The following is a 72,089-nucleotide window of genomic DNA, read 5'->3' as shown; positions in this document are numbered from 1 at the left end:
TGCAGATGGAGTTTCCAGTGAGTTGCTGAATAGTGATCAAAAACAAAGACTCTCACTAACTTGTTCAAAGGCTCCTGAGGGCAATTCTATTATCTCCAGTGTGAACATGGTTGAGATCAGCAAATGCATTCGTGGTGGTAATAAACATTGTCCATTTGTTAATTCTATGGATCAAATTTAAATCTGATGATGTATTTTCCATCAGCACAGATCACTGGAGAGTGTTTTCTTTACAGTCTTATCTATTTATATTTACACCAATGACAATGAAGATACTGCGGCTCTAAAACCGTGTAGGCTGCAATTTTGAAAAAAATCCAGTTCTAACCACTTAATTCACATTTCAAATCAGGCAGTCACCTAAGTAAATTAAATAGCACAAGCCATTTTTCATTATCATCCCAGTCAATTAAAATGCCACTGCTGAAAGATAAGTTTAAAGGATATTTATACTTGCATTTTGTTAAGATGATACTACCCCATTATACCACAGACAAAAAACAGAGAATGCTGGAGAAACTTGGCAGGATCAGCAGAGAAAAAGCAGACTTAACTTTTCAGGTCCAATTACCCTTCTACAGAACTCCAGTTCTGAAGAACTGGGCTCAAAAGCTAACTCTGCCTTCTCTTCACAGATGCTGCCTGACCTGTCAGTTTCTTCAGCAATATCTTTGTTTCAGAATTCCAGCATCCACAGTTCAATTTTACCTACTATACCTCTTGGCTATGGAAGCATGCAAACAATTCAGCTGAACTGAAACTGGTCAGGCTGCTTGATGTGGTCAGTGTGGAAAAACAAGTGAAGAGGTCGTGTCTCTTTGTCATATTCTGTTGCTGTGTAAATTGAGTCAACAATAACTATTGCATATATTACACAAGAAAAGTATGAGTATTTGAGAATTAAAGGGCACTGAGTTTCCACCACAATTAGTGTTAGGTTTTTGAGCAGTAATCACAAATGTGAAGATTTAAATCATTAAATTGAAGGCTTAATCACCAGTTTAATGAAGTTAAATAATACATTAATACAAGTACAAATTCTGTGGCAGCCTTCTGATAAAGATGATGTGAGATGTGATGGTCAACTTTGTATTATTCATCACTTGGAATGGTTCAGAGCCCCACTCTGGCATTGCTTTCCGTATTTCATTTGCTCAGAGGATGACAGCAGGCTAAGAAGGTGCATAATTCACCAGCCTCAATTTTTGCTGATATATAAACCCTGACAATTGCAACACGGGCCAGTTTTTTTCCCAAAATACTTGAGCAATGAGGTGCCTTAATAATCTTTGCATCATGAATATCCTGAGGTACTGCCCATTCTTCTATCAGAGATAGAGGAATTCATGCAGATGGTGAAGTAGTGCCAGTTTCCATGCTTTCAGGTTTCAGTAATATAGCATCATCAACTTGATTTTTGTCCATGACAAGTGAATCCCTAACTTTGCTAAACTCCTTTACTGTATTCAATATCCAGCTCTGCAATCATTCACAGGCTTTCAACAGTTTAGATGTTTCACAATGACAGTGTTTTACCTAGAATATAGCTCATGATTGTGTTCCACTCATCTCTCCAGTCATTTATTGCAGCAGTGAAGTGTTCTGCTGCCTTTGTTTTCAATGTGGCTGATTACTTTCCTGATGGAACTATGTCTTTTTGATCCTTTTATATATATTCCTGATATTCTCTGGGTAGAAGGACCTGTGGATATTCTGGCAGAGTTGTAACCAGTAGCCATTGGCATACTACCCAGCAGTCTATTCAGGCCAGCATGGTGGCACTGTTGTTAGCACTGCTGCCTCACTGTGCCAGATTCCCGGGTTCAATTCCTGCCTCAGGCAACTGTCTGTGTGGAGTTTGCACATTCTCCCAGTGTCTATGTGGGTTCCTTCCGGGTTCTCTGGTTTCCTCCCACAGTCCAAAAATGTGCAGATTAGGTGAATTGGTCGTGCTAAATTGCTCGTAGTGTTAGGTGAAGGGGTAAATATAGGGGGGTGGGTTGTTCTTCGGAGGGTCAGTATGGACATGTTGGGCCAAAGGGCCAGTTTCCACACTGTAAGTAATCTAATCTATTGGAATTTTCTTCTAGCAACTGCCAGAAGTCTCTTTGCTTGGATCTTTCTTTGTAATTAATGAGCGCATACCACTTTCCTCGTGTGGCAAGTTCCATCACAGTGAGGTTTGTTTCAAACCAGTTAGCAGTTACTGCTTCCCATATGTTAAGTAGTGCAGTATTTTAGAATTACATTCACTTCTGCATTCAGTGTGAGAATGCCAGACAGTGTGTATTGAACTTAGTGACAGAACAATTGCTTATTACCTGGATATCCAGTGTGGCTGATGTTAATCAAAGGATAGCCTTTCTGCTTTGAATAAAAAGCTTCAAGAGTTGCATTGCCACCCCAGTTGACACCAGGGTGTGATCTTTATTGCAGTTGGCACTGTGGTAACTGTGTACATTGAGAATGCAGGTTAGCAAATCATATCGGTTGGTGATCAGTTTCACCTGGGGCCAGTGCTCTGATCTTGGTTATCTCCAGGGTTCTATGTAACATGTTTTGTTCTGAAAGAAATTGTGAATTACTCAAAGTTGTGGTAGTTGAAAGGTTCCCAGTAGTTTGTCTGTTTACATTTATTTTTCACAGACTGCTTCAGGGTCCACACCAAATCTTGCTTTAAAATATCCTTGTAAATAAAGAATTTCTGATTCAGGAATTTTCCTGATAGCAGAGTCCACCTCCTGAGCGAATTGGTATTTCACCTCTATAATAGAACATAGCATTGAAGCACATGTACGCAGGAGGTTCACAGGCACTGTTTGAGTTGAAAGGAAGTGGAAGAGAACACATTTTGAACTATTTGTGGTGGGTTTTATCACTGAGAGCAGTAAATTCCTTACAATGGAGGCAATGCCTTGATCATGTATTTGATTTAAACCCTGCGTCTGCGAGATAATCATGGAATGTTTTTCCATTAGTGACATACTCTCAGCAAGTCTAGTCTTTTGTAGCAATGCAATGTCAGTATTCAGCCATCACATTCCCTATTGATCATAGTTGCCTTTCATGTATTATCACCCAGCTGCAGGTTGTCTATCAGTCCATGCAAAAGCTCCTGACACTCAAACTTGTCAATCAAAGATCTTCTTTCTTTTGGTTTGTTTTATTTCTTTGCTTGGTGCAGTGGATTTTGTTCATTTGTTGTGTAGAGAATTGAAGCCTCAAGCAACCAATGAAGCAGATTGGTGGATGAGCACCTTACCGTTGGGTGCTTCCTGACTTGAGTGGCTGACCAGTAAGATGTGATCATCCCTTCAACTATTAGGGACACCCCAGAGCACCTGTTCTCTGTGCCAATTGACATGTGCTTATCATGTGCAACTGTTATCCTCGTATTGTGTTAACACTCTACAGTAAAACTGGAGTGTCCTCGCCAGGGCACAAACCTGGGCAAAATGTATGGAGACCTGTGATGTCCAAGATTCAGGGTCACCCTCTTAACCTCCCCGGCTGAGCCCAAAGATTGAAAAGCATAATGTTTGGCACCAGCTTGGTTGCAGGGGATGATGAAAAAGGTACATGTTCAGACAGTTTACTTGAGCACTTTGCTCCAAGTTTTATGTTGGGGCTTTACTCCCTTAGGTTTCAATGTTTCTGATGTATCTATAAAGCAGGATGAAGGAGTTGACTTACCTAGAACAGCTAAATATTTTAGGCCTTTATTCATGAGAGTTTAGAAGAATGAGGGGTGATATTATTGAAACATCGAAGATTCTGAACGGGCCAATCAGGATAGATGTTGATATTTACACTAGTGGGGGAATCACAAACCCAGGGGACATAGTCACAGAATAAGGGGACACTTCTTAAAATCTGAGATGCAAAGGTATTTATTTTCTCCCAGAAGGTAATGAATGTCTGGAATCTTGTACCTCCAAGAGTTGTGGAGGCTAGATCATTGAAAGTTCTAAAAGAGGAATCATAGAGTTTTTGAGGAAAGTACAGATGTAGATAGGTTTTTGAAATATGAAGGGGTTGATGGCTATGCTGAGCTGGCAAGGAAGGGAAGTTGAAGCCTTTGCAGATCAGTCATGATCTTGTAGAATGGTGGGACTGGCTTGATGGGCTGAATAGCCTATTCCTGTTCTTATTTCTTATATTCTCATATTCAGTGGAGCTATTCACCCATGGCTGACTAACACACAAAAACAGAAAGCATGCCAACTCTCATCACCCACCCACTGGCCACATCACATCGACATGTTGGACACACAAGATGAAGCTAAGAGTAATGGAGTAAATACGTGAAAGAAAAATCTGGTTATAAAAGGTCAGGGTGGTAAAAACAAGGACTGTAGATGCTGGAAACCCGAGTCTAGATTAGAGTGGTACTGGAAAAGCACAGCAGGTCAGGCAGCATCCAAACAGCAGGAAAATCGACGTTTCAGGCAAAAGCCCTTCATCAGGAATAGAGGCAGGGAGCCCGCAGGGTGGAGAGATAAATGAGAGGGGGTGGGGGTGAGGAGAAAGTAGCATAGAGTACAATAGGTGAATGGGGGTGGGGATGGAGGTGATAAGTCAGAGAGGAGGGTGAAGTGGATAGGTGGAAAGAAAGATAGGCAGGTAGGACAGGTCATGAGGGAAGTGCTGAGCTGGAAGGTTGGAACTGGGGTAAGGTGGGGGGGAGGGGAAATGAGGAAACTGGTGAAATCCACATTGATGCCCTGGGGTTGAAGTGTTCCGAGACGGAAGATGAGGGTGGTGAGGAAGCAGTGGTGGAGGAGGCCCAGGACCTGCATGTCCTTGGCAGAGTGAGCGGGGGAGTTGAAATGTTGGGCCACCGCCCAATTCTACCTCCTTCCCAAGATCCACAAGCCTGACCACCCAATCTAGACCCTTATAAAAGGTCAGGACATGGCTAACAAATCAATTAAAAAAATGTAAGATCTTAATGACATCCTTGACAAACTGAAATGAATTTTACCCACGTCTTTAAAAAGAAACGGAACTTATGATGTGAGGTTTTGTTATTTGAATCTCTGATTGGTGCTGCAGGCCAAAGCACCATTAAAGAGTGGAGCACATTGCGGAATGTAGTAAATAATAGGCAAAAGGTATTGGTCAATCAGATTCTGTTGTCTGATTGCATTTCCATGAAGTGCTTTGGCAATTTTTCCTATTAAAATATTTTAAAAATACAGCTGGTTATTATTGTTGCTGTGGATTTATCAGCGGACAGTGAGTGCTGTGCATTGGATTATGGTTGGTGGCTGCACATTTTAGAGTAATCCTGCTCTCAGTGTGCCAATTTTGCAGGTTGAGTTTTCTTCTCCTGTGCCCTGGAGCACAGCCATGATTTTAAATTAGTATATTGTCTCCCTTCCTTGTTTGACAGTGAAATTTAATCTTTTGAAGCTATAATATAGATGAGTGGGTACTGTGATCAGATAAACTAGATTTCTAGATTTAATCTGGATTTAATATTAGTGAGACCACAGCCAGGAATTTAATAAGGTTATTCGGTGGAGCAAAGCAATTGTATACACAGTTTCCTTTAAGCTGATTGAGTTACACATTGAGACTTAATTATGACAGGAGATCTGTAAAAATTTGGAAATACAGTTCATTTGGTAAAAACAAAGCAAACAGATCAGACATTTGTCTTGCAGCTGGGTTTACAAATTAACTGTTGGGATCATACACATTAATTCTGATTATCTTTAACCGAAGAAACTGATTATCTTTAATCAAAGAAATTAATTGGTTTATCATTTACTGTTTTAACCATTCATAGTTCTGAGAACTTTTACCTGATTTTACCAATAGGATTTTGGAAAGTCAAGATACTTTTCTGTTTAACCTTCCACAGCTATAAATATTAATCACATTGGCTCCAAATCCATCCAAAAGTCAAAGTCAACAGTATCAGAAGTTGAATTCAGAACTGATCATTAGTGTATACTAAAGTTACATACTATAACTTAGTTTTCATGACTGCATTCATAACTGTGGTTTGGGTTCTAGAGTTGTATTTATATGAATCAAAAATGTATATTTTCACCTGCAAGTAACAAATCATCTGGCTCAGTTCACATTGTAAAAATTGCAGTTACAAAGCTCAAATCTATTTGAATACCCTCTCTATCCCAACACACTAAGGCCATCATTTTTTAAAAAAAACCTACTTTTTCTGCATGACATCTGAAATTATTATCCTTTGCCTTTAGGTACATGAGAAATGTACTTGACCTGGTTCAGCAACTTTGACAAAGTCAGCGATGTGGACACAGCAACAGATATCCATGATGTAAGGAGAGTAATGTATTTCATGAATTCTTCATCTCCTTCAGGATAGTATTGAAAAGTATGTGGTGCTTCATAAGACGTCATCTTTCATTTCAAGTTGCCAACACCAAAGGTTCTCATATGGCAGTGTATATCTACATTGGAATGATCTTCCACTTACATAAATCAACTCAAAGAAGACAGAAATAAACATACAGGGCACATATTTTAAAATAATTATGTGACTACTCAAATTGATTCATGACTCTTTTTATCCTCAATATTTTTGGACGAAGTTGCATAAGTCAAGTAGCTGTCATTTTAAATTATGTCATTGATTTCAATCAGATTTTTATGTCAGTAATATTATTACTGTCATTTTGATCAATGGCACAGTAGAGAACAATGGATGTTCTTTTATTCGTTGAAATTGGTGCAAGATTTCTGCACGTCTGACATGAATGAGTCACTCCTACTGTATTGGGCACTGATGTCTCAAAGAAACTATAATCCATTCTGTTCCTGGCCTGACCTCATTGTTTTAAGTTTGTGTGGAATAAAATCTGCTGAGTTTATAAGAACAGAAAGTGCTGGAGAAACTCAGCAGATTTGGCAACATCTGTGGAGAGAGACAGTCCTTAAGAGAAGGAAATCTATCATCATTACCTGGTCTTGCCTACATATAACTCCAGACTGACAGCAAAGTGGTTCTTTCTTAACTGCTCCCTGGGCAATTAGAGACTACAATAAATACTGGCCTAGCCAGTAACACCCATATCCCATAAACTAATTTTAAAACAGTTTCGAGTCTGATATGGGAGTTCCGTGAAAAGATTACTGGACCTGAAATGTTAATTGTGATTTCTCTCCACAGTTGCTGCCAGACCTGCTGAGCTTTTCCAGCAATTTCTGTTTTTGTTTCAAGTCTGATATAACCCTTTTACAGAACTAAAATGGGCTGGAAAGTGATGATTCTTTTGTTGCTAACAGAGGGAGAGGAGGTGCAAGTGGAATAGATGATGAGGGTGTCCGAAGCAAATGACAAAGACAGTGCTAATGGTGGTAAGGGACAATTAGAGGCGTAAAACCAATGGATTTGAAGGTGCAAAATGGAGAACATGGGTCCACTCCATAGAGAGCAAAGTCAACATGATACAAACAAGACATGGCTAGTACAGCATGGGAGAAACAAGAAAATTAGATGATACAGGTCATGCATTGAAATTATGCAAATTGATATTGAGTCTGTAAATTGCCTAAGCAGAAAATGAAGTGCTGATCTTCCAGCTCGTGTTGAGCTTCATTGAAAAGCTGTAGCTGTCCCAAGGTGGATATGTTCACATGGGAGCAAGTTGGTTCATTGAATTGGCAAGTAACTGGAAGGTCAGAGATGTTCCACAAAGCAGTCACCAGTCTTCATCTTGATAATATAAAGGAGATTGCATTGTGAGCAGTGAATACAGTAGACATAATTGAAAGTACAAGTAAACCATTGCTTCATCTGGAAGGTGTGTTTTGGGTCTTGGATAGTGAGGACGGAGGAGGTGAATAGGCAAGAGTTCAACCTTCTACGATTGCATGGGGAGGTGCTGTGTGGAAGTGAGGAAATGGGTGTAATGGAAGAGTGGAACTAGGTGTCAGACAGGGATTGATCCCTGTGGAATACTGACAGCGGAGGGGACGGGATGGTACATTTGATGGTACAGTTGGATGTCACAGAAATGGCAGATGATGATCCTTTGAATGCAGAGATTGATCACCTGGAAAATATGGACAAGGGGATATCTTATTGTTCTGAGACGAAGGGTAATGGATGAAGGCAAAAGTGTAAGAGATGAATTGGACATGGCTGATTGCCTTGCAAGCACACTGGGAGAGGGAATCCTCTGTGAGCAAAGAGGAGGTTATGCAGGAGGCAGCCCAGGGGAAGGTGGAATCATCAGAACAGATGTGAGGAGGACAGAGGAACTCGGAGAATGCAATGAAATCCTTGCAGGAAGCAGGATGCGAGTAGGTGTAGTCAAAGTGCTATGGGAGTTGGTGGGGTTGTACTGCATATTAAATGAACAGTCTACCTCCTGAAATGGAAATGGTGAAGTCAAGGAAGTGAAGGGAAGTGTCAGCAGTGGACCCAGATGAAGGTGAGAGGAGGATGGAAATTAGAAGCAATGTTGATAAATTCTTATCTCCCTCTGTCGGACTTGAAAAATTAACTCTGTCTCTTTCTCCATAGATGCTGCCAGACATGCTGATTGTCTCCAGTACTTTTTGTTTGTATTTCAGATTTCCTGCATCTGCTTTATTAGCTTTTACTTGCTGAAGCAAATGCCCAGTTACATTTGTTGTTGAGATGCATTATGGCTTGTTTTTCAGAGTATATTGAGTGATAACTTGTTCACATACCTCAATAAATTGCTTCTATTTTTATTCTGTTTTATCAAATGCAAACTAAACCTAACAATAAGAGGTGATAAAGGTCATTTCTGGACTGTTGAAGCAATCATAAACCATCCTTCCTGATGAACAGTCTTCCCCAATGCTTAATGTAATCTACTTAAGGAGAGTCTTTCTTTTAACATGCAACACTTCCCATGTTCTCAAATCTACATTTCTTTATTGTTCCCAGCAACTACAGTTCCTAATAAGATTTAAACAACTAAACACATCAAAAATGAATATTTCAAATGACAAGATTGCATTAGAATTGTTTTGTGTACTTTCATTGTCATTAATATTTTGCTTCATGGTCTCATCCTTTCACTATAACCCTTGGTCCAACTTATAAACTCCCCAGACCATTTGAAATCAGCTTCTTCCTCTGGGTTTATGAACTGGGTTTATGAAAACAAAAATCTTGTGCCTCAATCTTTGGGCACAGGGACCATAATTTACACCTGTTTAAATGGAGAGGGTAGAACATAAATTCATCCACACACCTCAGCTGAATGAATTTGGTGACAGTTCCTACACCTGAGGCGCTAAATCCTTAATTCCCTATAGGACCGAAGCCGCAGAGTTAGGTGAAAAAACTTCAGACAGGTGGAAAAATATTATGGTCTCACTGAGACCAGGACATTCTTAAGGACTACCCTCAGAAGGAAACCAGAGTAGACGGTCAGAAAGTTCAAATAGTTAGAGTTTGGAATCAACCACCTGATGAAGGAACAGTGCTCAGAAAGCTAGTGCTTCCAATTAAACCTGTCAGACTATAACCTGATGTTGTATGATTATTAACCTTGTACACCCCAGTCCAACACCAGCATCTCCAAATCATGACTACTCTCAGGATAGTCAGTGTCAATGAATGCATCTTCTTTGGACATCTCATACCCACAATGCCACCTTCTCATAATGTTTAATACACCACACCTCCATCACACTCACAGTAGCAATTACTGTCACTCAAGACTTGTACTCGACATGTGAACACTAAAAAAAGGAGCAAGATTGGACCATAGAGCCCATCGCATCTGCTCCACCAGTCTTTAGATTTTTGATCTTCCAGGGAACCATATGAAATATTGAAAGGGTGGGAAAGTGGAATTGAGGCAGATGATCAGCCATGATTGTATTCTTCCCAGCCTTAACATACTCACCAATGGAGCATTCATGACAGACAATTCCAAAGATTCACAACTTTTTGAGTGAAGAAGTTTCCTATTAACTCTAACCTTTCACATGCTTTCATCAACTTTTTGCAATATTACATGCTTGTTCCATAACATTTTAGTAAACTACAGATTGATTTTCCTCACCATGTCTGTGACTTTATCAAAATATACTTTCATTAAAAAATTTGCATAATTTCTTCAAACATTTCCTGCTCTTTAGTTATCACCATAGATTTTGGTCTATTCAGTTAATCAACCTTAATAAGCTTACTTTTACTAAACGTTCATACCTTTAAGAGGATTGTTTGGGATTCATACATCTTTCTTAAACTTAATATGTAAGCTAATTTTAATATAACTCCCTAAAGATCTTTCACTATAAGAACACTAATTAACCCTGCCTTAATGTTTAATACCAGATGTAATATAAGGTTTTTCCCCAGTTGGTTCCAAAATATATTATTGTAAAAAGCTGTCATGAAAGTATTCTACAAAATTATTTTCCATGCTATCTTTGTCAGTTTAATTTGTTCAAAGTTGAGCACCTTGCAACCATGACTCAGCAATGATGAATATGTCAAACCCATTTACCTCTATTTGTTACATTACTTTGTATAGTTAGAACATTTTATTGTTTCATTTAAAGATATTTTAATTTTATATTTTACTACAATTATTTACTTAGATCTTATTCACTGATGCATTATTATCATTAAACTCCCTCCCCTTCCTCTACTACTTTGCCTACACTTACCTAAGTTACTGTTTTATTGCTTCAGTATTCAGTTACAGATTCAGTACCTTCTAATAGAAAAAAAGTTTTTATCATCTCTGTCTTAAATGCGTGCCTCCTTACTCTGACATTATACCCTTTGGTCCTACACTTTCCTACAAAAGTAAACAAATTTTCCACATCTACCCTGCTAAGCCTTCTAAGAATCTTAGATGTTTCAATAAGGTCTCATCTCTTTCTTCTTGTATTGCTAAACTCCAGTAGGTATGAGCTCAATCTCAAACACTCCTCATACGAAAATCACTCTATATCCAGATCATCCTTGTGATGCTTCTCTAAGCTTCTTCCAATGCCAGTATATTTTTCCTTAGATTAGTGGATCAGAACTCTTCATAGTAATCCAACTGTGGTCTGACAAGTTTCTTATATCGTTTTACCAAGACCGCTTTTTTTTATACAACATTCTCTTTAAATTAAAGGCCTAAAGCCCATCTGTCTTCACTCTTACTCTTTGGTACTTTGTTATGATTGATGCACTAAGACGTCTTCAAATTCCTCAATGCTGCAGCTTTCAACAGTCTTTCCCCCTTTAAGTAATATTCAGCTCATCTGTTCTTCCTGTCAAAGTGCATAACTTCACACTTTCCCACATTGTACCATTTGGCAATCTTTTACCAACTCAATAACCTGCCCAAAGTTGGGGGTGGCACGGTGGCTCAGTGGTTAGCACTGCTGCCTCACAGTGCCAAGGGCCCAGGTTCAATTCCCACCTCAGGCAACTGTCTTTGTGGGGTTTGCACATTCTCCCCGTGTCTGCGTAGGTTTCCTCCGGGTGCTCCGGTTTCCTCCCACAGTCCAAAGACTGAGCAAAGGTCATTTGCTCGTAGTGTTAGGTGCATTAGTCAGGGGTAAATGTAGGGGAATGGGTCTGGGTGGGTTGCTCTTCGGAGGATCGGTGTGGACTTGTTGGGCCGAAGGGCCTGTTTCCTCACTGTAGGGAATCTAACCACTGTGTAGACTCCTTGTGCCATCCTCTCTATTACTCTTCACACCTATTTTTTACGTAATCCACAAATTTGGCAGTCAGACATTCACTTGCATCATCCAAGCCATTAATATATGTTGTAAATAGTTAAGCCCTCAGCACCCTGTGACACTTCATTGGAGAAAACTTAGAGGAGATTTATGGAAATAATTTTTCATCCACAGGATGGCTGGTTTCTGAAACTCAGTGCCATAAAGGGTGGCAGAGTCTAGAACTATCAAGACATTTAAGATGAGCACTTGCCCAAGCATACGAGGCTACAGGCCAAGTGCTGGAAAGTAGGCTTACAAGAGGTAAATTCTTGATGACAGGCATAAACATAATGTGCTGAAGTGCCTTTCCTGCACAGTAAAAACTCTATGACTCTATGTGAACCGGGAAAGAAGAAACTAACTTCAGGTTCCAGAAGTAAATTGAGTCCCGAGAAGGAAAGGTGAAAATAATTATTTTTATGGCAATATTGTGGATGATGAAGTTGACAGAAGGCTGAAAACATTTCTTGGATTAAATGAATATTGTTTTCACTGTTTAATATTATATATATAAATTGCTGACAAATTCTTCTTAAAATATTCTTCAAACTGCCAACACAGTCCAAAGATTCAAGACCTATAAGTTGTAGGTGCAAGAAATTTTACTGAATGTAATCATTTTGAAGATGAAACAAATTTTTGTTATACAAACAAAAATATTTAAAAAGTATACAAGTGGTTCAATGCCTGTGTTTTTCAGTTAAAAAGGGAAAAAGCAAAAACAATAAAAGACAGCCATTTTGATGCAGAGGGAAACTGATCAGGAAGAACAGTATAAAGGCATGAATCCTCAATCATAGTTCTTTATTTCACAATCTTAATTTGATGAAAAAAGTGTCAATTTAAAGAGTTTTTATAGTTTTCAAATATTTGAAAACTAAATTGAAATCTTTATTGTAAGACCATATTTACAATTTAAATCTCTTAAAAAGTTTCAAATATTTAAAAATTACAAAGATATAATTTCTAACACTAAAGGTCTTAATCTCTTTTAATGTAACAGCTCATTACAATTTTATCACTTAGTAACAGATCTTATTTTACTGTATCGGTAATTAAAAATTTATTACAATTCCAAAAAATTCTTTACTTCAATATTCTCCAATGAATTTTAAAGCAATTGAAATTAAATCATGCTTCAACTTAAAGTCAAAAAGCCAAAGATACTGTAGAATTTTATAAAAAATTAAAAAGCCTTCAGAATTTAGAGTGAGAAGTTTAAATTAAATAAATCAATGGAGAAAGTTATGATACCTCCAGGCAGATCCAAGGTTACAGATACTTCAGGTACAGAATTTTCTTGGTGAGCATTGAAGAAATAATTCATGAGATACAGAATTCCTTCAGATAAACAAAACGATAAGCAGAACAAGTTAACAGACTGTTTTGTTCTGTGGCACCAGTAAACAGACAATGTTATTAACATAAAAGCATTTAAAAGGAGACCGATAGCTCTGTTGATGTATTTAAAGCATCTGACAACTATTTTACTTTGAGACCAAATTATAAAATTGAAAGAGTAAAATTCAATAAAGGACAAATTTCCAGGATAATGTGTTGACAATTTCTTCAATGAAAAGATTCTTAAGGATGTTACCAGGATTGGAGGTTTGAGCTTTAGGGAGAGCCTGAATAGGCTGGGGCTCTTTTCCCTGGAGCATCGGACACCAAGAGATGACTTAATAGAGATTTATAAAATCATGAGGGGCATAGATAGAGTAACTAGACAAGGTCTTTCCCCTGGATTGGGAAGTTCAGAACTAGAGGGTGTAAGTTTAGGGTGAGAGGGAAAAGATTTAAAAGGGACTTGAGGGACAACTTTTTCACACAGAGTGTGGTTCATATATGGAATGAGCTGCCAGAGGAAGTGATGGAGGCTGAATACAATTACAATATTTAAAAGGCATTTGGATGGGTATGGGAATAGGAAGAGTTTAAAGGGATATGGGCCAATTGCTGGTAAATGGGACTGGATTAGATTAGGATATCTGGTCAGCATGGACTAATTGGACCGAATAGTTTGTTTCTGTGCCATACATCTCTATGACTCTGTGACTCTATAACTTTATATCCTGCCTGATTCTTGTGAATAGGGAACACCATAATCTAATTAACTATATAGAGACAGAACAGTCACCAAAATTTCTAATCCATCTCTTTCAGTTCTTTTACAATCAAAGGAAGTTCTTACACTGGAAAAGTCTATCCGGGTTGTGTTATCAGCTGATATTCAGAAACAAACACAGAAAAATCTGAGGAATGGAAGGACAAATTTACTTCAGAGGATGATCAGAACTTATCAACTGTGTAAAGGCAAGCATTCTAAACAATCACACAACAAACCAATGCAAAGAGTGTCCAAATCTTTTGCTGCTGGGAGATACTGTACAAGATGTGGTACAAAGAAACCATACAAACAAAAGTTGCATTCAACTCTATCACAAGAATGTCACTTTTGTGAAATAGTGGGGCATTGTCAAAAAACGTGCAAAAACCAGGAATAAGCTTTGAATAACAGAAACAGTGCTGGTTATGTCAACAAAAACATATTTTATACCCAAAACCATTAGAAAATGTTGACTCTCATAATATACTTCCATTAGAACATTTTTTTTTGGTGAAATACATCTTTTAGAAGAAATGTTTAAGCCATTCCTATGGGAAAATAGGTGACTCATCTGAACAAGACATCACAGACCTCATCTACGTCAATAAACATCTAATTCAATTCAAGCTTGATGCAGGAGCAAGTTTCACTGTGTTATCTGACAAAAACCCTTGGTTGAAAAACATAAAACTTAACTTACTGATCTGATATTATGTAGAATAACACCTAAGTCTGATCAGCTGTTTAAAGTTTCTTTAAGACATAAAAATCATCAGTTTGTACAACTTGTAAATGTATAACAATCAGCAGAGGAGATTGTGTGAATTTCTGTAGAGTCGCGATAGAAGCTGGAGGTCCCCTGGACAATGGGTTTCAAGATGCCCTCGACATAGCCAGATGGGGACCACTTCAGCAGTCAAGAATATTTGGCTTTGCCTTTTCGGGTGACTGTCCTCCAAGGTGGACTTCGAGAGACGCAACAACGCAGAGTTGCCGAGCACAGGGTGATAGCCAAGTTTGGTACCCATAAGGATAGCCTCAACTGGGTTCTTGGTTTCATGTCACACTACAGGTGAACCCACTACACTATACACTCACAACAAAGTACTACACTATACACACACACAGTTACAGACCCTCTCCCATACACACGCTCTCTCACACACACGCGCGCACGCACGCATACACCCTCCCACAGGCATATACTCCATCACACTTTATCAAACAAGCACACATGCTCACTCCCACACACAGTCAGACACTCTCTCCCACACACACATACACACACACGAGCATACACGCACACACTTTCTTTCTCCTTCACACACACATGCACGCACACACACATACAAGTCTTTGGGGTCAATTTACACTTGCAGATTTGTATTTGCATGTACTATTTTGTTCAAAACACACAATTTGTTGGCCGTCAGTTCACGTAACATTTTATAAATTCCTACTCTGCAAATAGAACCAATCTGCCTCAAGGTTGGGATACAGGCAGACTCTACCCTTAAACCTCTAATGCATCGTCTGAGCTGAGATGTCACTTTTTTAATATACTGATAAAGCCATAAGTTGTCTCAGGACTGTGGCTTGAAAGAAGTTCTGGAATTTACATATTAATCAATTGAAACCTGCATTCCCATTCGAAGTGATTAAAGACTTAACCGCAATCTAGATTTGTTCAATACATCACATCAGTTGTATGACACTTTGATCTCTTACTATAATTTCTGTGATCTATGATCCTGCCCTACCAGTTACCTGACAAAGGAGAAGCTTGTACTTTCAAATAAACCTATTGGATTATAACCTGGCGGGGTGTGATTTTTAACTTTGTTGTCCAGCACCCTCACCTCCACATCAAGAACCTAACATACAGATAACCTCTTCCTCACGTACCAGGATAAAATTCCTCCAAGATTGTAATTATCAATACAAATGATAATTAGCATTATGTATTTTCAATTTCCTCTACATTGGGTTAATAAGATTTTATCATCTGCATTTGCTCAAATAGCTTTATTGCGTATTGTTTTAATAAGTTCTGCATTGAGGACTCCAGCTGTGTCTCAACAGGGTGTGATTGGCATTATGCGCCAGTAGGTGGTGGTGTGTGCGGAGTTCTCCATGGTCTTGTTGTGGTTCTTCTTTCTCCTGCCTCTGTTGTTGTCCAGGAAGAGGAGCTGTTGTGGTGCTGCAAAATGAAGTGAGTAGGAGATTAAATTGATGTAGTTACTACATTAACAAACAGCATCACTAAAGAGAGCAAATTCCCCGTCTGGTATGGCTCTGAGGTGTGATTTACTTCAAGGTGGTAAATGATCAGTGGCAGGATCTTTCTATTTTAAATGTCCACCGTTTCTGAGAAAGAGCCTGTTTTCAGCACAATTCGTTAATTATTGGATTTATTTTTGGTACGATTACTGGCAGTGGTTTGATCGGAATAAAAAGTTACCAAAGGTATATGAGCTGAATTGTTTGTCAACAGAGGTTTGATCATGATATGAATCAGTCGTTGATAAAACTGTGGAAAGATTAATAACTTGGCATGACCATAAATGTGAATAAAACGTTAGTTGTTGCTTTGTCAGCCACTGTGTGGCCTTTGGAACACCCTCTGCCTTGACATCTTTCTTTCAACAATCTCCCAAAAGCCTTTCTGTCTATTTATGTTTCCTGTTACCCTTCCCCTTTCCATCCTCATTATCTTTTCCTTTCGCATGTGAAGCATTTTCATGGAATTTCACAATATGTGAATAGTATTGTAGAAATGTGGATTGTTAAATCACGAGCCAATTGGTCTGGTCAGTAAAACAACACTCGGCATTAATTTAGCGGGGTTTTGGAAGGCTTTAAAGATGAAGTACAGAGCTTGGTAAAAGTGGCAAATAAAGCAAAAGGGATAAATGCAAATCCAGTGGAGAAAACAGTGAGCTTCTTCATGCTTGGTACTTGTGGAAGCGAAGTAAACTAAAACAAAAGCAAGCTCATTTAGGAATTCAAAATAACATCAGAAAATGTTGGAAATAGTTCTGTTTTCACATTTAAAGTGCAAGTGAAATGTGCCATCAACTTTTTGTTCAAGAACGCTTTCATTTTGAAATGAAGATAGTTGTACCCAAATCAACTGGACAACTCTATTATAAATGTTAGTTGTTTAAGTGCATATAGTCTGGGAAATGCCAATCAGCAGTCTGTACTCAACCGAGCAATGTTACAAATACCAGTTTGGCCAAATAGCCACTTTAAATTAATATGTTTAAAATAATTTATTTCTGGAAAAACTCAGCATTTGTAGAGAGAGCTTCAGTTCTGAAAAGGTCACTGGACCCAAACGTTAACTGATTTTTCTCCAAAGATGCTGCCAGCCCTGAGTTTTTCCAGTAATTTCTGTTCTTGTTTCTGATTTCTAACATCTGCAGTTCTTCATTTTAAACAAAAAGCTGGTTGTAGAATCAGAGTGTAATCTATGGAAATTTCCTTCATTAGAATGTGTTTTTCCCTTTCAGTATGTGCAAAAATGCCTTTCATTCATTCATGGAATGTGGGAATCCCTGGCTAGGCCAGCATTTACTGCCAATCACCAAATGCCCTGGAAAAAGTGGTAGTGAGCTGCTTCCTTTGACTGCTGTGCTCCTTCGGGTTTCCTCCACTCCACCCCAGTGCTGATAAGGTGTAAATTCCAGGGCTTTTGACCATTGACAGTGAATCAAGAGTGTGGTGCTGGAAACGCACAGCAGGTCAGGCAGCATCCAAGGAAAGGGCTCTTACCCGAAACATTGATTCTCCTCCTTGGACGCTGCCTGATCTGCTGTACCTTTCCAGCACCACACTCTCTACTCTAATCTCCAGCATCTACAGTCCTCACTTTTGCCACTGGCAATGACTGTTACATTTTTCCAAATCAGGATGGTGTGTGGTTTGAAAGGGAACATCCAGGTGGTGTTCCCATGCGTTTACTGCCCTTGTCCTTCTAGATATTAGAGGTCAGGAATTTGGAAGGTACTGTCTAAGCTTTTTGGCAAGTTGTTGCAAGTGCGTCTTGTAAATGATACACACTGCTACAATTGAACATCAGTGGTAGAAGAAGTGAGTGTTGAAGATGTTAGATGTGGTCCAAATCAAAGAGGCAGTATTTGGACAGAGGCTACCTCAGTGTGAGGAGTTGCAATTGTGCAATCATCAGTGAAGGATCTGACTTCTGACATTTATAATGGAGAAAAGGTTATTGAAGATGGTTGAACCTGGGATGCTACCCTGAGTAACTCCTGTGAATGAGTTGATTGACCCTAACAACCGCAACCACATTCCTTTGTGCGAAACAGCAGGGAGACCCCTAATTCCCATTGACTCCAGTTTTACTGGGGGTCTTTAATGTTGCACACAGTCAAATGCTGCCTTGATATCAAGTGAAGTCACCCTCGATTCCCCTCTGGAGTTCAGCTCTTTTCTCAATGTCTATTGGAGCCCAAACTGAGCATCAATGAACAGATTGTTGTTGAGTAAGTGCTGTTTAAATCACTGATGATGACAGTGCTTTCTATCATTTTGATTGAGGATAAATTGATGGGGTGGAATTAGCTGGGTTGGATCTATCCTTCTTCTGGACAGGATGGAGCTGGGAAATTATACACATAGCTGGATAGATCCCATTGTTGTAGCTGTACTGGAGGAGTTTAGCTAGGGGTGCTGCTAATTCTGGAGCACAAGTCATCAGTAGTACTGCTCAAATGTTGTCCAGACTAATTTCCTTTGCAGTGTCCGGTAACCAGTTGTGTTTTGACATCATGTGGAGTGAATTGAACTGGATGCAGCTGGCACATGTAATGCTGAGGACCTCAGGAGGAAGCCAAGATAGGTCATCCACTCGATATTTCTGACTGAAACTGTAGGCAAATGCTTACCCTTCACACTGATTATTGAGGATGGAGATCCTTGTGGAGCTGCCTCCTCCAGCGAGTTGTTAAATAGTCCACCCCATTCATGACTGGATGTGGGAGACTACAGAGCTTAGATCTCAAGATAGATGCACGTACTTCAGCCTTGTCTTTTCCTGAGTCATTGTCCTACAGTCCAGTTGAACAATTGCTTGATTCTCAATTTCAGTTCCAATATAGAAGAGGCAAGGTCAGGTAAAAGTAACTGCCCTTAACATCCACACAGCATCTGACCAAGTATGGAATTAAGCATCCTTGGAAAACCTGGAGTCAATAGGAATCAGATGGCAATGTTTGCTGGTTACCAATCATACCTGGTTGTTATAAGTCAAACATCACAGACCCAGGGCATTTCTGCAGGAATTCCTGATGGGAGAAATTTACTAATCAATGTGTTCAGAGATGTTATTATATGTCTCTGGAGCAGATGAGACTTGAATTCTTGAAGGTAAACATTTTAATCAACTTGTTCAGGCATGGTATTACACAATTTGGGAGCAGGCAGGACTTCAACCCAGGCCTTCTGGTCCGGTGGCAGGGTCACTTCCACTGCAGCACAGGAGCTCACAAAGATGATAAAGGTCTTTTCTTTCTTCCTTGTTAAATATTTTTAATCAGTCAGTCCAGAGATACCATTATACATCCCTGGAGCAGGTGAACTTGCACCTGGAGCTCCTGGTTCAGAGGTACCACTGCACCACAAAGTGCTAATTACCGAGGTTGGTGCCCTGAGCCCAGCCCCCTTCAACTGCTTCGTCAATAACCTTTGCTCCATCACAAGGTCAGTGGTGGTCATGTGCATTCATCAGTGTTCCAATGTTTAACACCTTTCAGCACACTTCAGATACTGAAGTGTCCATATGCAACAAGATGTCAACAATATCCAGAGATGGACAGATAAATGGTAAATAACATTGACACTACACAAGTATAGGGCAATGACCATCTTTGACAAGAGAGGATCCAACTTTCTCCCCTTGACATTCAATGGAATTCTCTCAATGACTGCCGACTATCACTATCCTGCAGATTACCTTTGGCCAGAAGCTAAAGCAGTTCAGCCAGTAAATACTGTGGCCATAAGAGCGGGCCAGACACTAGGAATTATGCAGAGAATGTGATGGAATACTCTCCAATTGTCTTGTTGAGTGCAGATCAACTACATTCGAAATGCTTGACATCAGACAGTATGAAACAGCAAGCTTGATGAACATCCCATTCATCACTGCCAACATTCACTCCTTTCACCATTGCACAATGGCAACAGTGTCGACCAGCTATAAGAAGCACTACAGTAACTCATCAAGGTTCCTCTGGCAGCACTGTCCAAATCGGTAGCCTCTACCACCCTGAAAGACGAGGTTAGCAAATACATGGGAGCCCTGCCAACTGCAAGTTCCCTTCCAAACCACACAATATCCTGATTTGGAAATGTACTGCCATTGCTTCACAGGATCAAAATCCTGGAAATCCCTTCCTAACAAAACTTAAATATCCCACAACTTTAGGAATGTAGCAGTTTATGAAGGAATCTAGGAATGGACATTAAATGCTGGCCACCCAGCAATATCTCACCCCATGAACAAATAAAAGGAATACATGATTTTTTAAAATCAGACTTTGTAGAAGTTAAATACAACTTGCTTGGCTATTTCAAAGAGCATTCAGAAGTCCATTATATTGCTGAGTTAATGTAGTTTACGGAAGGAGGGTGGCAGATTTTCTTTCCCCAAAGTACATTGGTGAACCAGATAGAGTCATAGAGATATACAGCATGGAAACACACCCTTCGGTCCAACCCGTCCATGCCGACCAGATATCCCAACCCAATCTAGTCCCGCCTGCCAGCACCCAGCCCATATCCCTCCAAACCCTTCCTATTCATATACCCATCCAAATGCCTTTTGAATGTTGCAATTGTACCAGCCTCCACCACTTCCTCTGGCAGCTCATTCCATACACGTACGACCCTCTGTGTGAAAAGGTTGCCCTGTAGGTCTCTTTTATAACTTGCCCCTCTCACCCTAAACTTATGCCCTCTAGTTCTGGACTCCCCCACCCCAGGGAAAAGACTTTGTCTATTTACCCTATCCATGACCCTCATTATTTGGAAAACCTCTATAAGGTCACCCCTCAGCCTCCGACGCTCCAGGGAAAACAGCCCCAGCCTGTTCAGCCTCTCCCTATAACTCAGATCCTCCAACCCTGGCAACATCCTTGTAAATCTTTTCTGAACGCTTTCAAGTTTCACAACATCTTTCTGATAGGAAGGAGACCAGAATTGCATGCAATATTCCAACAGTGGCCTAACCAATGTCCTGTACAGCTGTAACATGACCTCCCAACTCCTGTACTCAGTATTCTGACCAATAAAGGAAAGCATACCAAACGCCACCTTCACTATCCTATCTATCTGCGACTCCACTTTCAAAGAGCTATGAACCTGCACTCCAAGGTCTCTTTGTTCAGCAACACTCCCTAGGACCTTACCATTAAGTGTATAAGTCCTGCTAAGATTTGCTTTCCCAAAATGCAGCATCTCGCATTTATATAAATTAAACTCCATCTGCCATTTCTCAGCCCATTGGCCCATCTGGTCTAGATCCTGTTGTAATCTGCGGTAACCCTCTTCGCTGTCCACTACACCTCCAATTTTGGTGTCATCTGCAAACTTACTAACTGTACCTCTTATGCTAGCATCCAAATCACTTATGTAAATGACAAAAAGTCGAGGACCCAGCACTGATCCTTGTGGCATTCCACTGCTCACAGGCCTCCAGTCTGAAAAACAACCCTCCACCACCATCCTCTGTCTTCTACCTTTGAGCCAGTTCTGTATCCAAATGGCTAGTTCTCCCTGTATTCCATGAGATCTAACCTTGCTAATCAGTCTCCCATGGGGAACCTTGTTGAATGCCTTACTGAAGTCCATATAGATCACATCTACCGCTCCGCACTCATCAATCCTCTTTGTTACTTTTTCAAAAAACTCAATCAAGTTTGTGAGACATGATTTCTCACGCACAAAGCCATGTTGACTATCTCTAATCAGTCCTTGCCTTTCCAAATCCTGTCCCTCAGGATTCCCTTCAACAACTTGTCCACCACGAATGTCAGGCTCACTGGTCTATAGTTCCCCGGCCTGTCTTTGGCACCTCACCTGTGACTAGTGATGATACAGATATCTCAGCAAGAGGCCCAGCAATCACTTGTGTAGCTTCCCACAGAGTTCTAGGGTACACCTGATCAGGTCCTGGGGATTTATGCACCTTTTTGCGTTTCAAGACATCTAGCACTTCCTCCTTTTGTAATATGGAAAATTTTCAAGATGTCACCATCTATTTCCCTACAGTCTATATCTTGCATGTCCTTTTCCACAGTAAATACTGATGGAAAATACTCGTTTAGTATCTCCCCCATTTTCTGCGGCTCCACACAAAGGCCGCCTTGCTGTTCTTTGAAGGGTAAAAACAATGACTGCAGATGCTGAAAACCAAATACTGGATTAGTGGTGCTGGAACAGCACAGCAGTTCAGGCAGCATCCAAGTTACCCTTTTGTCCTTAATGTATTTGTAAAAGCCCTTTGACTGAAGAGATGGAACTGAGATAATAGAGTGATTTCCAAAGTTAGAAATAGGTGGTCTGGTGATGAATATACAAGTAGTTAGCCCAAAATGATCTATCATGTCCTTTGATTCAATTGGTATGATAAAAACTTCTATCATTGGAGATGTTCCATTAAGTAACATTTGCAAACACTAATACCAAGGCAACAACCATTTCCAATAAGGGACAACTACCCCTTGATATTCAGTGGTGATACCATCCACTATTAACAACATCTTGGGGGTTACGATTGGTATTGAATTGGACTTCCCACATAAATATTGAGGCTACAAAAGCAGGTCAGAGGCGAGGGATACCTTAGCAAGTAGCTCACCTCTCAACTCCCCGCAGTCTGTGCACCATCTACAAGGCTCAAGACAGGAGTGCGATGGAATATTCCACACTTGTCTGGATGAGTGCAGTTCCAACAACACTCAAGAAGCTTGAGACCATCCAGGACAAAGCAGGCCACTAGATTGGCACCACATCCACAAGCACTCTCTTCACTATGGTTCAGTAGCAGCAATGTATACTATCTAAGATCCACTGCAGAAATTCTCCAAAGATCGTTAGACAGCACCTTTAAACTCACGATACTTCCAACTGGAAGGACAAGAGCAACAAATACATGGGAACACCATTGCAAGTTCCCCTCCAAGCCACTTGCCATCCTGACTTGGAAACATGTCACTGTTCTATCACTGGGTCAAAACCCTGGAATTCCCTCCCTAACCGCATTCTGGATCTAGCTGCAGCCCATGGACTGCTGTGGTTCAAAAAAACTGCTCACAACTACGTTCTTCAGGGTAGCTAGGGACAGGTAATAATACTGACCTAGCCAGCAAAACCCACATCCCACAAACTAATTTTTGAAAGAAGAGCACTTGGACATGGTAAATTTTTGTTTTTTCAAGCACAATAATCTTGGTACATCTTATAATCAAGTTGTTCTGTTTTTCTACCCCTGCATTTAGTCCACTCACAAAAGTGAAGCTCATCAATGAGCTAAATGCAAGGGAGGCGGATTTGGGAGTTCAAGATAAAGTGTCCTGGCATTCAGAGTACAAGGACAGTGCATGGATCTTTCTGGGTAAGTGAAACCTTTTCCAGATTCCAATTGTCTTTGTTTTAGAGGCTCTTGTAACCTTGTATCCCATAGGATTGCTCATTTAAAATCTAAATGTGATTGGATTTCTTTTATTTGATACCGGTGAACTTCAGGTGTACCAATTTTGTTTTAAATTCCAAAGCTGAGTGGGCAGGACTGAAGCAGATTTCCTATATAAGGAGATTAATAGTAATAGAGTTTCTGTGTGACAGGGGGTTACTTGTTATCTTTCCCTGTGCACTACGATTCTGAACATGTAACTCCGTTTCAGGCACATTTGAGCACACTCTTCATGTAAGGCCACACTCCTGATTTCACTCATGAACCTCCACGCAGACAGTCACCCAAGGGTCGAATTCAACCCAGGTCCCTGGGGCTGTGAGGCAGCAGTGCTACCCACTCAGCCACTGTGCTGCTCCAAATTTCCTCTGTGTTATCTTTAGAGAAAGTGTTAACTTCCTGTAATATGACCAGACCAAATAAACAACTCCAGCTGTGGCCAAACCATTCTACTATATATTTCCATCAATACATCCCTGCTCTTGTATTCAATGCCAGTAAAGGAAAGCACCCATTTGCTTACTTTACCACCTTATCCACTTGTCATTTCACCTTCAGGAACCTGTGGACATGCATTTCAAGGTCCCTCATTCCTTCATTTGTTTGGCATCTCCAAATGAATTACCCCCCACTCCTCGAATTAAATTCCACTTACTACTTTGTGCCCCATCAGTCAAACCATTAATACCTTCCTGCAGTCAACAACCAGCCTCTTCACTGTCAACTACATGGCCAATTTTTCAGTCGTCCGCAAATTTCCCAATGATGCTTCCTATATTTCAAGTCTAAATTATTAATATATACCACAAACAGGAAGAGACCGAAAGCTCAGCTCCACGGAACACTATTGGAAACAGCTTTCCATTCACAAAACCATCCGCCGACCATTACCCTTTGTTTCATGTCACTGAGCCAATTTTGGATCGAGCCTATCACATTCTGCTACATTGCGAGGGCTTTATTTTTTCTTAGTAGTACCATGCAAGACTTTGTTGAATGCCTTACAAAGCACTGCACTGCCCCCATCAATCTTCCTTGTTACCTCTTCAAAAAATCAATTACATTAGTAAGGCAATAATGGCTATCCCTAATCAATCCATGCCTTTCCATGTAACAGCTAATTCTGTTTTTTTCCAATATTGATTCAAGTAAGCTATCCACCACGGAGATCAATTTGACCAGCCTATAATGATTTGGCTTATCCATTGCATCTTTTTTTGGACAATAGCAATATGTTTGCAGACTTCCAATCTTGCAGTGCCTCGCCTGCATCATGAGAAATTTAGGATATGATCATCAGAGCATCCACCACTTCCTCCCCAGTTCCATTAACAGCCTAGAATACAATTCATCCAGACCTGGATAAATATAATTTAGCAATTAGCTTAACTTTAAAGCCTTGGGGGGATTGTAGTTCCTTAAAAATGGTAATTATATGTTCTCTATTAAAATATTTGTTATTAACAAAATGGCTAAAGTTATTTTGGTTACGGAAATGGTTGTACCATTATAAACTTTAATTCACTTCTGCAGTGATCTGGTCCTATCTGTTTCACTTTGCGATATTAGATTACTTACAGTGTGGAAACAGGCCCTTCGGCCCAACAAGTCCACGCCGCCCCGCCAAAGCGCAACCCACCCATGCCCCTACATTTACCCCTTACCTAACACTACGGGCAATTTAGCACGGCCAATTCACCTGACCTGCACATCTTTGGAATGTGGGAGGAAACCGGAGCACCCGGAGGAAACCCACGCAGACACGGGGAGAATGTGCAAACTCCACACAGAGAGTCGCCTGAGGCAGGAATTGAACCCGGGTCTCTGGCGCTGTGAGGCAGCAGTGCTAACCACTGTGCCACCGTGCCGCCCACAAAAGCATTTATTGCTTACTTCTTCTGTACCTCTTTCATTTCTAGTTGGTCAGGTCTCCTCAATTTCTTCTAACTATCCCATTCATTTTTTATAAACTTATATAATATTTCTCATAATTCTAAAACATTTTCTGCTGAATTAATTTGCCATGACAAGCTCTAAATGTCTCTCTGAAATAAACAAGATTCTTTTTGACTTCTCCAACCAAACTTCTTTCTCTGCTGAAAACAACCTACTTCCTTGATCAATTGTAATAATAAAAAGTGCCAAGGCACAAACAGCCTTTCTAATACCCTACAGTCAAAGGCCTTCACTAAATTTACCTGTCAATCAGTTCTGCCCCAAAGCTGGAATCCTTCCATTCTAGTCCTAGATAATGAAAGTTCTTCAACTCTTGTTGAATCTAATGGAATTAGCTGGGTCATGGGTTGATTTCTCCTAGACTACAAAGAACTCCTTTAAGATAATTGAATGGGTGGTGTCTCCTTGTAAAGAATTACTGCTGACAGTGCAACTTCTGTGAAAGGAGAGTTTTTACTGCTGTTCACTGATGTCAAAAAGTGTTCTCAGTTTAACAATTTAGATGCTTAGCAATTAGAAGATGGTTTAAAGATTGAAAATAAAAACTGGATTTAAATATTTACTTCACGAACACTTGCTTTGTTCTGATCCTACACTTGTATATGGCTTTTGTCATCCCATTTAAAAGTATGAGTATTATTAGCCCCATGCTAGTCTATATATTTCATTCCTTGCTGAATCTTGCTGAATCCAACTCTGGTGTGCAGAAGAACATAAGAAATAAGAGTGGGTAATACCATTTGACCCCTCAAATCTACTCCTCCCATTCACTTAGATCAAGGCAGATTTTTTTATTTCAGCTTCACTTTCCTGCTTGATTCCCATATCCCTTAATTCCCTTTTTAAGGATCAAATGCAAATCAAAGTAGCCCTGAATAGAAATTTTAAATAGAATATCAATATTATAAAAAAAGGAGCAGGCAAGGTGAGGATTTATGAACGCTGGCCTGCCCCTATCTCCCTACTAACTGCTGTGCCAGCTAGCCCACTCCTTCCTTATAAAATTCCATGTTCCTTGCCTCTTGGCTGCTCACTGGCATCCTTGTAATACTATCTCTTAGCCAATAATTTGCAATAATCATTAAAATAGAGGCAGGTAGGAGGACTGAGAAAACAAAAGACAATTTGTGAGCTGCCATAGGAGTGTAAGTGGTAATGGGATCTTAACCATTCCTAATGCAGAACAGCACTCCTTTTCGTAAGCATTAGGGCTTTGGTGAGGTTCACAGCCTCGAGTACAATAAAGTGCAAAGAGTGTTTGGTAACATTATGGAACTGATAGAGCTCATTCTTGTTAAGAGTTAATTTTTGAAATCCATGCCATGACCCACATTTTGTAGGTGAAAGGGAGGACTGCAGATGCTGGAGATTAGAGTCAAGCGTGTTGTGCTGGAAAAGCACAGCAGGTCAGGCAGCATCTGAGGAGTAGGAGAATCGATGTTTCGGGCAAAAGCCCTTCATTCCCTGGGGTGGGGGGAGTCCAGAACTAGAGGACATAGGTTTAGGGTGAGAGGGGAAAGGTATAAAAGAGACCTAAGGGGCAACCTTTTCACACAGAGGGTGGTACATGTGTGGAATGAGCTATCGAAGGAAGTGGTGGAGGCTGGTACAATTGCAACATTTAAAAGGCATTTTGATGGGTATATGAATAGGAAGGGTTTGGAGGGATATGGACCAGGTGCTGGCAGGTGGGACTAGATTGGGTTGGGATATCTGGTTGGCATGGACGGGTTGAACCGAAGGGTCTGTTTCCGTACTGTACATCTCTATGACTCTATCATTTCGTAGCTCACTTACTGGGTATTGCTTCAGTTGGGCTGAGTGAAGCACTCTTGGACAAGGGGAAAGTACTGAACATTATGGGTTTTACAAAAATGCTTAAATTATTCTGAAGTGTTTATTGCTTTGAGTGAAAACTACTCATGTATTTAGGAGATGGATATAAGGATTCAAATGCCAATAATAAATCAAAAATAATCATAAAGTTAGATTTTGTATATTGGAACTATAAGACCATAAGACTTAGGAGCAGAATTAAGCCATTCAGCTGGTAGAGTTTGCTCCCCCATTCGATCATTGTTGATATGTTTCTCAACCCCATTCTCCTGCATCCTCCTTGTAACTCCTGATCCTCATACCAATCAAGAACCCAAATACACTCAATGACTTAGCCTCCACAGCTTTCTGCAGCACAGTATTCCACAGATTCACCAACCTCTGGCTGAAGAAATTACTTTGTCTCAGTTCTAAAGGGTCATCCCTTTACTGTAAGAGTGTGCTCTTGGGTCCTAGTCTCTCCCATTGATGGAAACATATTCTCTATGTCGACTCTATCCAGGCCTCTCAGTATTCTATAAGTTTCAATCAGATTTCCCACTCATTCTTCTAAACTCTGAGTACAAACCTTAGAATTGTTTCACGGATACTGTTTCTTATAGTGCTGAACATAATCACTACAAAACCAGTCACTGTGGGCTTCTCTGTTCAATGTCACAGGTGGAAAACATCTGCCAGTTAGATCTAGAGTCATATACATGAGCGAAATGTTTTGAATATCTTCATGTATTAACAGCCTGGACTATGTAATTGATTGGTTAAATAATATAAATTTCTATTGGAAAATGTGTGTGACTAACAACCTGAGATCTTGTACTTATTAAACTGTGTACAGTACTGAATATATAAAATTCTTGGTTATGGTAGTGCCAGCATTAAATGTAAGAGTATGATTTTCCATGTAAGTATGCTCTGTTTTCTTTTTCCTAGGTGGCTTGCCCTATGAATTAACTGAAGGAGACATTATCTGTGTGTTTTCACAGTAAGTTCTATGTTTCCTTGCCAATTTCGCTGATGTTAGATACTATGCTGATTGGAGCTTCTCAAGTATGGCTCCACTTGGGTTCCTCAACTAAGTGACCAGGCTATTAAACCATGGGTGCAGCACCTCTAAATTCAACCAAGTCATTTTTAATATTTACCCCATACGTTCACAGCAGAATCTGTTGGCTCGTGGGGAGTAGAAACTCTTGACCAGTTTCTCTCTCTCTCAGACAAGTAGTATGGAGACCAGTTGTATTAGCTGAGGCCAACTAGTAGTGCACACCACTGGGAATTGAACCTGAAACCTTGACAGTCTGTTATAAGAGCTTACTGGAGGCAAATGGCCTGCTGCGTTTCCAACATCACTTTATACTTCAAAAGTATTTCATTAGCTTTAAAGCATTTGGACCACGAAAGGCCATTTATATTTGCAAGCCTTTTTTCATTTCTCAAAAGCATTTTCATGAACACATGTGCTTGATTTTAGTTTATTATTTCAGGCTGGTTAAAAATATGGCTTTGTGCCAGTAGGTGGCATAATATTACAGCTTTAGCATCATCATGCAGTTTGAGTGCAATGTTGTGACCTGCAGGGCCTTGGAATCTAGGAGAGTACATTAGGGAGTAATACCAGAGTTCACCAAATACTGAGAGAAACTGAGAACATTAGAATAGTGTCAGAAGACACACAAAACTAGGTTGTATTTGCTGTTTATTTGAGCTCACAAGCTTTCAGAGCAGTGCTCTTTCATAATGTAAAGCGCTCTGAAAGCTTGTTATTTCAAATAAACCTGTTGGATTATAACCTGGTGTCATGTGACTTTATCCACTCCAGTCCAACAATGACACCTCTACATCATGAGCATAGAGAGTACTAACTTAATAGGTGGAGCCGGAATAAGGGAGAAATTAAAATATTCTGAATCAGCACTACACGGCATATACATGAGAGTTTAGTAAATAAGGTTGGCAACCTATGCCTGTACCTCACCAATGTGGAATTATGTTGTGGCAATTATGCAGACCCTGTTGAAGGAAGGGCAAGACATAGGAAACTAAGAAAAGGTTGGTGGTCTTGGTTAAGGAGAGCATTGCTGTATTGGAGAGATAGATGTCATAGATGGGTCAAGTACAGAATCAGTTGGTTAGAGCTAAGGAACAAGAAGGTTGCATTGCTTAATATAAACTACAGACCACCAACTTATGGAAAACCTGTAGAGGAACAAATTTACAAGAAAATTACAATGAGGCGCAAGCATTGTAGAATGGTTAGAATGGGGAACCTTAATTACCTAAACATGGACTCGGATAGTGGGAGTGCGAAGAGGGAAAAGTGTTTTTACATTGTGTACAAGGGAATTTTCTACAGCAATAATTGTTAATTCCAACACAAAAGGAAGCAATATTGGACCCGTTTCTTGGGAACAAGGTACTTCCAGTAGATCAAGGGTCAGTGAGGGATCATTTAATGGATAGTACTCAATGTATCAAAAGGTTTAGAATGACAGTGGAAAAGGACAATTGGACCATCAGAGAAAAAATTATTATTAGGCAGAACCTTCGGCGAAGCAAGAACAGAGTTGGGTGATGAAGTCTAAGATTGCCTGGGGAACCTGTAGCTGAACAGTGAGCCACCCTTGGAGGAGATGGATCGGATACTGTTCATATCATTATGTTTTGCTTCGATGGAGGAGAAACTTGTAGAAACAATTATTTGGGAAGGAATTAGTAGCTACATGGACAAATTTGAGTTACTTAGGGAGAATCAATATTTCTTCATGAAAAATCATTTTTAACTAACTTGCTGGAGATCTTTGAAGAGGTAACAGAGAAAGTTGATAAAAGTAATGTTATTGATGAAGAACAAAGAACTGCTAGCAATCTGAAACACAAAAAGAAATTGCTGGAGAAACATAGCAGGTCTGGCAGCATCTGTGGGAGGAAAGCAAGCTGTACGTTTCAAGTCTGGTCACTGATGTGCCATGCAATAGATTTGTTAGAAATGCTCAGTCTCATAGAATAAAAGGGGCAGTAGCAACATAGATGCAAAATTGGATGAATGACAGGAAGCCGAGAGTAATGGTCAATAGATGTTTTTCATGCTGGAGGAAGATTTGTAATAATGTTCCACTGAGGTCAATTCTAGGATCTTGCTTTACTCAATTATGTATGAATGATCTAGATCTTGGAAAGGGGGGATAATTTTAATATTTGCAGATGATACTAAACTAGGAAATATTGTAAACTATGAAGAGGACAATGTAGAACTTCACAGCAGCATTGACAATATTTTGGGATGGCTGGAAAGGTCATACGTGAGGTACCAGGTGAAGAAATGAGAGTGATGCATTTTGTTGGAAAGAACATGTAGAGCAGTATAAACTAAGGTTTTCTACTTTTAAGGATGTGGAAGAGCAGAAAGACCTAGATGAAATATGCGTGAGTCATTAACGGTAACAGGACAAAAACAGCAGTTAATAAAGCAGACAGTCTCCTAGGTCTTTATTAAAAGGGGCATAGAGTACAAGAACAGGATTGTTATACTGAACTTGGATATGACTCTAGGCAGATATCAACTGGATTATTTTGTATAGTCTGGGCTCTATGTTTCAAAAAGTATGGAAATGCATTAAAAAGAGTGCAGAAGAGGTTTGTGAGAATCGCCCCCGTGCTGAGAGATTTAGGTTATCAATGTGTAGGGTTATAGGAAGAGGGTGGGAGAATGTCACTAAGTCGTGACGCTCATTGAGAGATGTGGTGCAGACACAATGAGCTGAACAGTCTCCTGCACAGTAACATTTCTGTGATTTGGTAATATAATGCATTTAATGTTCTAAATCCTCTCAAGGTGCTTCATGGAGAGAGAAGACATCAAGCAGGAGTAGAAAAGGTAGGAGCAGTGACCGAATGCATGGTCAGAAAATTTGAGATGGGACAAAAGGAGTAAGACAAAGAGACTCAGGGAGGAGGATCTGGAAAAAGACCAAGATAGCTGACCTATCTGGAAAGAAACAAAACGAGAGGGGCTGGATTGTACAGAATGTTGCTGAGTCAGAATGTTAGATGTGGAGGATGTTGGGTAGATGTCAATAATCTGTGGAGAAATTTGTAACCAAAGATAAGAATTTAAGTGCAGAAAGGAAGTGGAGATTTTCAGGAACATAGTGATCAGTCTGCAGAGTTTAGTATCTAAGTTAGAATGAAATGGAATTAATGGAGGATGAAGCAGAGATGTATTTAATTGATGTCACTTCCAGCAAGAATGTGTAGACATAGCATCTGGAAACAGAGAGCTTGAGTTACAGCTCTCTTCCCAGTTTTCCTGTACTTTCTGCACAAGAAAATCTTGCCTAAGAACTTTTGAGCAGAACTTTAAAGGGTGATCCATTTCAACAGGGAATAGACATGAGGAAAGGAGAGGGAGAGACACAATGGACATTTGACAATAACAGTCATACAGCTGATATGGATGGTTTAGGGAGATAAGATGAGTGAAAGTACATTGGGGTGAGGTGGCCTCTGAACAGAAGGAACCATCAACTGTGAATCAATGTTCCATCAAGCCAAGCATTAGCCAATTCTTCCCAGGTGAGATACTCATTAGAGAATGCCATGCTGGTGAGAGTGGACATGTAAGGGAATATGTCAAAGCAGGTGACCAGAGATATTCAAGACTGGAGATTAATGGGGAAAAAGGTAAAAGAGGCTGATTCCTTGCGAGAAAGCTGAGCTGCTGTTTTACTAAACAGGAGAAGAAATATTTACAGATGAGATTGTAGTGGAGGATCTGGTTAGTAGCAACCTCTGATAAAAGTACCATAAGAGAGATGGCTTAAACGCAGTAAACCATTAACCTTAATTTGATAGGTATGGCGAGATTGTTAACATCAATTTAGTTCGAGATAAGAAGACTGGAAAATCAAAAGGCTTCTGCTTTATCTGCTATGAGGATCAGAGGAGCACCATTTTGGCTGTGGACAACTTTAATGGAATCAAGGTGGGTATGAAAGTAGACAATGGAATCATAGAAAGATGAACAGTAGGAGTTGTCTCGTCTCTTCCAGGTGACCCATTTGCAAAAGCTGATGATATGTTTGCTTTTTTGACTGTTGGTAAGTTGGCCTGTAAATTGAAGTAAATGACAAGACCAAAGTATAACGGATTAAAGTATCCATATATAAAATGAAGACCACCTTGTGAGCAGAATGTTAATTATAAAATAATTACGTTTAGACATACATAAAATCCAAATGAGCTTTTGCATTTATCACATTAATTTAGTGCTTTGCCTAATTTAGTGAATATATGTCTGCTTTTCTTGTAACACTATATCAAAGAAAATAAGAATGTGTAAGGTGCTACCAAATACCCCGTTCCTCCTAGTTCCTGCAATTGATCATGTAGTTCTACCTGATAAATTCTTCCCTTCACCTCCCCACTTTTAGATGAATTTTCCTCATAATTCTAGAGGCAATTGACTCAGTCTGGCTTGTTCAGAGGTCAGTGGCATGTTCAAGAAGCTTTTTCCAAGTGGCCATTGTATCTGTGATCCTTGGTACGTAAAATAGAGGTTGACCTTTATCTTCATACACAAGTCCTTCCAATGGCTGTCCTCTGGATACCTGAGTGAGCCCTGGCTGAGACCAATTATAGCTCCTCTGTTGCCACTCCAATCAGCTAACTCATGGTGTTATGATCAAGTGGATCAAACTTGGCACCTTTTTGTTGATTGAATGCATAAAGAATCTGGATTCAAATATCCACTAGAATTTGTGGCTTCTGAATTACTGCTTTTTTGGTTTGTACATATAGTGTGTTTTGAAATGGATTGGCAATGCCACCATGGGACAATACCTGTTTATAATCTATCGATTTTGCAGTCCCATTACAAGACTTTTTAAAATGAAATTGAAATCAGTTCACCAATACATTGACATCTATTTTTAAAAAAGTGTCACATGTCAGCATTCATCCAGGGAGAAAGTTGTTTTTATTAGTTTTTAAACATATTAAGAGTTTCCTATCCTTTGTAATTAAGGAGGTAACAACTGCTCATTTCTTCTGTTACTGTTTAAATAATCAACTTCAATTTATACGTAAACATTCCAGTATGGCAACCTAGAAATCACCATACTTTGAGACCAGATACACAAAAGGTTTGGGATGCAGTAGGCAATATACCTCTATTTTTCTGCCTTCAGCATTCTCCTTCATCAGACACCATGTTCTATTTTGTTGATAGTATTATGAGCACATTTCTTTGAACTTCCTTTTTCATGTAACTCCATCTACTGCATCTACCATGCTCTTTAATCTCTTGCTGTTGGAGTGGAGATTCATTGCAAGGCTATTGTGTAGAATTTTCCTTTCAGATTGTCACATTGAAATATGATTAAAGCTGATGTCATGTGTTATATAACATTTTGCATGGTGTCTTCAACATCTTGAACTTTCCTGTGATTCATGTCACATACTGTGGCTGTGTATTTCAGTGAAGTTTTGTAAACTTGGATTGAAAGAATATCTTTTTGCTATATCCCATTATTATGTGGTGGTTAAAGAATTTAATAAAGTTCTTGCTGTTTTATTACTATTTCAACTTTTATAATCCATCACATGATTGTGTTAGTATGAATAAGAGTATTTTTTTCTGTGTTCAAATCTGCTGGTATTCTAGGTACACAAGGGGTGATGTTCTAGTTCAGCCAACCATGTGGAATGACCATTCTTAGTTGTGAAAGAATGGGCTAGAATAAATGGAAACAACTTTTTTCCAGTACTTAAGTAAACAAAAAGCCATAGGCACTTGAAGGATTTTGGGAATGTGGTCGGTAAGTAATCATGACGAGAACTCTCTACTATATGGACTAGTTTGTTTATGTAACTTGTGTCTATCTCCTGCATTTAGATTAAGGGAAGGACCATCCGTGTTGACCATGTAGCCAATTACCGTCTTCCAAATGATGGAGATGATGTTGATGCTGTGACTAAAAAACTGAGAGAGGAAGGCTGTGCACCTAAAGCACCTCCATCAGCACCAGATTCCTCAGAGTCCTCTGAAGAGGATGTTAGCTCAGTGCCAGCTAAGAAACTGAAGAAAGGTATATGAAGTGAAATGCATGGGTCAGCTTAAGGGATGGGATATTGTCAGAATTTTGGGTTTGAGCATATTAGATGATAGATGTTTGGATTACTAATTTACAGAAACACTGTCACTGGTGTACCGGTTTTATTATGTGGAATTGTTGTAACTGCAGTCTGATATTTGAAGAATGTCAGTAGAGTTATAACACTTCGAGAGTGGATTGATTTTGGAATTAGTAGCTCAACTTTTCACCACTAGATTGTGTCAAAATCCAGTCTAAACATGGGATGAAAATCCTGTGGTAGCACACACTAAGAGACCTGCATCAAATATATTTGGCCAGTCTCAGTCAAAATCCAAGCCTAATAGAGCACTGCACAAAAGAATGCTAATTCAGCGTAAACTAGCAACCTCAGCAAGAAAGGTTTCAAAAATGATCAGCATGAGAAATGAAATGTGTATGTTTGGTGGACTGCTGAGGTTGGCGCACATTGTACATTTTCTATGTGTTATCCCCTATCTGAGAGTCCTTCATACTAATTTAGAGAGGTGCTTAGAACGGAGTAAGTCTATCCCTTGAAATTTAGATTATCCCTTTTGGTGAGCCACAATTCACAAAATGTTATTTATTCTCCAGAAAAGAAAAAGAAAAAGAAAAAGGAAAAAAAGGAGAAAAAAGTCAAGGTAAAGAAAGAAGCTGCCTCCAAACAGTTCTTCAAGAGCTCTGGCCGAAACCAATCACCTCCACCCCCTGTAAGAATCAAGAGAGAAAGAGAGGATGTGGAGTATGAGAAATATGCCAAAATGAACCATGACATTCATTGGGATGGCAGTGTGGACCGCAGGAATGAAGAAAGAGGAAAAGGAGATGCAAGGAAACACACAGATGGAGCTGATGAAATGAGAACCAGAGAGAAACACAGAGAAAGGAGCCGACCTAGAAACTCCGAGAGAGAAGAAAAGCGAAACGATGATCAAAATGGTAGAGGATCTGGCAATGAAAGGTCAGAGAGAGACATAAGGCACACACATGGTGATGGGAGAGAGTTGAGATATGATGAGGAAAGGCACAGTGGACAAGAGAAAATGCGAAAAGAAGACAGGATTGACAGTAAGAATGATGATCGTGATAAGTACAAGAAATACAATCGCAGTAAGAGAGAAGAGCGGGATTCACGTTGTGACAGCATGAAGCATAAAGAGTGGAGATTTGAACATGACAAAGTCAACCTTAACAAGGGAAGATACAATTACAGAGACAGTGACCATAAAAGAAACTGAGCAGTTGGACGTTTTCTACAGTTAAACCCAATACACCTCCCCATCTGAAATCTATGGACAAAATAAAGTCCCAGCAGTTAATTACCGAAATAAATATTCTGAAATTTGCTACTTTGCTGCGGCTTTTTCTCCAACTATTTCTTTGTATATTTGGACTATTTTTGCAATGGAGAGTATTAAACAACTTGTAATGCGTGGTTTAGCCACTGGTGATTTTTAAAAATAAATTTTCAATATGCTTATTTTGTGCTTATTTTGAAGATGTCAAATGAAACAGGGTTTTGTTCTTATTGCATATAGCTTGCTGTTCTTCGTGCAAAAGATTCATCTTTGAGTGGTGACAGCCTTTTAAATTGTGGCAGGACATCCAGCCAATCCCACGCCTGTTCTTGCTCCATGTCCTCAAACAGACACTTTCCAGCAGGAGGCACAGGATAACAAGTGGCAGTGGGAATACTAGCTGGTTTTCTTTTAGCATTTTTCCCTGCCTTACATGCAGGAGATAATGAAGCAATTGTAGTTTTGCAACAGTCAAATCAACAAAGACCTTGGTATTGAAACTGTTCCCTGGTCGACATGGCTTTGATCCCCACTAGCTGTGAATTTATCTGTCTAGCTTTGTATATTTCTAATGTTATTTTAAGGTGACATTCCTGATATTCAGAATTATCAATTTAAATAGAAACTTTTTCCATGTTTTATTTTAAGTGGGGATATCACGGCTTACCTCAAAGGTTCCTTAGTTGTGCAGCACATTTTTAAACAGAGAATGAAAGGAATGAGTGGATAATATTAGACCTGACAGTGCAAGACTGTCAATTAATTGTTACTGATTCCCTGGAATTCTCTTTCAGTTGTCATTATCGATCTGTTTCGGGGAAACTCCAGGGTGTAGAAAGTTTAGAACATCAGAAGCGATAGATTGGCCTATGAACTTACTGTAAGAAGAGCATTATTAAATAAATTAAATTTACAAGCTACTCTGAGCAGTGGATTGTTTGTCAAAAGATGCTGCCGACTGCACTCATGAATTTAACTTAAATTACATTTTCAGAATTGTTCATTATTCTTTTCCTTCTCCAGTAGGATTCACTACCTCTGCCTGTTACACTGATGCACAGGTCATGTGCTTGCCTTCCCAAGCTGAAGAGGGGTTTCTTTGTTGAATAAAGAGTGGTGCAGTAATGGTGTGTGAAATAACCCCACAGAGGCCAGTATCCTGTCACCACGTCACCTTTTATTTACACATGGAGAACCCTTGACACTGATCCAGCTTCCTCAGAATGAATAGGATGTCTGACACTCTTGTTCTTATCTGTCAGATAGGGCTCCCTGATTGAATCAGATTAACTGCCCCAATCAGGGAACTAATAATCTATGAGGTTGACCTGGCTGACCTCACTACCATCACCCACAGTGTGGATCTCTTGTTTAAATGCTGCACAACACTTAATTTGAAAGTATATTGTTTAAGATGTATCTGTTTAAGCTGAAGTTCCACTGGATAGCTGCTGATCTGCAACTTTGAGCAAGTTTTCTTTTTTATGAACCTATTACTTTAATTAAAAAGCCCTGATGCTCAAGTTGGAAAGCAGTGTGTTCTCTCTGTCTTCTAACAGGAAGTAAAAACGTTGTTTGATTTGAGATTCCAGAAATTGTCAAGTTGTAGGCACGTAAGCTTTCACTGTCCATGACTGTCACTAACCTCATCTCATCTAGGATTTCCACCTCCTCCCAACAGCATTCCAAACCCTGTAGAGGTCCATTGTTTCTGTAGGTTCCTGCCCCACAGAATTTATTTATTCCTACTTTGACATCATCTTTTGTCCCCTTGTCCAGTCCCATTTACAGCCATGATCCTTCTGCCATGTTGTAGTAGTTTGAGTATTTCCACTTTGCAGCATAAGCTGCCCCCCCCCCCCCCCCCCCCCCCCCTCACCATGAATGTGCAAACCCTCTACACACCCATGACCTATTAGGAAGGTCTCAGGGATGTCCAGTCCTTCCTTGAAAGAAGATCTAAAGCATCCCCATCAACCAAGACACTGTTCCACCTGACCAAGATTGCCCACACTTTGAGCTACTCCTTTAACTGATCACACTTTCTTCAGATCAAAGATGTGGTTAGGGATATCTGTTTCAGCACGGGTTATGTCTGTCTATTTGTGGGATATGTGGAACATTCCTTATTCCGATCCTACTTGGGTCCCTCCTCACCACTCTCACTGACATCATTGGTGCTGCTTCCTTCTCATATGAAATTAGAAAAAAATCAATTTCTCTATCAATTTCTATGCTTCCCACACTTTTTCACCTGGCTCATTTCTGACTCCTCCTTCCCCTTAGTCAACATCTCTGTTCCCATTTCTGGGGCTAGGCTATTACAAACCCACCGACTTCCACAATTACCTGAACTGTACATCCTCACACCCTGCTTCCACAGTTACCTGGACTGTACATCCTCACACCCTGCTTCCTTTAACAACTCCATTCCATTTCCCCAATTTTTCTGCCTCCATTCTGCATGCGTTCTAATGATATCACTCTATGCAAAGGGGCCTCAGAAATGTCCAGCTGACAAGGGCAGCATTTATTGCCCATTATTAAATGCCCTTCAGAAGGTGGTGGTGTGCTATCCTCTTAAACAATGGAAATTCTTGAGGGAATGCTTTGGTTGGGATAAAGAGTATTTGGATTTGAAACACTAACTCTCCCTTCTTCCCAGAGATGCTGCCACAGCTGCTGAGTTTCTCCGGAAATTTGGTTTTTTTTCGTTTCATGATCTCGCATCCACAGTTTTGTTTCATGTTTTTAATCTCAGCTTTTGTGTTATCAGGGACAACTGTGTGACATCTCCCGTGCCAAATAGCACTCATTGAATATAAAGTGTCTATCCTTTACATGAGGAATTGTCCTAATCCTAGGCCCCTGCCCCCTTTCCATGTCACATTATTCCAATTTCCTTAAATTGCCTGCCTAACATATTTTTAAATGCTAACACAACCTCTGATTCAATTATTTACTTTAGTAGTGCATTCGTCAGTTTTGTAGCCCTTTGATCAGAAATATTGGGACACATTTCCAAGGAATGGCAATTAGATTGCCACATGTTGCTCCTACGTTAAGGAAGAGCTCTGTGTTTTTGACAGGAGATTCTGATCAGGGCTTCTTCAGGCATGTAGAGGGCCATTGTGTGCAGAATAGTCAGAGAAAGTTAAATCATGCCTCCTTTTCACAGCAGTTCATTTGCTGTATTCTGTAACTTAAAGGTCAAGCACAGGCACTTTGACACAATGTACGAAAAGGTAAATACATAGGATAAGTATACATTCAGGGCACTAGGGTGTAATGTAGGAAAGGAGTCACATAAGTGTGGAGTGTTTTGGGTGGATTGTTATACTTTTCATCAATCTCCTGACTTCTATTTTTATCTATTAATTTTACCACTGTCTTAAGGATAACAGCTTGAAGTTTTTGCTCAACCATTCTGGTTTTCACAAAACATTTTGTCCAATGTTGGTGTAACCAGGTAAAATATCACAAGTTTAACTACAATTTGCCTTCAGCATAACTTGATTTTCTACAGTCTTTTGTACTAGTTTTTAAAACACGGTGCTAGAAGCAGGCCTTAATTCTCAACCATACGTTGATTGCATCCCAAGAAGAACTGTTAGGAGATTTCACTAATTCTGCTCATTTGCAGAATTTAAGGGAGGCTTTAAAAATTAAATTGGTTCTCCTGGTTGCAAAATCATTTAAGAAAGATATGTTTTAACGGCTTTTAAATGAGACAATTATTTTAATTTACTAAGAAACTAGAATGACTATACTCTAAATATACTGTTGTTTAAATCATACTTCTTTCAGTTTCCACTGACCAATAAATTTAGGAAATTTCTTTAAAAAGTCAGATTTTAAAGAAAGTACATTTTGAAATATTGCCCAATTGTACTGGTTTATGAAAAAAATTACAGTGGATTATGATGGCATTCATTCATCTTGTGAGACCATGGATCTGTACCTGGGAAGTCATGCTTCAATCTTTGTTGGTAGAGCAGCATCTGTTGTGGCTGTTGAGGCCCACACAGGAGTGCCTGTCTCGGCTGCAGCAACTGCACTTGAAGGCGCTGTCCTCCGGTGTTGTCTTGGTGCTGTTTTGTCAACGGATTCACTTTTCTTCAGCAGCAAACCTCAGCTCTTTTTAGATGTCTGCCTAATTCCAGCCTCCAACAAGGGCAATTGTTTGCAATGTCCTCTCACCTCTCAACATTCATGTTCAGTGACTTCATGTCTCTCTTGCAGACATCTTTGAAATGAAGATGGGGCCGCCCTTGTGCTCTCTTGCCAGAGGCCAGTTCCCTGTATAGCAGGTCTTTCGGCACCCTCCTATCTGACCTGTAGTGTACGTGGCCCAGCCAGTGGAGACGGTGTTTGAAGCAGGGTGAAGAGGTTGGGTATCTGGGCGCGGGCCAGGACCTCATTGGTGACTCAGTCAGTCCACTTTATGTCCAGGATGCGTCTCAGGCTGCGAAGTGGAAAGCGTCAATTTTGTTTGGAGTAGAGGCTCCAGATGTTGCTGCCATGTAGCAGCGTGCTGAGGATGCAGGCCCTGTGGACTGTGACCTTGGTGTGTGTTGTTAGCTTTCTATTCTCCCAGACTCTCTTTGTCAGCCTGGCGAATGTTGACGCTGCAGGTCTGATCCGTCTGTTGATCTTGGAGTCTAGGGAGAGACTGTCCATGATGGTGGAACCAAAATATGTAAACTTGTGGACTACCTCCAGCTTGTAGTTGTTGATGGTAATGACAAGGGTGTGCTCAATGCCTTGACCCAACATGTTGGTCTTCAGGCTGATGGTCAAGCTGAAGTCCTGGTAGGTTCTTGAAAGCTGTCCATGAGGCATTGCATTTGCTCTTCTGAGTGTGTTCCAGTACCACATAGTCTGAAAACAACATGTCCCCGATGACTACTTCATGAACCTTGGTTTTCACCCTCAACTAGTACAGACTGAAGAGTTTCCCGTCTGATTTGGTGTGGAGGTAGACACCATCAGTTGACGTTCCAAAGGTGTGCTTCAGCATAACTGTGAAGAAGATGCCGAACAGGGTCGGGGCAAGCACACAGCCCTGCTTCACACCACTGCGAATGTTGAAGGCCTCCAAAGAAGAGCCGTCAAACTGAATGACACCCTTCGCGTCTGTGTGGAATGACTGAGCTATCCTGAGAAGCCTTGGGGGACAACCAATCCTGGCAAGGATTTTGAACAGGCTGTCTTTGCTCACAAGGTTGAAGGTCTTCATGAGGTCAGTGGAGGCAATGTAGAGTGGTTGTCTTTACTCTCTGCATTTCTCTTGTAGCTGTCGAAGGGAGAAGTTCATGTCGAATGTGGAGCATTCTGACTTGAAACCGCACTGAGATACAGGATATACCCTCTCAGCGATTTTCTGCAGTCTGTTCAGGACCACGCAGGCAAAGACCTTCCCAATGCTGCTCAACAAAGAGATTCCCCTGTTGTCCTTACAGTCCCCTTTGTTCTTATATAGGGTGAAAATGTTGCAGTCTCTCATGTCTTATGGCACTGCTTCCTCTTTCCAGCAGTGGACACTAAATGAAAATTTCAGGAAGGTGAAGCACTTTATAAAACTAGGCAATTTGTGAGATTTTGCCCCAAATTACTTAAAATTAATATGGCATGGTGTTTCACATTTCTTAACTGACATTTTACAACCGAGGTAGGAGTTCATTGTTTTCTAGCAACTTTCCTCCACAGATCACAACAACTTGAAATTTAAACAGGTTACTATAAGGCCAATTATATAGCACTCAGACTGTCAGGCTCAGTATTAAGAATAAGTCAGCCAGGTTTATTAAGTCAACAACAAATAAATAGCTGAACACCAAAAAGAAACTTAAATAATCATGTAAAGGTTATTGACTAACAATTTGGATGAAATAAATATATACATCCACTCTTTTAAGAAACTAACACAAACAGAAATATGAGAACAAAACAAACTGCAGGGTGTTAACTTTAAAATATTTTCACCAAGTAATCATTAAACCTGTGGAAGAAAGATATGCCGTCTTATCGTAAATGGTGATCTGACTCTGATGGTATTCAGCTATTGGCATTGGAGTGTCTTCATGAACCTGTTGTAATTGGCTGAATTTCCTTCGCTTCAGGTGGTTGAGTAGATTACAAGAAAATTCTCTCCCTGCGAGCTAAAGATGACCTTCAATGGATTTTCAGCTCAGTTCTGTTGGGAATAGTAACAGAGAGAGAGCATTGAGCTGTTGGTCTTCAGGCAGATCAATTTTTTCACTCAATTCAAAAATGTAATAGTCTTATCCTGCTCTGAAACTGGGCCATGAGCCCTCTTTTTGCAAAGGCTGTATGTCTCAAATGAGCTCCTTGCAAGTGCAACATCGATGCTGTTGTAGCCAATGAATCTTTAGCCAAGTATTCTGTGTCTATGGATTCAAAATATATATTTATGAGTCCATATAATTTTTTTTTTAATTTGGATCAAAATTTTATAACATTCAAAGCACTCAATGCAGGTCCACAGATTTTGAAAGACCAGTATTTCACTTAAATGGCAGCTGCTTAATTTTCATAAGAAGATAAGAAATGGATGTTGAAGAAGACCATAAAGCCTATGGAGCTGAAAATGTGTTGCTGGAAAAGCGCAGCAGGTCAGGCAGCATCCAAGGAGCAGGAGAATCGACGTTTCGGGCATAAGCCCTTCTTCAGGAATGAGGAAAGTGTGTCCAGCAGGCTAAGATAAAAGGTAGGGAGGAGGGACTTGGGGGAGGGGCGTTGGATGCTGTCTGACCTGCTGCGCTTTTCCAGCAACACATTTTCAGCTCTGATCTCCAGCATCTGCAGTCCTCACTTTCTCCATAAAGCCTATGGAGCCTGCTTTGGCGTTCAGTTTGATCAGCATCTGCTCTCCATATTCCTTGCTTCCCTGAGAGACCAGAAATCTGTCTAATTCAGCACTAAATATATTGAATTCACAACCCTTGTTATAGTACCCCAAAGATCCACAGTCATTTCACTGAAGTGGTCACTCCTCATCTGCATCTGAAATAATCAGACCCTTAACCTCATTATGTTTGCTTGTTCTAGGTTCCCCAGCCAAGGGAAGCAATGACTCAATATCTATCCTTTCAAGTCCCTTCAAAATCTTTGCTGTTTCAATGCAATCACTTCTTATTCTTCTAAATTCCAGAGAATAAATTTACTCAATGTTTCAGCAGAGGCCAACGCTTTCATCCCAGCAACCAATCTAGTGAACCTTTGCTATACTTTCTCTGATGCAGGTATATTCTTCCATAAATATGAAGGGCAAAATTGCACATAGTATTGCAGTATTCTTGCCATGCAATCATAGCTGAACTTCTTTATTCTTATGCTCCAATATTCTAGCAATAAGAAAAAATTTGGCATTTGTTATCCTAATTGCTTAATGAGCTTTCATTCTAACTTGCAGCATTCCTTGTATGAGTACAAGACTTCCTGAATGTCAACACTTACAAATTCCATACCTTTTAAAATACTCTGCTTTTCTTACAACCAAAGTGAATAACTTGCAGCTTTCACCTTGTTTCCCACTCGCTGACCGTATCTTTTTTGCAACCTCCCCTCACAGCTTATATTCCCACCTGACTTTGTATCATCAGCAAACTTAGATATATTGCACTCTGTCCCTAATCGAAGTCATTAACATAGATTGTAAATCATTCAGGCTCCAGCATTGATCCTTGCGGCACTCAGCTCGTCACAGTTTGCCAATTTGAAATGCCCCATTTATCCTGTACTTCCATTAACCAATCCCAGATTGAGTCTTTATTTTATATATTATTCTTCTGCTATTTAATTTTTTACTATAAATTCTGTGTCCTGCTCCACTAGCTACCTGACAAAGGAGCAGCGCTCTGAAAGCTTGTAAACCTGTTGGACTATAACCAGGTGTTGTGTGATTTTTAACTTAATCATTTGTATGGCAACTTATTATGAAAATCCAAGTATCTCTTTTATCCTACTAATTACATCCTTAAAAACCTCTAATAGTTCTTTCAAACACTTTCTCTTTTGTAGAACCACATTGACATCTTATAATCAAATTTTGCTTTTCTTACATTGTTAAGATTTTCAAAATAATAGTTTCCAGTGTTTCTCATTGACTGAATAAGACTACCTGGCCTATAGTTTGCTGCTTCAGAAAGCCAAAATGTGGCATTGAGATAGAAATAGCAGGCTTGAATGGCCTACTCCTGTTCCCACCAAGCCAGGCAGCATCAGGAGGTGGAGTTGCTGCCTGGCTTGCTATGGTCTTCCAGCCTCCTGCTTGTCTACTTTGAATTCCAGCATCTGCTGTTTTTTTTCATCTCTACTCCTGTTCCTGTTCCTAGTTTCTATGTTTTCTGTCTGCCTCCTTTCTTCAGTAGCATGTTGTATTTGAGAACTTCCAAAATGCTGTGGCTAGTCAGAGTGCCTGGGAATTTTGGAAAATCATATCAGTGCATCCACTGTCTTTATATTACCTCTTTTAGAACCTTAGGTTGTAGGCCATCAGATCCAGGGGCCTTATGGAATTTTAATCCTTTGTATTCATCCAGTACTTTTTCTCCATTGATACCAAATCCCATAACGTTCTGTCATTACCCTTTATTTCTGCGTTGGGAATTGTCTTCTGTGAAGAGGGACAAAATAATTGTTTAATCTCTCTGTCATTTACTCATTCTCCATCTTTCTCCTGTCTCTTTTTGAAGGAATCAATGTTTATTTTAGCTATTATAATCCTTTTCATGCTCTTGCATTTAAAAAAAATATTTTTAGTTTTCTCATTCTATTTTTTGTCCCATTTCTCACTTTTTTTTAGCTACTAAACACAGACTACCTACTGTTCTGTACGACATTAAAAGCCACTTCCTTTAATCACATATTATCCTTTCACATGCTTTGTAAGTTATGGATGGATCTTCCTCTCAAATTTTGGCTCTCAATGGAATGTGTTTTGTTGAACATTTTGAATTTTTCTTTCAATGTTTCTTGCTGTTTGCTGCCATGCATTTTAGTCATTTTACCCAACCAATAATGGCTAGCTTTCCCCTCATATATATGTAAGTAGAATGTAAGAACATAAGAACTGGGAGCTGGAGGAGGTAGTTCAACCCCATGAGCCTGCTCTGCCTTTTGATACAACCATGGTTGATCTCACCTGGGCTTCAACTCCTCTTTCCCACCCACTCTCCATAACCCTTCAGCCTATTACTAATTAAACATTTGTCTACCTTTTCCTTAAATTTACTCAGTGTCCCAGCATCTACCACTCTCTGGGTTACTGAATTCCAAAGGTTCGTGACCTTTTGAGCAAAATAATTTCTCCTCATCTGTTTTAAATCTGCTCCCCCTTATTCTCTTGTTTTAGATTGTCCCACATGAGGAAAAATCATTTCTAGGTCTATTTTGTCAATCCTATTTCGCACCTTGTATACTTCAATAAGATCTCGTGTAATTCTTCTTAACTTCAGAAAGCATAGGTCTAAATACTGTTCCATCTCTCTTCATAAGACAAACCCCTCATCTCTGGAATCAATCTAGTAAACTTCCTCTGAACTGCCTCCAATACAACAACATCCCTCCTCAAGTAAGAGGACCAATACTGCACCCAATATTTCAGGTGTTGTCTCACTAATGATTTGTCCAATTAAAGCAACATGTTCCTACTTTTATACTCTATTCCTTTAGCAATAAATACCAAAATCCCATTTGCCTTCATTATTACCAGCTGTACCTGCATGCTAGTTTTCTGTGACATGTGCATGAGGACACCAGATTGAAGTTTCTTTCCATTTAGATAATAAGTTGCCTTTCTATTCCTATGGCCAAAATGGATAATCTTATACTTAACTATGTTAAAGTTCATCTACCAAATTTGACCCATTCATCTAACCTATCCTTTTCCATTTGTAAATTTTTTTATTTCTACTTTGCAACCTAATTCCCACTTACTTTAGTGTCAAATGCAAATTTTGGTTTTCTTTTTTATAAGCACCAATAATTTCTTGTTTAATGCTCTGTCTAACAATATAACTCCTGCTGGAGGGTCTATAAACTTGCTATTCTTAATTTCCACCCATACCGCTTGTAATTCCTGATTATGTGTTCAAAGATTCTTTCTCATGATGTTCTTATAATCACTTATGTCATCCTTTGTTATTAGGGCCACCCTTCTTCCTCTTCCATTCTTCATGACCTGTCAAGATGTTTTATAGTCTTGAATATTTATTTTGCAGTCATTGTCTGTGTTATGGCAACTGATATAAACCATTTATTTATTCAACATCTGACATTCCTGTTTGTTTTTTCAGTGAACAGGATGTCTGATACTCCTGTTCTTTTTTAAATTTTTTTTTCTACCCATGTTATGTGTGTGTAGGTGTGAGACACAGTGAGAGACACAAGGTGCACGAATCTTTATTCAGTTTCCATCACCAGGAAGAAAGGAAACACGCGAGTGGCCAGTGACGAGCAGTGCCCTTCACATCAAAGGGCAATACTGTGTGATCAAACAGTGGAGGGGAGGGCAGGGATTAAATCAAAATAGAGTTGCAGCGGGAAATAATGCACTCCACTCCCTGCGGCGCCCACCTCTCCCTGAACAACTCTAGGTTGTCAGTGGATACCGCGTGCTCCTTCTCCAGACACACCCGGGCTCTAACGTAACTGCAAAAGATGGGCAGGCAGTCGGCCTTAACGACTCCCTCCATGGCCCGCTGCCTGTTTATGGCCACTTTCTGGATTAGTGGTGCTGGAAAAGCACAGCAGTTCAGGCAGCATCCAAGTAGCTTCGAAATCGACGTTTCAGGCAGAAGCCCTTCATCAGGAAAGCTTTATTCCTGATGAAGGGCTTTTGCCCGAAACGTCGATTTCGAAGCTACTTGGATGCTACCTGAACTGCTGTGCTCTTCCAGCACCGCTAATCCAGAATCTGGTTTCCAGCATCTGCAGTCATTGTTTTTACCTATGGCTAGTTTGGCCAGGCCCAGGAACCGACCCACGAGGAGGTTTTCAGACCTGCCCTCCCTCCTCCATATCGGGTGCCCAAAGATCAGGAGCGTGGGACTGAAGTGCAACCAAAAGCAGAGGAGGAAGTTTGAGGAAATCAAAAAAGGGAATGCAAATGCCTACACCCAATATATACATGGTCCACTGACTCCTCAGCACCACAGTTGGGCTGGGAGTCTGTGAACCACCGCAATCTGTGGTTGCAGGGGACTGCTGCGTGCAGTGTCCTCCACCCCAGATCCCCTAGAGAAAGGAGGAGGACTCCCATGTAGAGAGCCCTCCATTGGGGATCCCCACCGCTTGGAGGCAAATGGGCACACCAAGGCATGTCCGGGCAGTGGATCAGAGAGAAGAGGTGGATGGTGTGCAGCAGCAGTCGATATAGAGCCAGCCTGTTTATGTCCTTAAAAAGGGACAAAACTAAAATTCTGGAGGCGGCTCAGGTTGTGGGGCACAGGTTTCCAGGGGGAAAAGAGGTGGACTTACTAGACATCTACTGCTGCCGTGCTCGCTATATCCTGTGGCAGTGTCCAGCCCAGGCCCCCCACCACCCAGCACGTCCCTGATCCTGGTCACCCTTGCCATCACAGCCCTCCCCTCCGATAGCCATTCAAACCCACGAGTACAGAGGTGCGGATTCTTGAGCAATGGCTCCCTGATGACAGCGGCTATTCCTGCCGGAGGGTTTGATGCTGCACGATTCGACCATGTTCCAGACAGTGATCAGGTCCTGGTAAAAGACAGGCAGCATCGCGAGGGCGACATCTAAACCGTCACGGTCGGCAAACAGAAGCTGCATGTCGTAGTTAAGGTTACGCACCTGGCAGAAAACGTGTCGCCAGGGGCACACCACGTAAAAGGCAAAGGCAAAGGCATCGCTGCAAGGTCTGAAGGCAGAACATCGCGACCTGGGTGCGGACGCACACCAGCGACTGACCGCCCTCCTCAATAGGGAGACTCAGAACCTGCACAGCGACCCAGTGCATCTTTTTGTCCCAGAAGAAGTCGACCAACGTTCTCTGGATGTCAGCAACAAAGCCAGGAGGAGGGACCAAAGTGACCAGCCGGTACCACAGCATGGCGGCCACCAGCTGGTTTATGACCAGCACTCGACTCCTGTAAGATAGCATTCGGAGCAGTCCTGTCCAGCGGCCTAGGCGAGCCGAGACTTTGGCCTCCAGCTCCTGCCAGTTGGCCGGCCAGGATTCCTCAGCCGGGCTGAGGTAAACCCCCAGGTAGAGATGGGTGGTACTCCAGCTGAACCCCCATAACTCCTCCGGCAGAGAGTCCACCCGCCACGGACTGACCAGTAGTCCGGAACATTTGGCCCAGTTGATCCTGGCAGAAGATGCTGTGAGTACACGGCCTGGCACTCTCACATCCGACCCAGGTCAGCCGGGTCGGTGAAAGTGAGGAGCATGTCGTCAGCATAGGCCGAGAGGACCACCCTTGTGCCTGCGCCGCACAGAACCATCCCAGACAACCTCCTCCGCAAGAGGCGCAGGAAAGGCTCCACGCACAGGGAATACAGCTGGCTGGACAGGGGCAGCCTTCATGCACTCCTCTCCCGAAGCGAAGGGGCGCCGTCAGGGACCAGTTAACTTTAACCAGACACTGCGGCGGCGTACAAAAGTCAGATCCATGCTACGAACTGCGTCCCGAACCCAAATGCCCGCTGAGTCCCGAGCAGGTACTCAGGATCGACCCTGTCAAACACCTTCTCCTGGTCGAGAGACAGGAAGGTGCTCGGCAGACCAGCCCGTCGACAGAAATGGATCAGGTCCCGGACCAGGTGGACGTTGTCGTGTATCCTCCGGCCCAGGACTGTGTAGGACTGGTCCGGGTGAATCATGTGGGCCAACACGGAAGCCAGGCGAGAAGACAACACCCTGGTGAAGATTTTGTAGTCTGTGCTGAGGGGGGAGACCGGACACCAGTTCTTCAAAGAACCAAGGTCCCCCTTCTTTGGCAGCAGGTCGATGACCACCCTGCGCCAAGAAAGGGGCAGCTGTCCAGCATTTAGACGGTCCCCCAGGACCTGTGTGTAGTCGCTCCCCTGGACATCCCAGAACTCCACACCTGAAGAACTCCACAGTCAGCCCGTCCAGCCCCGGGGTTTTGCCCCTCGAGAGCCGGTCGAGGGCGCTGGTCAGCTCCTCTAAAGTGACGGGAGTGTCGAGCCTTCTGGCGTCCTCCGGGCTGAGCTGCGGCAGGTCCTCCCACAGAACTCTGCGAGCGTCCTCGCTGGACGGATCCGGAGAGAACAGAGCCGTGTAATAGTTTTGAACGTGGGCCCTGATGCCCTCCGCATCCGAGACGAGGGACCCGTCGTCGGCCAGCAGCACAAGGAGCTGCTGACGGGTGCCACGCCTTTTTTCCAGCGAGTAGAAGAAGGGGGAGCCGCGGTCCAGGTCCTGGAGGAGCTGGATCCGTGACCTCATGTGCGCGCCCCGAGCCCTGACAAGCTGCAGGTCCCGGAGCGCGGCCTTCTTCTCTTCGTACACCCCGCGCAGGGCCGGGTCTGCGTCGGGCTGACCGAGGCGTGACTCCAGGTCGAGCATCTCCCTCTCCAACTCCCCGATCCTGGATTTCTGCCTCTTTGTCGACCCCCTCACGTACTCCTGTCAGAAGACGCGGACGTGAGCCTTGCCCACGTCCCACCATAGCCTCAGGGAGGGGAAGCTTCCCCGCTTCCTTCTCCAACCGGCCCAGAAACGACAAAACGAGTCCCGGAACCGCTCGTCCTCCAGCAGCAGGTTGTTAAAGTGCCAGTACGCGGAGCCGAGCCTGGCGCCGAACGGAAGGAGTTCCGCCCACACCAGGTGATGGTCCGTGCACGACACCTGCCGCGTGGAAGCAGTTGGAAATCAGGAGGTGTACGCCCGCAAAACGTACAGGCGGTCGATTCTGGACGATCCAACCCCAGGCCTCACGAAGATGAAGGCAATGGAGTTGGGATGGAGATTCCGCCAGACGTCCACCAGGTCTAAGGACTTGACCAAGTCCCCCAACCTCTTCCCCGACGCCCAGCCAGTGCGGGCACCGCCGTGGTCCCTGCCCTCGAGGACGCAGTTAAAATCTCCCCCGAGGACGACGCACTGGTTCTCGTCGATGGAAGCGAGATGAGCGGACACTTCTCCGAAGAAGCTCGCTTGCCTCGGCCCGGCCAGGGGAGCGTATACGTTCACCAAGTGAAGCACCGTGCCCCCCAGCCAAACCGTCAGGTGAAGCAAACAGCCTGGCACGGGCTTCCTGACCCCCAAGATCTCTGGCTGAAAATGCAGGGCCAACAAATAGCCACCCCGCCAGATCTGTGGGTGAGGTGACTCATGTAGACCCCCCCCCCCCCCACCACTCCAGGAGCCAGATGGCTTTGTCTCCCGGGGTACTGTGGGTTTTTTTGCAGGAAGCACACTGCATACCTCCCATCCTGAAGGGCCAGGAGTGTGTCTGGAATCTGCGCTGTGACTCCCTGCTGCCATTGATATTGAGGCTGACTATAGTTGCCTCCATGTCAGAAGCATTGTGCAACCACCACCAGTACAGTTTAAAATCCATATATACATTTACTGGGAGGACGAGGGAGGGGCACAGAAGTCCCTCACCCTCGCCAGGAGTACTCCCAGTACGTTCCTGACTCGCTTTCGCTCATTCACATCGAGCCCAGGCGCCTGGCGAGCAGCATGGGCCGACCAGTAAACTCTCTCAAAGGAGCTCCAGCGGTCGAGTGCCAGTTGGGCTCTATGCCGGCGACTCAGTTTCCTCGACAAACTCCCAGAGTTCCTCGAGGGGGATGAGGGGGAAATCGGTGGGGGGCACCTGGGACTCAAACGTCACTGCAGACAGACTGTGTGTCATCCCCGGTGTCCACCACCGATCCCGAACCCTCCTCCGGGAGGTCACCCTTGGTTACCGACCCCTACCCCACAGGGGGAGTGGGGACTGGTCAGGCAGCGCCAACTGGCCTCAAACCCCCAGCAACCCCACCCCCTGGGTCACCAGCGGTACTTTCCTCGGCACACCCCTTCCCAGAACACCCCGAGTTCAGGTCGTCAGGCAGCAGAGGCTCGGGGCCCAGCAGAGACACTGGGACGCCCAGCTCCTTGGGGAAAAGATCCTCCCCCAGGGCCAAGGCCCCCAGAAAAACACAGTCTGGGAGGGAGGATCAAGGATAACACCTTCCTCCCCGCCACCGCTCGAAGACCCAGCAGAGGGCCCTCCGTTGTCACCCGCACCATGGCCCGGGTGGTTATTACGGTCCTCCCCAGGGGCCGGAGGAGTTGAGGCAGCAGGAGGCCCTGTTGTAGCCCCTGGGGGGTTTGGGTAGGTTGGGCCACAGTGCAGGATAGTCAAGAGGCACCATAGGCTCTTCCCCGGAGAGGGACAGCAACACCACCAGCACGCTACTGGAGTGTCTCTCTCCTCCAAGGGCCAGCACCTCTTCCCCAGAGAGACAGAGGGGAATTTATGGGCCTTCTCCTCCCCGCCTGCCTTGGTGGTCATGGGGACCAAGGTCCCTCCCCTCTCCCCCCCCAGGTGAATCATGTGGGCCAGCACGGAAGCCAGGCGAGAAGACAACACCCTGGCGAAGATTTTATAGTCCGTGCTGAGGAGGGAGACCGAACGCCAGTTCTTTAAGGAACGAAGGTCCCCCTTTTTTGGCAGCAAGACGATGACCGCCCTGCGCCAAGAAAGGGGCAGCTGTCCGGCATTTAGACACTCCCCCAGGACCTGTGCGTAGTCGTTCCCCAGGACGTCCCAGAACGCCCTGAAGAACTCCACAGTCAGCCCGTCCAGCCCCGGGGTTTTGCCCCTCGAGAGCCGGTCGAGGGCGCCGGTCAGCTCCTCTAAAGTGACGGGAGCGTCGAGCCTTCCGGCGTCCTCCGGGCTGAGCTGCGGCAGGTCCTCCCACAGAACTCTGCGAGCATCCTCGCTGGACGGATCCAGAGAGAACAGAGCCGTGTAATAGTTTCGAACGTGGGCCCTGACTCCCTCCGGATCCGAGACGAGGGACCCGTCGTCGGCCAGCAGCACAAGGAGCTGCTGACGGGTGCCGCGCCTTTTTTCCAGCGAGTAGAAGAAGGGGGAGCCGCGGTCCAGGTCCTGGAGGAGCTGGGTCCGCGACCTCACGTACGCGCCCTGAGCCCCGACGAGCTGCAGGTCCCGGAGCGCGGCCTTCTTCTCTTCGTACACCCCGCGCAGGGCTGGGTCCGCGTCGGGCTGACCGAGGCGTGACTCCAGGTCGAGCATCTCCCTCTCCAACTCCCGGATCCTGGATTTCCGCCTCTTCGTCGACCCCCTCACGTACCCCTGACGTAAGACGCGGAGGAGAGCCTTGCCCACGTCCCACCATAGCCTCAGGGAGGGGAAGCTTCCCCGCTTCCTTCAGCCAGCCAGCCCAGAAACGACAAAACGAGTCCCGGAACCGCTTGTCCTCCAGTAGCAGGTTGTTAAAGTGCCAGTACGCGGAGCCGAGCCTGGCGCCGAACGGAAGGAGTTCCGCCCACACCAGGTGATGGTCCGTGCACGACACCTGCCGCGTGGAGGCAGTTGGAAAACAGGAGGCGTACGCCGCGAAACGTACAGACGATTCTGGACGCTCCGACCCCAGGCCTCACGAAGGTGAAGGCGATGGAGTCGGGATGGAGATTCCGCCAGACATCCACCAGGTTGAAGGACTTGACCAAGTCCCCCAACCTCTTCCCCGACGCACAGCCAGTGCGGGCACCGCCGTGGTCCCTGCCCTCGAGGACGCAGTTAAAATCTCCCCCGAGGACGACGCACTGGTTCTTGTCGATGGAAGCGAGATGAGCGGACAGTCCTTCGAAGAAGCTCGCTTGCCTTGGCCCGGCCAGGGGAGCGTATACATTCACCAAGTGAAGCACCGCGCCCCCCAGCCGAACCGTCAGGTGAAGCAAACGGCCTGGCACCAGCTCCCTGACCCCCAAGATCTCCGGCTGAAAATGCGGGGCCAACAGGATAGCCACCCCGCCAGATCTGCGGGTGAGGTGACTCATGTAGACCCCCCCTCGCCACTCCAGGAGCCAGGTGGCTTTGTCTCCCGGGGTAGTGTGGGTTTCTTGCAGAAAGCACACTGCATACCTCCCGTCCCAAAGGACCGAGAGGTTCTGGAATCTGCGCTGTGACTCCCTGCTGCCGTTGATGTTGAGGCTGGCTATAGTTGTCTCCATGTCGGAAGCGTTGTGCAACCACCACCAGCACAGTTAAAACCAAATACAATTACTGGGAGGACGAGGGAGGGGCACAGGAGTCCCTCGCCCTCTCAGGAGTGCCCCCAGGAAGTTCCTGACTCGCTTTCGCTCGTTGACGTCGAGCCCAGGCGCCTGGCGAGCAGCGTGGGCCAACCAATAAACTTGTTCGAAAGAGCTCCAGCGGTCGAGCGCCAGTTGGGCTCTATCCCGGCGACCTCGAGTTTCCTCGACAAATTCCCGGAGTTCCTCGAGGGGGATGAGGGGGAGATCGGCAGGGGGCACCTGGGACTCAAAAAATGTCACTACAGACAGAGTCCGCGTCATCCCCGGTGTCCGCCACCGATCCCGAACCCTCCTCCGGGAGGTCGCCCTAGGTCGCCGACCCCTCCCCCACCGAGAGGATGGGGGCTGGCCCGGCACCGCCAACCGGCCTCGAACCCCCGGCGACCCCACCCCCAGGGTCACCGGCGGTACCTTCCTCGGCGCACCCCGTCCCGGAACACCCCGAGTTCGGGTCGTCGGGCGGCGGAGGCTCGGGGCCCCACTCCTCTCCCGACACCGGGACGCCTGGCGCCTCGGGGAAAAGGTCATCCCCCAGGGCCAAGGCCCCCGGAAAAACAGTCTGGGAGGGAGGAGCGGGGATAACACCTTCTTCCCCTCCACCGCACGTCGACCCAGTAAAGGGTCCTGTGTCAACACCCGCACCGCGGCCCTCATCGTTGTTATTGGGCAGGTCAGGCCGCGGTGCGGGATCGTTGGGGGGTACCGTGGGCCCGTCCCCTGGAGAGGGGCAGCGCCGCCGGCGCGCTGCAGGACTGTCTCTCCTCTCCAAGGGCCAGCCCCTGTTCCCCAGAGAGACAGGGGGGGATTTATGGGCCTTTTCCTCCCCGCCCGCCTTGGTGGTCATGGGGCCTGAGGCCCCGCCCCCCAGCCTTTCCCAGAATACGATTGGCTGGGGGAAGGCAGGGGGCGTGGCCAGGGTGGGGAGGGTCAGCTGTGTCACTTCCTGCCCCGACCCTGGTTTATCAGGTGATGGTGGGCAGGGTTGGTGGGCAGGGTTGGGGCCCAGTTCCCTCTCCGGGGCCCGGAGACACGGTCGCTGCGGGAGATTGGGCAGCGGTGGTCCCCCCGAGGTTAGTGCCAGGGTGTGGCTGGGCGGGGCTTGGGGTCCCCCGGGCCAGGTGTTGCAGTGCCCGGGGCCCCCCGGGCCAGGTGTTGCAGTGCCCGGGGCGGGTGTCGCAGCCCCAGGGGTTTCTCCATCGGGGTGGGGGGTAGGTGTGGGGTCAGGGTCGGGTACGGGTACGGGTTCGGGGGTTTGGGGGTCAGGGTTCCCGTGCCGGGGCGACGCTGGCACGGCCGCAGGGGCATTGTCGTGCCGAGGCGGGGCAGGTCGTGGGCTGGGTGTCGGGGATGGGGATAGGGTGGTCTCCCCGTGGGCGGGCCTGACGCGTCGCGTCTTCTTCAGCGCCTTCCGGCCGGCTGGAGGCTCACCCCCCTCCCTGCCGGAGGTTGGAGGATCGGAAGCCTCTGGCTCAGGCTCCGGTGCCGGATTCTGCGGTGTTGACTTTGGGGAAGGGGGAGTGGGTGCGGCGGCACCACTGTCAGCCGTTGGCGAGGGCTGGGCGGCCTTCTGGGTGGGGCAGTTTTTTCTAATGTGCCCCACCTCACGGCACAGGTGGCACCGCACGCCGTCCACCGTTCAGAAGGCGCGGTAGGCCGCGCCCTCGTGGAGGAGGGTAAAGGAGCCCTCGGTGACCTCCTCCCGGGCCAGGCAAATAAACACCTGGCGTTGGAAGGAGTAGATGTGCCGGAGGGCGGGGTCCTTCAGACCGAGCAGGAGCGGTTGGATCCCTGACCGGATCTCCCCCAAGGTGTTGAGGTGGGGAAGAAGGAGCTCACTAGAAATGAAGGACGGGACGTTAGAGATCACGACACTCTGGGCCGTAACCTCCAGAGGGTCGATGGGCAAATGTGTCCCGCCCACAGTGAGCCCCCTTCTCCATGGCCAGGTGGACCGCCTGCTCGGTCTTTAGGAAAAAGACGGCCTTCCCGTACATCCGGGCCACAGTGACGATGGCCAGTGGGCCGACCACACTAGCCATGGCCTTTCTGCAGGCCTCGATGGTCATATTGGGGTGGGGATTTACCCCCAGGCATTTGGTTAAGTGCCTGAAGGGGGTCGTGGTTGCAGCTGGGGTTGAAGTAGCCAAGCCTAAGGAAGCGGCCACCCCGGCGTAGGTGCGGCTGGGCCCTGCGACCTTTGGGCTCGCCATGCTTTGCTGTCTTCCACAGGCTTGACAAGAGTCCAGTCGGGTCCTCAGGCAGCAGCAGCGGTGGAGGCAGGCCTCAGGCAAGTCCCAGACAGCACCAGAGTGAGTCCCAGGTAGGCCCGTGGTCACAGCGGTGGGGGCAGGCCCGGTTGGGGGTGGGGATGGGGGTCCCCAAGGCAAGTCCCAGGCAGCCCCAAAATTTAGTCCCTGGCAGCAGTGGTGGAGTTGGGCCTCAGGCTGCAGCAGTGGTCGAGGTTGTGGGGAGGGGCCCAAGGCGGGTCCCAGGCAGCGGTGGTGAAGGCAGGCCTCAGGCAACAGCAGCAGTGGAGGCAGGCCTCTGGCAAGTCCCAGGCGGGCCCTTGGTCGCAGCGGTGGGGGCAGACCTGTTGGGGAGGGTTCCCTAGGCAGCCCCAAAATGTAGTGCCAGGCAGCAGCAGTGAGGCAGGCCCCAAGCAGTAGCAGCAGAGGCAGGTGCGGGTGGGGTCCCAGAGATGAGCAGTGAGAGTTGGCCTCAGGCAGCAGCAATGCTCCCTTGTACTGGGTGAGGCTCTGGCAGCAGCCGTGGAGGTAGGACTCAGGCAACAGCAGCAGTTGGGGCAGCTGTAGACAAGGCCCAGGCTGCCGCTCCAGACACAGGCCCAGGCCTCAGAACGCTCATTTTCTTTTTCTTCTTTTTTCTTCTCTTTTTCCTCTTTCTCTTCTCTCTTTCCTCTCTCCTCTTCCTTCTTCTCCCTCTCTCTTCTTCCTTCTTCTCCCTCTCTCTCTTCTTCTCTCTCTCTTTATGCACTAGCTGTGGTCCAGCCAGTCCCAGAATCAGTCCCCCTTCTCCTGAAACAATCAAGAGGGAGTCCTTGAACACTGGTCCAACTCTTTCAGAGCCAGCTCTGAACAGAAGCTCTGCCACTCCTGTTTATATCTGTCAGTCAGGGCTCCCGGGTTGGACCAGATTAACAACCCCAAACAGGGAACACATATTCTGTGTTCCCCTCGCTGACCATGTAACAATCACTATAGTCAGAATTCTCAATCTTTCTTCACCTGAGTGCTGTTGCTCCATTGTTAGTTCAAAGCTATTTTCCTGACTGACTGTATTTGCTAATGTACTGCATTCGCAAATAGTAAACTGGGGTTCACTTGTAGGGGGTGGAAATGGTGGAGGATGATGCAATGTATATGGAGGTTGGTGGGGGTGGAAGTTGAGGACTGGGGGGTTCAGTCCTTGTTGCAGTTGGACGAGTGGGGTTTGAGGGCAGAGGTGCGGGATGTGGATGAGATGCACTGGAGGGCATTTCAACCATGTGGGAGGGGAAATTGTGGTCTTTAAAGGAGGCGGCCATCTGGTGTCTTCTGTGCTGGAACTGGTCCTCCTGGGAGCAGATGTGGTGGAGTCAGAGGAATTGGGAATACGTGATAGCATTTTTGCAGTAGACAGTGTGGGAGGAGGTGTAATCCAGGGAGCCGTGAGAGTCAGTGGGTTTACGGAAAATGTCAGTCTTAAATTGGTCATCATTGATGGAGATGGAGAGGTCCAGAAAGGGGAGAGAGGTGTCATAGGTGGTCCAGGTGAATTTAAGGTCAGGGTGAAATGTGTTGAAGTTTATGAACTGTTCAACCCCCTTGTGGGAGCACAAGGTGGTGCCGATGCAGTCATCAATTGTAATGGAGTGGTGCCGGTGTAACTCCAGAAGATAGACTGTTCTGCGTAGCCGACAAAGAGACAGGTATAGCTGGGGGCCAATCAAATATGTAGCCCACAAAGAGACAGGCATAGCAGGGGCCTATGCGGTGAACATTTCAACTCCCAGTCCCACTTTGCAGAGAACATGCAGGTCCTGGGCCTCCTCCATCGCCACTCCCTTACCATCCGGCACCTGGAGGAAGAACACCTCACCTTCCGCCTTGGAACCCTTCAACTCCAAAGCATCAATGTGGACTTCACCAGCTTCCTCATTTCCCCTCCTCTAACCTTACCCCAGTTCCAACCTTCCAGCTCAGCACCATACTCATGACCTGCCCCATCTGTCAATCTTCCTTCCCACCTATCCGCTCCAGCCTCCTCTCTGACATATCACCTTCACCTCCACCTCCATCCACCTATTATAATCTCAGCTACCTTCCCTCCCAGCCCAAGCCACATCCCAATTATCTCTCCACCTCCAAAGGTCCCTGCCTCATTCCTGATGAAGGGCTTTTGCCAGAAACATCATTTTTCCTCCTCAGATGCTGCCTAACCTGCTGTCTTTTTCAGCACCACTCTAATCTTGATAAGCAAGATACTGACTGAACCAACCAGTTCAAACTCAAAACTCTAAACAGTGTCCAACATTAGATTTGGTTCTGTAAAAGAGCAGGCTGTAACTCACTTCGGGCTATCTGTTATTCGGTATATAAACCACCCTAAACCCCGCGATTCGATTCCAGGCTGTAACTTCCTGTCAGGGTTGAAAGGGAAGGCTGGTAGCTATAGGGAATGCTGGCTGACTAAAGAAATTGAGGGTTTAGTTCAGAAAAAGATGGAAGCATATGTCAGGTATAGATAGGATAGATCGAGTGAATCCTTAGAAGAATATAAAGGAAGTTGGAGTATACTTAAGAGGGAAATCAGGAGGGCAAAACACGGACATGAGATAGCTTTGGCAAATAGAATTAAGGAGAATCCAAAGTGTTTTTGCAAATATATTAAGGACAAAGAGTAACTAGGGAGAGAATAGGGCCCCTCTAAGATCAGCAAGGCGGACTTTGTGTGGAGCCACAGAAAATGAGCGAGATACTAAATGAGTATTTTGCATTAGTATTTACTGTGGAAAAGGATATGGAAGATATAGACTGTAGGGAAATCGATGGTGACATCTTGCAAAATGTCCAGATATACAAAGGAGGAAGTGCTGGATGTCTTGAAACGGTTAAAGATGGATAAATCCCCAGGACCAGATTAGGTGTACCCGAGAACTCTGTGGGAAGCTAGAGATGTGATTGCTGGGCCTCTTGCTGAGATATTTGTATCATCGATAGTCACAGGTGAGGTGCCGGAAGACTGGAGTTTGGCAAACGTGGTGCCACTGTTTAAGAAGGGTGGTAAAGACAAGCCAGGGAACTATAGACCAGTGAGCCTGACCTCGGCGGTGGGCAAGTTATTGCAGGGAATCCTGAGGGACAGGATGTACATGAATTTGGAAATGCAAGGACTGATTAGGGATAGTCAACATGGCTTTGTGCGTGGGAAATCATGTCTCACAAACTTGATTGAGTTGTTTGAAGAAGTAACAAAGAAGATTGATGAGGGCAGAGCAGTAGATGTGATATATATGGACTTCAGTAAGGCATTCGACAAGGTTCCCCATGGGAGACTGATTAGCAAGGTTAGATCTCATGGAATACAGGGAGAAGTAGCCATTTGGATACAGAAGTGGCTCAAAGGTAGAAGACAGAGGGTGGTGATGGAGGGTTGTTTTTCAGACTGGAGGCCTGTGACCAGTGGAATGCCACAAGGATCAGTGCTGGGCCCTTGACTTTTTGTCATTTACATAAGTGATTTGGATGCGAGCATAAGAGGTACAGTTAGTAAGTTTGCAGATGACACCAAAATTGCAGATGTAGTGGACAGCGAAGAGGGTTACCTCCGATTATAACAGGATCTGGACCAGATGGGGCAATGGGCTGAGAAGTGGCTGAGGGGTAACCTTATAGAGGTTTACAAAATTGAGGGGCATGGATAGGATAGGATAAATAGACAAAGTCTTTTCCCTGGGGTCAGGGAGTCCAGAACTAGAGGGCATAGGTTTAGTTTGAGAGGGGAAAGATATGAAAGAGACCTAAGGGACAACCTTTTCACGCAGAAGGTGGTACGTGTATGGAGTGAGCTGCCAGAGGAAGTGGTGGAGGCTGGTACAATTGCAACATTTAAGAGGCATTTGGATGGGTATATGAATAGGAAGGGTTTGGAGGGATATGGGCCGGGTGCTGGCAGGTGGGACTAGATTGGGTTGGGATATCTGGTCGGCATGGACAGGTTGGACCAAAGGGTCTGTTTCCATGCTGTACATCTCTGATTCACCAAATAATCTTCAGTGTGAGAAGCATTACAATGACGGCCATTGCTCTTTGCTGTACAGTTACATATATTAATGCTTATAAACAGGGCTCTGTACTTTTCAAACAAAAAGAACATGTACAAATACTCACCCTCTTTCAACACCACAAAAATAGGTGATAGCCATTCTCTGGTTCATTTCACAGGGTAGTTCCTTGACAAATCAAAGTTAACCTGCCTGTTTTAAAATTTAAATGAGAATTGGCAGTTAATTGCCATTCATCATTAACTGGCGCACTCTTCATGGCAGTGCCTCTACTAATCAACATTCCCATACAATATAAATGTCGTTTTCCCTTTACTTTGGTATTTCTTTCAAATTCCCCTCAGAAGTACAGCATGAAAAGTTTAACAAAATATATTTATTTTCAGTAGTACTCAGTTTCACATTACAATGGCTATTTAAAATTTAATAGTATAACAATTATTGTATTTAAAGTCTATTTCTGACATTTCAATTTCAGCAATTATCCTAATTTATTGTGCATTCTGTGACCTTTCAAAAAGTGAATGATAACATCTGCTTGTCATCCCTTTGAAATCATCGTTGGTTATTTCACCTGTTTAATAATAATGTTGTTGAATGCCAGAGATCCCCTATGAGCTGTTGGGAAAAGTGCAGTCTGTGTCACAAAAGATGTTTATAGATAGGTTTCTTGAGGTCAGTGGAGAGTACCATCATTTCACCACTGGTCATAAAATGCAAGCCATAATTACTTTTGACTATCAATATTCTTTTTTGAATAAACTCTTATCACGACACTAGCATGAATCTCACCATCTCCATGATATTCAATGATATTATCATCACTAATTTCCCCACTATCAACATCCTGGCAGTTACCATTGATCAGAAACTAAACTAAATTAGTCATATAACTCTTGTGGTTGCAAGAGCAGGTCAGAGGCTAGGAATCTTGAGTGAGTAACTCACTTCCTGACTCCCTAGAACCCATTTACCATCTATAAAGAGCAAGTCAGTAGTATGATGGAACACTCGAGAAGCTTGACACCATCCAGGACAAGACAACCTGCTTGATTGGCATCGTATCCACGAACATTCAGTTCCTCCACCAGCAGGTTCAGTAACTGGAATGTGTATAATCTACAAGATACATTGCAGAAATTAACAAGATTTCTTAGACAGCACTTTCATATCCATGACCATTGTCTTCTGATTGGATTTATAGGAACACCACCAGCTGCAAGTTCTGTCCAACCCATTCTCCATCCTGACTTGGAATTAATTTAGTGTCTTTTCAGTTGCTCGGTCAAAATTCTGGATTTCTCTTCCTAACTACGTTGTGGGTGCAGCTGTATCAAGTTCACTGCAGAAATTTAAGAAGATAGCTCATCACCACTACTTCCTCAAAAGAAACTAGGAATTGGCAAAAAATGCTGGCCCACAGACCATGAATGAAGAAAAAGCTTCTGAAGGTGTTTCATCTCTTGACCCTTATTTATTTAAATGTTCAGTAGAAAGAGACCTTCCATTATGTGTCCTTGGACTGTTTCTTTAATGCTCACAGTTAGATATAACAATAATGTAAGAAGAAATCCTCTTCACATTGTGCAGAAAAGAACTTGACATTTAAAAGCAATTATGTTAATTACTGTTTGTCAACATCCTATGAAACATGTTTTCTAGCATATGTTCAAGCAAGCACATTAATTAGTATTTGGAAAACAAAAGCAATGTTAAATTTGAAAAATGAAAAATGGATAAATTGATAAACATATTTTGTGACAGTGATACACTTTATATAACTGATCTGCTAACTACAGCTCTTTGTATCAGCTTTATGGATTTATCAAGATTAAATTTAACTTCGATGGAAATGAAATTTCCTTGTGTTAAAGCTTTGCATTTTAAATGAATCAAAGTGAATCACTTAGTGGATCAAAGAAATAAAAATGAAAAATTCAAAGTTCACAATATAAAAGATCTAAGACTTTGGACTTCGAACAGTTATATTTTGTTGAAACGCTGTCCAATCAATGGCAAATAATTGCAGCTTATATGAAGTTTAACAACAGCAAAGTCTTTTAAGACTGAAGAAACAAGGAAATGTTCATTGTCCAAATCTGGGAAATAATCTGACCAGTACTTGACTTTTAAAGATGCTTCTACTGATCTGATGCTTCCTGGTATATAAAACGTAGGAATGAACTTTTAACCGCTTGTCTGCATTGTCATTAAGATTGCCTATTTCCATTTATGTAATATTACCTGTCTGTACCACTGCTTCAACACATCTGTTATGTACATGAATAGGAAAGGTTTGGAGAAATATGGGCCAGGGCAGGCAGGTGGGACAAGTTTAGTTTGGCATGGACTGGTTGGACCAAAGAATCTATTTCCATGCTGTATGACTCTATGACTATGACAACTATTTCATTGCACTTGCCGATTGATACTTACCTTCCACCCTCTCTAAAGTTAAAGTAATTCAAACCTCTGTTGTTCATGCACTGGCTCACATCAAGTGCCATTCAACCATCATCCCTGTGCTCAGTGACTACATTGACTCCTAGTTAAGTCATAGATGACAGTCCATACCTGTGATTACATGTGGAGAGTTCCTGGTTTAAATCATTCCACTGTAGACAGTCATCAGGTGTATTTATCCATAATGGGGGAAATAAAGCTAACTGTGAAATATTTCTATAAATAATTGACTTCTAATGAGAACTCTTCACATACTGGAAGGAATACTCCATCTTTTATTAGCATTCCTTGCTGTGTTTTGCTGGTAATCAAACAAAGGAAAAGCAGCTACACTGAATTCCACCTCCTTGGACATTTCAAAAAAGAGTTGATCATGACCCCTTTCCACTTCAAGATCATCAAAGTTCCTAAATTTCTACCCGCTAGCCTTCACATTCAAAGAATCTCTTCCATTAAGTATACCACATCAAGTACAATGCCAACACTAAACACTGTCAGCATTCCAAAGACACTGTTCTCTCTGACATCTTGCTCCATTCCTCAACCACTTCCATTATCACATTCCCTTTACACTTCACATTCCCATGCAATTACAAGAATGGTAACACTACCCTCTTATTCCCACTATCTCCTAACCATCCTAGGCACAAGCACTCATTTCTGGTGAAATAGCGATTTAATTGTGCTTCTTTCCATTTGGTATACTGTATTTGCTGCTCATAATTAAGTCTCCTCTGCAGTGGGGAGACTAAACGCAGAGTGCATGGCTGTTTAGAACACTTCCACTTAACCCAGAAGCGTGACTTTGAGCTTCAGTTGCTTGCCATTTTATTCACCATCTTGAGATCCTACTTACTTTTCAGTCCTCAGCTGTACTGTTCCAGTGAAGCTCAATGTAATCTCCAAGAACAGCATCTCATCTTCCAGTCTTTTGGACTCAATATTGAGTTCAATAATTTCAGACCATAAAATCTCTACCCAATTTTGATTCTGTTTTCTTGCCATGCCCAGTTTGAGTCTTCTTAATTGTTTCGCTTCCTTTTGGCAAAACTGTTCATTTTTAGCATCAGTGTGGAGAAATATTTCTCTTTTTACTGCTAAGCACACCTTACTGCTCTTTGCTTATTGTTCCATGATGTCTTTCATTCAATCTCTCCAAATGTCTATCCTGTTCAAGAACTTCCTTCCCTTTTCCCTGCCAATATTCCCTTCCCTATCATATTTTTACCCTCCTTTAGTTCTGAATGAGACTTATATTCAACTCAAAGCATTAACTCTAATTTTCTCTCCACCAATTCTGCCAAACCTGCCAAGTATTTTCAGCACAATCTGCTTTTATTTCTGATACTCATGTGCAACCCTAATGTAATGAAGGCTACCATTAGGGAAGGCCTATCTAATTTCTTGTTGCAGCTGCATGCTTAGATTTTGGATTCATGTGTAAGGACATCCAGATCCCTATGCAATACCTTTCTATTTAAATAATATTCTGCTTTTCTAATCTTTCTGCCAAAGTGAATAACCTCATATTTTCCTACATTATATTCCATCTGTGATTTTTCGTCCACTCACTGAACCTATCTGTATCCCTTTGCAGATTCTTTGTATACTCTTCACAACTTCTTTTCTTACTTATCTTTACGTTGCTCCCTGTGATGTAACTAATCTTCATCCCCCAACACCATATATCACCCCAAATATCATAAACTCTTGAGCTGTGTTAGGAGAAATGGTGATGGAGCAGTAATATCACTAGATTAGTAATCCCAAGCAGTGCTCTGTGCTCAAATTCCATCTTAACATATGAAATTTAAATTCAATTCAAAAATATTAGAATTGAAAGATAGTTTCAGTAGTGAGCATGAAACTGTCTGAAAAACATGGCTGAAGAAGTGTTACTGAACCCAGAATGCTAACTCTGCTTTCTGTTTACAGATGTTGCCAGACCCAGCAAGTTCTGCTTTTGACCAGAATAATATCCTAATACTGTGATAGTTGACCTCCAAGAGTCACAGTCGAGAGTGTGGCACTGGAAAAGCACAGCAGGTCAGGCAGCATCCAAGGAGCAGGAAAATCAACGTTTCGGACAAAAGCCCTTCATCAGAAATGAGGCTGGGAGCCTCGGGGTTGGGAGAGATAAATGGGAGGGGGGTGGGGCGGGGGGAAGGTAGCTGAGAATGCAATAGTTGGATGGAGGTGGGGGTGAAGGTGATAGAGTCATAGTCATAGAATCATAGAGATGTACAGCATGGAAACAGACCCTTCAGTCCATGCCAACCAGATATCCCAACACAATCTAGTCCCACCTGCCAGCACCCGGCCCATATCCCTCCAAACCCTTCCTATTCATATACCCATTCAAATGCCTTTCAAATGTTGCAATTGGACCAGCCTCCACCACTTCCTCTGGCAGCTCATTCCATACACGTGAAAACGTTGCCCCTTAGGTGTCTTTTATATCTTTCCCCTCTCACCCTAAACCTATGCCCTCTAGTTCTGGACTCCCCAACCCCAAGGGAGGGTAAATAGACTTTGCCTATTTACCCAATCCATGCCCCTCATAGTTTTGTAAACTTCTATAAGGTCACCCCTCAGCCTTCGACGCTCCAGGGAAAACAGCCCCAGCCTGTTCAGCCTCTCCCTATAGCTCAAATCCTCCAACCCTGGCAACATCCTTGTAAATCTTTTCTGAACCCTTTCAAGTTTCACAACATCTTTTCGATAGGAAGGAGACCAGATTTGCACACAATATTCCAACTGGCCGAACCAATGTCCTGTACAGCCGCAACATGACCTCCCAACTCCTGTACTCAATACTCTGAGCAATAAAGGAAAGCATACCAAACACTTTTTCGCTATCCTACCTACGTGCGACTCCACTTTCAAGGAGTTATGAACCTGCACTCTAAGGTCTCTTTGTTCAGTAACACTCCCTAGGACCTTACCATTAAGTGTATAAGTCCTGCTAAGATTTGTTTTCCCAAAATGCAGCACCTCGCATTTATCTAAATTAAACTCCATCTCCCACCTCTCAGCCCATTTGCCCATCTGATCAAGATCCTGTTGTAATCTGAGGTAATCTTCTTCACTGTCCACTACACCTCCAATTTTGGTGTCATCTGCAAACTTACTAACTGTACCTCTTATGCTCGCATCCAAATCATTTATATAAATGACGAAAGGTACAGGACCGAGCACTGATCCTTGTGACACTCCGCTGGCCACAGCCCTCCAGTCTGAAAAACAACCCACCACCACCACCACCCTCTGTCTTTTATTTTTGAGCCAGTTCTGTATCCAAATGGCTAGTTCTCCCTGTATTCCCTGAGATCTAACCTTGCTAATCAGTCTCCCATGGGGAACCTTGTCGAACGCCTTACTGAAGTCCATATAGATCACATCTACGGCTCTGTCCTCATCAATCCTTTTTGTTACTTCTTCAAAAAACTCAATCAAGTTTGTGAGACATGATTTCCCACGCACAAAGTCATGTTGACTATTCTGAATCAGTCCTTCCCTTTCTAAATACGTGTACATCCTGTACACCTGATCAGGTCCTGGGGATTTATCCACCTTTACCCGTTTCAAGACATCCAGCACTTCCTCCTCTGTAATCTGGATATTTTGCAAAATGTCACCATCTATTTCCCTACAGTCTATATCTTCCATATCCTTTTCCACAGTAAACACTGATGCAAAATACTCATTTAGTACCTCCCACATTTTTTGCGGCTCCACACAAAGGCCGCCTTGCTGACCTTTAAGGGGCCCTATTCTCTCCCTAGTTACCCTTTTGCCATTATTGTATTTGTAAAAACCCTTTGGATTCTCCTTAATTCTATTTGCCAAAGCTATCTCATGTTCCCTTTTCGCCCTCCTGATTTCCCTCTTAAGTATATTCCTACTTCCTTTATACTCTTCTAAGGATTCACTCGATCTATCCTGTCTATACCTGACATATGCTTCCTTCTTTTTCTTAACCAAATCCTCAATTTCTTTGGTCATCCAGCATTCCCTATACCTATCAGCCTTCCCTTTCACCCTGACAGGAATATACTTCTCGTTATTTCATTTCTGAAAGCTTCCCATTTTCCAGCCATTCCTTTACCTGCGAACTTCTGCCCCCAATCAGCTTTCGAAAGTTCTTGCCTAATACCATCAAAATTGGCCTTTCTCCAATTTAGAACTTCCAATTTAGATCTGGTCTATCCTTTTCCATCACTATCTTAAATCTAATTGAATTATGGTCGCTGGCCCCAAAGTGCTCCCTCACTGACACCTCAGTCACCTGCCCTGCCTTATTTCCCAAGAGTAGGTCAAGTTTTTCATCTTCTCTAGTAGGTACATCCACATACTGAATCAGAAAATTGTCTTGTATGCACTTAAGAAATTCCTCTTAATGTAAACCTTTAACACTATGGTAGTCCCAGTCTATGCTTGGAAAGTTAAAATCCACTACCATAACCACCCTATTATTCTTACAGATAGCTGAGATTTCCTTATAAGTTTGTTTCTCAATTTCCCTCTGACTATTAGGGGGTCTATAATACAATCCCAATAAGGTGATCATCCCTTTCTTATTTCTCAGTTCCACCCAAATAACTTTCCTGGATGTATTTCCGGGAATATCCTCCCTCAGCACAGCCGTAATAGTATCCCTTATCAAAAATGCCATTCCCCCTCCTCTCTTGCCTCCCTTTCTATCATTCTGTAGCATTTGTATCCTCTAACACTAAGCTGCCAGTTCTGCCCATTCCTGAGCCATGTTTCTGTAATTGCTATGATATCCCAGTTTTGTGTTCCTAACCATGCCCTGAGTTCATCTGCCTTGCCTGTTAGGCCCCTAGCATTGAAATAAACGCAATTTAATTTATTAGTCCTACCTTGTCTCTGCCTGCCCTGACTGTTTGACTCGCTTCTGTTCTCAACTGTACCAGTCTCAGATTGATCTCATTCCTCACTATCTCCCTGGGTTCCCCGCCCCAACCTTACTAGTTTAAATCCTCCTGAGCGGAGGGTGGAGAGGATAGGTGGGAAGGAAGATGGACAGGTAGGACAGGTCATGAGGACGGTGCTGAGCTAGAAGTTTGGAACTGAGATAAGGTGGGGGAGGGGAAATAAGAAAACCAGTGAAATCCACCTTGATGCCATGGGGTTGAAGGGACCCGAGGTGGAAGATGCGGTGCTCTTCCTCCAGGCGTCAGGTGATTAGAGAGTGGCGATGGAGGAGGCCCAGGACCTGCATGTCCTTGGTGGAGTGGGAGGGGGAGTTGAAGTGTTTGGCCACAAGGCGATGGGGTTGGTTGGTGCAGGTGACCCAGAGATGTTCTCTGAAGCGGTTGGGTTGTTGGGGAATGTAGACGTGACGAGGCAGTCATGGAGGGAACAGTCTTTATGGAAAGTGGATAGGGGTGAGGAGGGAAAAATATCTCTGGGGTCCGTTTTTAGGTGGCGGAAATGGCGGAGGATGATGCAATGTATACAGAGGTTCGTGGGGTGGAAGGTGAGGACTGGGGGGGGGGGGGGGGTTCAGTCCTTATTGTGGTTGGGGGGGGGGGGGGGTTCAGTCCTTATTGTGGTTGGAGGGGTGGGTTTGGGGGTGGAGGTGCAGGAAGTGGATGAGATGCGCTGGAGGGCATCATCAACCATGTGGGAGGGGAAATTGCGGTCTTTAAAGAAGGAGGTCATCTGGTGTGATCTGTGGTGGAACTGGTCCTCCTGGGAGCAGATGCAGCAGAGGCAGAGGAATTGGGAATAAGGGACAGCATTTTTACAGGAGGCAGCATGGGGACAGGTGTAATCCAGATAGCTGTGGAAGTCAGGTTTGTAGAAGATATCAGTGATGAGTCGGTCACCATTGATGGAGATGGAGACGTCCAGGAAGGGGAGGGAGATGTCTGAGATGGACCAGGTGAAGTCTGTGCTCGGTATAACTCCAACCAGTAGACTTTTCTCCCTAATTCCCCATTGTCTCCAGTGTTTTGGACATGAACTTGATCTACATGATCTCCTCTTGACAAAGCCATGCTGACTATCCTTGATTAATCCTGATCTCTCCAAGTAGAGATAAATTCTGTTCTTCAGATTTTGTTCCAAAAGTTTCCTTACCGCTGATGTTAGACACAATACCCTATAGTACTTTGATTTATCACTAACACCCTTCTTAAATAATGAAACCATATTAGCTGTCTTCCAATACTTTGATACTTCTCATGCTCAGAAATTATTTGAAAGTTAATGTCAAGCCCTCTACAATCTCCTCCCTTGCATCCCAGACCAACTAGCATACATCTCATTTGGGCCTAGTGCTTTATTCAATCCTAAGCCTGCTAAAGTTGCTAATACCTCCTCCCTCTCAATGCTGATTTGTTTAAGTTTACCACATAGTCAACCTTTCTGATTTCTGTACTTAAGTCATTTTTCTCGATAGTACAGATACAAAGCAATAAGTTTTTTTAAAATTTCATTTAAATCTTTGGGTTCTTAAATTGATTGTTACTTTGATCCCTAATAGGTTAATTCCTTTCCTTGTTATCTTCTTGTCTCTAATGTACTCACAACAAAGACTTTGTAGTATCTTTTATTTTACCCATTAGAGTATTCTCATGTTGCCTCCTTGTTCTTCTGTCTTTGCTTCCATGCTTTTGGATATCTGAGAGAAACTCTCATTATTAGTGTGGCCAACTGCAACTTAAAAGTCCCAAAAATCCAAAACTGCTTTTCAATCCAAGCCACCTGATGCCAGCTTGTCTCACAGAAGTATCAAATACAGTTCCTCCAAACCTTAGGTGATTAACCATGTGTAACCAACCAGGGAACACCACACATTTCTACTATCCACATCTCCAAGTTATGAAAACGAAAACACCTCCTGCATACTCTGCAAACAGCAATGTCCAAATCCACTTTTCCCAATTTATATTCAGAAAATATATCTAGTTTTTAGACTTAATTATCATTGGCTGTCTATTTGCCATATGAAAAAGTTATTTAAATTAATTTAACAATTAGTCATCCTGAAAATCTGACACTTATTGCACTTGAAGGACTAGCATGTCAAATTATACTAGACAATATGCTTTAGTTTAAAGAAGCACTATTTTTGCACTATATCTATGAAGAAAGTTTTTCTTTGTGCATGTCAACCCCATTCTGTCTTTGGTTGTCACCATAATTGTTACTTTTGAAAAAAACCCTATCATTTGTCAGTACTGAATAATATTGAATCATATTACCTTTGAATAAAACGCAGACATTCAGGTGGATGATTGAACATGTTTAGAACAGGAAAATAGGTTGTGAATCATCTGACCTTTAATGTGAGTTAACCACAGCAAAAGCTTCAGATTATTAATGAATGATTATTTGAATCACAATAAAATGTCAAAAAGAAATTTAACACTTTAATTCCAAAATAGAATTCAATTCAAAGATATTTAAAATAACAAAAGACAATGTACTTTCAAAAGTATTAAATCTGTTGTGCTAAATTTTTAAAAATATTTATATTATGGATGTAGGTTTGCTCGCTGAGCTGGAAGGTTCATTTCCAGATGTTTTGTTACTCTACTAGGCAACATCTTCAGTGGGCCTCCAGACGAAGCACTGCTGATGATTCTTGCTTTCTATTTATATGTTTGGGTTTCTTTGGATTGGTGATGTCATTTCCTGTGGTGATGTCACACCCTGTTCTTTTTCTCAGGGAGTGGCAGATGGGGTCTAACTCAATGTTTTTTTTGATAGAGTTCTAGTTGGAATGCCATGCTTCGAGAAATTCTCGTGCGTGTCTCTGTTTAGCTTGTCCTAGGGTGGATGTGTGTTCCAAGTCGAAGTGGTGTCCTTCCTTATCTGTAATGAAAACAACAACAAACTGCCATTCCTAGATGTCACAGTAGAGCGAACAGCCAATGGGGAGCTTCAAACCAGCGTCTACAGGAAAACAACACATACAGACCAAATATTGAACTACAGAAGCAGTCATCCTAACATCCATAAACGAAGCTGCATCACAATATTATTTCAATGAGCCAACACACACTGCAGCACAGATGAACTATGCAGAGCAGAGGAAAATCACCTATACCATGTATTCAAAAACAGTGGGTACTTAATAAATACAGTCTGCCGATTTCTCAGCGACAAGCAGATAAAACTCGTTCACAAACATTAGCCACTCTCTCCTACATCAAAGACATCTCAGAAATGACTGCCAGACTACTCAGACCTCTTGGCATCATGGTAGCCCACAAACCCACCAGCACACTAAAACAGCAGCTAATGAACTTGAAAGACCCTATACAGACAACAAGCCAAACTGATGTCATTTACAAAATACCATGCAAAAACTATAACAAACACTACATTGGACAAACAGGCAGAAAACTAGCCACCAGGATACATGAACATCAACTAGCCACAAAATATCATGACCCACTCTCACTAGTGTCTCTATACACAGTTGAGAAAGGACACCACCTTTACTAGAACAACACATTCATCCTAGAACAAGCCAAACAGAGACATGCATGAGAATTCCGAGAAGCATGGCACTCCAACCAGAATTCTATCAACAAACACATTGACTTGGATCCCATTTACCATCCCCGATAAATAGAACAGGAATTGACATCACCACAGGAAATGACATCACCAATCCAAGGAACCCTAAACACATAAATAAAAAGCAGGCCACACCACCAGTGCTTCACCAGAGGCTCATCGATGATGTTACCTAGTATGTGACGAATCATCTGAAAATGAACCTTCCAGCTCAGCGATCAAACTTACATCCAGAACCTCAACCTGAGCTACAAATCTTCTCAAACCTCACTAATTATGTACCTGCACGCCTAGGTCCCTCTGTTCTACAGCAACAACCAAGGCTCTACACTTGTTTGTTGTATGAAAACGTAAAACCTCATATTTATTCAGATTGAACTCTATCTGCAATTTTTCAGCCAATTGATCCATTTGATCAAGATCCTGTTGTAATCCTCGAAAACCTTCTTCACTGTCTATAATTATGCCAATTTTGGTGTTATCTGCAAACTTACTAACCATGCCTTCAATATTCTCAACCAAATCATTTACATAAATGACAAATAAAAGAGGACTTAGAACCGATCCCTATTGAACACCACTAGTCACAGGCGTCCAGTCCAAAAAACAACCCTCTACCATTACTCTCTGTCTCCTGCCATTAAGCCAATTATATATCCAATTGGTAAGCTTAGTTTGAATCCCATGTGACCTGACATTAGTAATTAGCCTACCATGCAGAATCTTGTCAAATGCATTACCAAAATCTTAATAAATAACATCTACTGCTCTTATATCATCAATCTTTTTGGTAACTTTCTCAATAAACCCAATTCTCACACAAAACCATGCTGACTATCTTCAATCAATTTCGCCTCTCTAAATGTCCATGAATCCTATCTTTAATAATCAACTCCAATAATTTACCCACAACCGAAGTAAGACCACAAGTCTATAGTTCACCCAGTTTCTCCTTACAACCTTTCTTAAATGAAGGTACAACATTAGTCACCCTCTAGTCATCAGGCACCTCACCCATAGTTGTATATGATGCAAATATTTCTGCAAGAGGTCTCGTAATTTCCTCTCTTACTTCCCACAATGTTCTGGGATACATTAGATCACAACAGAAGATGTATCCACCTTTATGTTCTCCAAGACCTCCCAAACATCCCCTTCTGTAATCTGAAATGTTATTAAAACATCAAAATTTATCTCTCTGCATTCTTTAGACACCATTTCTTTCTCCATAGTAAAAAACTGGCATAAAATATTCTTTTAATATTTCTCCCATTTGCTGGACTTCAACACAAAGATGACTTCCTTGATCCTTAAGCAGCACTAATCTCTCTCTAGTTACCCTCCTGCTCTTAGTGTGTATTTGTAGAGTAAGCAATTGGGAAAGCTAATAGAATGTTCTCATTTTTGTGAAGGTTAATGAATATGAAAGTAGGGCAATTATGCTTCAATTATACAATGCACCGATGAGACTACATTTGCAATACTTTTTGCAGTATGGGTGAGGTGCCTGATGACTGGAGGGTGACTAATTTTGTACCTTCATTTAAGAAAGGTTGTAAGGAGAAACTGGGTGAACTATAGACTTGTGGTCTTACTTATTTAAGGAAGGATGTAAATGTATTGGACCCAATTCAGACATTCACTGAGCTAATATCTGAAATGAGTAGGTTAGCTTTTGACGAAAGCTTGAAATTTCAACCTTTGCAACTTGAAAGCTCATATCATCTAGAGCTTACGAGACGAAGAGGAGATTTGATAAA

At 43.1% G+C, this 72,089-nt stretch overlaps 2 protein-coding genes across 2 annotated transcripts in view; both read left to right on the top strand.

The window, feature by feature from the left end:
- Nucleotides 1-3,473, top strand: part of LOC140495634 (glucose-dependent insulinotropic receptor) — a 5,394-nt gene extending 1,921 nt beyond the window's left edge. The window contains exon 2 of the mRNA XM_072594628.1: nt 3,415-3,473. Within this exon, the coding sequence (XP_072450729.1) occupies nt 3,415-3,473 (59 nt within the window). The remainder of the gene's footprint in view (nt 1-3,414) is intronic.
- A 12,487-nt stretch (nt 3,474-15,960) lies between these two features.
- Nucleotides 15,961-36,649, top strand: rbmx2 (RNA binding motif protein X-linked 2). The gene is made up of 6 exons (XM_072595031.1): nt 15,961-16,025; nt 23,338-23,453; nt 28,254-28,305; nt 32,175-32,304; nt 34,216-34,408; nt 35,030-36,649. Exons 1-6 carry the CDS (start codon nt 16,021-16,023, stop codon nt 35,671-35,673), a joined length of 1,140 nt encoding a protein of 379 aa, XP_072451132.1. The 5' UTR covers nt 15,961-16,020; the 3' UTR covers nt 35,674-36,649.
- Nucleotides 36,650-72,089: the final 35,440 nt, after the last annotated feature.

Source organism: Chiloscyllium punctatum, chromosome 25 (genome assembly GCF_047496795.1).
Source record: "Chiloscyllium punctatum isolate Juve2018m chromosome 25, sChiPun1.3, whole genome shotgun sequence".
Classification (NCBI taxonomy): Eukaryota; Metazoa; Chordata; class Chondrichthyes; order Orectolobiformes; family Hemiscylliidae; genus Chiloscyllium; species Chiloscyllium punctatum.
The sequence above is the reverse complement of the archived record's forward strand: the minus strand, read 5'-3'. Positions and strand labels throughout refer to the sequence as shown.

Coding starts and splice junctions, on each gene's coding strand:
- rbmx2 (XM_072595031.1), top strand. Junction 23,454..28,253: donor CAGTGCATGGATCTTTCTGG/GTAAGTGAAACC, acceptor TCTTTTTCCTAG/GTGGCTTGCCCTATGAATTA. Junction 32,305..34,215: donor ACAACTTTAATGGAATCAAG/GTGGGTATGAAA, acceptor TCCTGCATTTAG/ATTAAGGGAAGGACCATCCG.